This window comes from Oncorhynchus gorbuscha, linkage group LG11 (genome assembly GCF_021184085.1).
Source record: "Oncorhynchus gorbuscha isolate QuinsamMale2020 ecotype Even-year linkage group LG11, OgorEven_v1.0, whole genome shotgun sequence".
Lineage (NCBI taxonomy): Eukaryota > Metazoa > Chordata > Actinopteri > Salmoniformes > Salmonidae > Oncorhynchus > Oncorhynchus gorbuscha.
In genome coordinates, this window is record NC_060183.1 from 64,146,307 (window position 1) to 64,216,662 (window position 70,356).

The 70,356-nt window shown below is 44.8% G+C and overlaps 5 protein-coding genes across 8 annotated transcripts; 3 read left to right on the forward strand and 2 right to left on the reverse strand.

The window, feature by feature from the left end:
• Nucleotides 1–4,546: 4,546 nt before the first annotated feature.
• On the reverse strand, nt 4,547–12,066 carry LOC124049106 (beta-centractin-like). The gene is made up of 11 exons (XM_046370455.1): nt 11,862–12,066; nt 10,303–10,367; nt 10,111–10,186; nt 9,783–9,908; nt 9,412–9,536; nt 9,096–9,312; nt 7,350–7,442; nt 7,046–7,220; nt 6,871–6,932; nt 6,684–6,724; nt 4,547–6,600 (listed from the first exon to the last, which is right to left on the reverse strand). Exons 1-11 carry the CDS (start codon nt 11,907–11,909, stop codon nt 6,498–6,500), a joined length of 1,131 nt encoding a protein of 376 aa, XP_046226411.1. The 5' UTR covers nt 11,910–12,066; the 3' UTR covers nt 4,547–6,497.
• A 399-nt stretch (nt 12,067–12,465) lies between these two features.
• Nucleotides 12,466–16,542, forward strand: LOC124047915 (E3 ubiquitin-protein ligase MARCHF5-like). Its single transcript, XM_046368260.1, has 7 exons — nt 12,466–12,621; nt 13,035–13,121; nt 13,193–13,395; nt 13,553–13,683; nt 13,872–14,046; nt 15,781–15,947; nt 16,039–16,542. Exons 2-7 carry the CDS (start codon nt 13,093–13,095, stop codon nt 16,213–16,215), a joined length of 882 nt encoding a protein of 293 aa, XP_046224216.1. The 5' UTR covers nt 12,466–12,621; nt 13,035–13,092; the 3' UTR covers nt 16,216–16,542.
• Nucleotides 16,543–23,176: 6,634 nt separating this feature from the next.
• LOC124049108 (BTB/POZ domain-containing protein KCTD9-like) lies at nt 23,177–27,268 on the forward strand. 3 transcript variants are annotated; one of them, XM_046370457.1, is made up of 13 exons: nt 23,177–23,628; nt 23,850–23,971; nt 24,065–24,108; nt 24,216–24,333; nt 24,411–24,469; nt 24,652–24,780; nt 24,862–24,929; nt 25,002–25,097; nt 25,211–25,360; nt 25,460–25,565; nt 25,738–25,871; nt 25,914–26,042; nt 26,075–27,268. In XM_046370457.1, exons 1-13 carry the CDS (start codon nt 23,581–23,583, stop codon nt 26,093–26,095), a joined length of 1,224 nt encoding a protein of 407 aa, XP_046226413.1. In that variant the 5' UTR covers nt 23,177–23,580; the 3' UTR covers nt 26,096–27,268. The 3 variants fall into 3 exon arrangements, with proteins under 3 accessions (XP_046226413.1, XP_046226415.1, XP_046226414.1); XM_046370459.1 differs by having other exon boundaries at nt 23,180–23,628; nt 25,977–27,268; XM_046370458.1 differs by having other exon boundaries at nt 23,188–23,628; nt 25,947–27,268.
• Nucleotides 27,269–41,732: 14,464 nt separating this feature from the next.
• On the forward strand, nt 41,733–58,359 carry LOC124049109 (fibroblast growth factor receptor 1-A-like). Of its 2 annotated transcripts, none has more exons than XM_046370460.1 (17): nt 41,733–42,320; nt 47,698–47,927; nt 50,638–50,727; nt 50,873–51,045; nt 53,501–53,624; nt 54,575–54,765; nt 54,868–55,012; nt 55,137–55,327; nt 55,491–55,636; nt 55,805–55,926; nt 56,049–56,159; nt 56,364–56,554; nt 56,731–56,853; nt 57,137–57,207; nt 57,348–57,485; nt 57,592–57,697; nt 57,804–58,359. In XM_046370460.1, exons 2-17 carry the CDS (start codon nt 47,819–47,821, stop codon nt 58,023–58,025), a joined length of 2,253 nt encoding a protein of 750 aa, XP_046226416.1. In that variant the 5' UTR covers nt 41,733–42,320; nt 47,698–47,818; the 3' UTR covers nt 58,026–58,359. The 2 variants fall into 2 exon arrangements, with proteins under 2 accessions (XP_046226416.1, XP_046226417.1); XM_046370461.1 differs by having other exon boundaries at nt 41,739–41,782.
• A 3,374-nt stretch (nt 58,360–61,733) lies between these two features.
• Nucleotides 61,734–65,053, reverse strand: LOC124047916 (stanniocalcin). Its single transcript, XM_046368261.1, has 5 exons — nt 64,217–65,053; nt 63,855–63,997; nt 63,594–63,701; nt 63,204–63,307; nt 61,734–63,042 (listed from the first exon to the last, which is right to left on the reverse strand). The coding sequence occupies exons 1-5, from the start codon at nt 64,332–64,334 to the stop codon at nt 62,745–62,747; spliced, it is 771 nt and encodes a 256-aa protein (XP_046224217.1). The 5' UTR covers nt 64,335–65,053; the 3' UTR covers nt 61,734–62,744.
• Nucleotides 65,054–70,356: the final 5,303 nt, after the last annotated feature.

Sequence of the window (70,356 nt, forward strand, 5' to 3'; positions counted from 1 at the left end):
GCTCTCTCCTCATTTATCTCTTGATAACTCATCCATTATTCATTATTTTATTTTCCTTCCAAAAAAGACAGAAAACATCAGAGATGCGCCAGACTGGTACTTTATTTATACTCTCTATTTATATTCTCTCGCTCCATAAATACCATAGCAACACCATGCGGGAGACACACACCTACACTCTCACTATCATACACACCACAGTTGGCTGGTAGAACCTTAATTGGGGATGATGAGGTCATAATAATGGCTGGAACTAAATTAATGGAATGGTATCAAACACGTGGTTTGATACCATTCCATTAACGCCATACCAGCCATTATTATGACCTCATCATCCTTTCAGCCTCCTGTGATGCACACACATACCCCCCCCCCCCCCCCCCCACCCCCCCCCCCACACACACACACACACAAAACCATGTGCACAAGCAGACACAGGCATGCCCACAAACTCACACACACTGCCAGGTGAAAGTGTATATGACAACCACTAATATCACATCTCTTTTATAACTTTCTCTCTCTGTCTGTGCTCAGTGTGTTGGTGACTGGGGATCTGGGCGGGAGACATTCACACAATGCAACAGCAAAGATAATTGCATAACTGCATAGCACAATGCAGATACATACACACTAACACTCGAACTGACCCTACACTACGGTGTCCCTCGGCTGAGATGTGAATTAATATCTGTCCCTTTGGGATCAATGAGCTGAGAGCAAACATACCATATAGAAGATATGTCTCTCTTCCTCATAGAAGAGTCGAAACAGCCATAGTAAGTGTACAGGTAACTGCCAAAATAATGGAAACACAAGAAATTATGGATACAAAGTATATTGAAAGCAGGTTATTCCACACAGGTGTGGTTCCTGAGTTAATTAAGCAATTAACATCCCATCATGCTTAGGGTCATGTATAAAAATGCTGGGCAGGTCATTATTTTGGCTCCATGGCTATGCCCCCATAGGATGTCAACGGCCCCATCCACAGGGCACGAGAGGTCACTGAATGGTTTGATGAGCATGAAAATGATGTAAACCATATACATTGGCTATCTCAGTCATCAGACCTCAACCCAATTGAACACTTATGGGAGATTCTGGAGCGGCGACTGAGACAGCGTTTTCCATCAACAAAACATCAAATGATGGAATTTCTTGTGGAAGAATGGTGTCGCATTCCTCCACGTTCCATACACTTGTAGAATCTATGACAAGATGCATTGAATCTGTCCTGGATCGTGGTGGCCCAACACCCTGTTGAGATGTTTTATGCTGGTGTTTCCTTTATTTTTCGCAGTTATCTGTAGCTTACTCCTGCTCCTATACTCCTCATGGTTCCTCCTGCTCCTCTGATGGCGCCACAGAGACATCTAGTGGCCAGAGAAGGTTCTTGCATGTCTGTTTAACTCCTCGCCTGTCAGTCATATGGACACCTCCATTCAGACTGATGCTCCATAACTTCCTCTGGTCTCCTGAGATTGAATCATTCAAGACAATAAATTCCCACTGATTCCTTACTAAGTTTTTTTTCTTTGTTGCAATAATAGCCATAATAATAGCCACAATAATAGCCACAATAATAGCCACAATAATAGCCATAATAATAGCCATAATAATAGCCATAATAATAGCCACAATAATAGCCATAATAATAGCCATAATAATAGCCATAATAATAGCCACAATAATAGCCATAATAAAAGCCATAATAATAGCCACAATAATAGCCATAATAATAGCCATAATAATAGTCATAATAATAGCCACAATAATAGCCATAATAATAGCCATAATAATAGCCACAATAATAGCCATAATAAAAGCCATAATAATAGCCATAATAATAGCCATAATAATAGCCATAATAATAGCCATAATAAAAGCCATAATAATAATAATAATAATAGCCATCTCAGGTGGTGGTTGTCATTGGGAGTCTGATTGTTAATGTGGGAGTAAATTCACAATGGATGTGTCATTCAAATCACTCATTATTAAAGGGTTTCTTTGAACTAATAAACTATGCATGACAATGAAAATAAATGAATTACTAATAAATCCTTCACTGTAGAGATACTTATAGTTCAAGTTTCAACATGTAACACTGCTGAAATAGTAAGACGACCACTTTTGATCTCACATTGTGAATGATTGTATTTGTCACATGCACCGAATACAACAGGTGTAGGTAGACCTTACAGTGAAATGCTTACTTGCAGGCGCTTAACCAACAACGCAGTTTTTAGAAAAAGAAGTGTTAAGTAAAAAATAGATGAGTTTAAAATATATATATATATATATATATTTCAAGAGCAGCAGTAAAATAACAGTCGCAAGGCTATATACAGGAGGTACTCTATCCTTTTCCACCATCTCTCTATCCTTCTCCTCCATCTCTCTATCCTTCTCCTCCATCTCTCTATCCTTCTCCATCTCTCTATCCTTCTCCTCCATCTGTCTATCCTTCTCCATCTCTCTATCATTCTCCATCTCTATCCTTCTCCTCCATCTCTCTATCCTTCTCCTCCATCTCTCTATCCTTCTCCTCCATCTCTCTATCCTTCTCCTCCATCTGTCTATCCTTCTCCTCCATCTCTCTATCCTTCTCCATCTCTCTATCCTTCTCCTCCATCTGTCTATCCTTCTCCTCCATCTCTCTATCCTTCTCCACCATCTCTCTATCCTTCTCCACCATCTGTCTATCCTTCTCCTCCATCTCTCTATCCTTCTCCTCCATCTCTCTATCCTTCTCCTCCATCTCTCTATCCTTCTCCTCCATCTGTCTATCCTTCTCCTCCATCTCTCTATCCTTCTCCTCCATCTCTCTATCCTTCTCCATCTCTATCCTTCTCCTCCATCTCTCTATCCTTCTCCTCCATCTCTCTATCCTTCTCCTCCATCTCTCTATCCTTCTCCTCCATCTGTCTATCCTTCTCCTCCATCTCTCTATCCTTCTCCATCTCTCTATCCTTCTCCTCCATCTGTCTATCCTTCTCCTCCATCTCTCTATCCTTCTCCTCCATCTCTCTATCCTTCTCCTCCATCTGTCTATCCTTCTCCTCCATCTCTCTATCCTTCTCCATCTCTCTATCCTTCTCCTCCATCTGTCTATCCTTCTCCTCCATCTCTCTATCCTTCTCCACCATCTCTCTATCCTTCTCCACCATCTGTCTATCCTTCTCCTCCATCTCTCTATCCTTCTCCTCCATCTTTCTATCCTTCTCCACCATCTGTCTATCCTTCTCCTCCATCTCTCTATCCTTCTCCTCCATCTCTCTATCCTTCTCCTCCATCTCTCTATCCTTCTCCACCATCTGTCTATCCTTCTCCTCCATCTCTCTATCCTTCTCCTCCATCTCTCTATCCTTCTCCTCCATCTCTCTATCCTTCTCCTCCATCTGTCTATCCTTCTCCTCCATCTCTCTATCCTTCTCCACCATCTCTCTATCCTTCTCCTCCATCTCTCTATCCTTCTCCTCCATCTCTCTATCCTTCTCCTCCATCTGTCTATCCTTCTCCTCCATCTCTCTATCCTTCTTCACCATCTCTCTATCCTTCTCCTCCATCTCTCTATCCTTCTCCTCCATCTGTCTATCCTTCTCCTCCATCTCTCTATCCTTCTCCTCCATCTCTCTATCCTTCTCCATCTGTCTATCCTTCTCCTCCATCTCTCTATCCTTCTCCTCCATCTCTCTATCCTTCTCCTCCATCTCTCTATCCTTCTCCTCCATCTGTCTATCCTTCTCCTCCATCTCTCTATCCTTCTCCACCATCTCTCTATCCTTCTCCTCCATCTGTCTATCCTTCTCCTCTATCTCTCTATCCTTCTCCTCCATCTGTCTATTCTTCTTCTCCATCTGTCTGCTTAACTCCCTCTCCATCTTAGTCTGTGAGATCATGATGTAACTCAGGCAGGACTATCTTCACCAGGTTTCTCTCTGCTTCAACTCTGGCCTCTCCTTCATAGCTTCCTCTCATCTCCTCAATCTCCTGTCTGTCTCTCCTCCCTCTCCCTCCTCTCATTCTCTCTCTTCGCTCTCAGTCTCTTTAGCTTTCTCTCCATCTCCTCCCTTCTGCCAGATTCTCTCTTCAGCTTCCTCTCCAGTTCTCTTTTGAATGCATGTAGATCTATCCTTGAGCTGTTGTCTATTGATGTTCTGTATTATGTAATGTTTAATGTTTTGTGTGGACCCCAGGAAGAGTAGCTAATGCTTTTGCAACAGCTAATGGGGATCCTAATAAAATACCAAATGTTATTCTCTTCATCCCTCTCTTCGTTCACCTGTCTCTCCAGTTCAGTGGTTCCTTCACTGAGTGTTCTAATATCTACCTCATGCTCCTGGATGTGGTATGACTTTCATTGTAAAGTGTAGTACTTCTGAATGAATGCCTTATAAAGCCTTTAGAAGTTAGTTTAATATGTGACCAAAGTCACCAGTGTAACGGAAGTGGGTCACAATGTATGAAACAATTCATAGCATCCTGTTGGTTATGATTATCATAAAGATGAATTAATTAAAGACCAGACACCTCCAAAAGCTGTCATTAACTTATTTATTATACTGAATTTACAAAATGAAAAGTAAAAGCAACACTTGAATAAACAGTATTGTACATTTATTTTATTTTTTTTGACGTTTTGAAAAGCGGTCCACTGTACACAAGGCTTTTTAAGTATAGAACCTTTTAAAAAACACCCAGAATCTGAAGTGGACTTTCCGGTGCCAGGGCACAGGAGTAAGGCGGACACAGTTTTGGACACAAGCCCTTTACTGCCACTGAGACGTAGGGAAATCAGCTTAGCCATAATAACACCCAGACTTCTAGTTGTACATGAGGGGGGAATAGAGGGTAGAAAACTGATAGCTGATAATAATCCACCATCTTGTGCTTCTACATGCTTATTATGTGAATGGTCCTACTACAGTCTATAGCAACTAAACATTGCTCTCTCTCAATTGTTCTAACCCATACACTTATGGTGTTTTAAAAGAACTTACAGGGAACATTTAACAGCTGATTTACACCATCCTTTAAATGGAGCCAAATATGGAGTCTTTGGAGAGAAATCAAATTACAATGTTTGATCTCTGTGGCCTTTCACCCAATATTCAGCTAGTCCCTGACCCTTGACTAACACTGAGATCAGAGATCACTCCAGGTTGTAGCTGCCCATAACCACAGATCTAGGATCAGATAAGCCTTCATCAATCTGAAGGTTAACCAGAAAGGTGATTATTAAATATGAACCTGTATTGTATCAATGGTTAGTGGAGACTTGGACCTCCTCAGAGATGATCCTGTCCAGGCATACAGCTCTCAGATCAGTCTCTGTGCAGTACAGAACACTAACATGCTTTATGGACAGCACTTTGTCCTGTTTAATCTTTACAAGGCATTCAAGGATCCCATTCAACTGGTCCCAAAGTTTAACTGTCATATCTTAAACGGTCATTTAGAAATAGCAATAGTCATCTAATGGTTATTTAAAGTTGAAATCCCCCCGTTGGATTTGGTACCGAGTGAGGAGGATACATCTCAACCGTCCTTTGTTATCAAACCATTTCCACTAATGTCATTTTCAAACAAAGAGAAAAAACACAGCTAACTGAATGGAGATACTTTACACATCATAAGGAAGGGTTAAACATCGCTGTCGTCTAAACATGTCCATTAGTTGTTGTTGAAGAACACATGTGGGAGGGTTGGTGGAAAGAGCAGTTCTTTGAATGTTTTCCAATTAATTCCTTGAATATTTGATGAGGCAATGTAAAACACAGTGGTATTCTCTACCAGTCTACAGCATGACCTATTCCTATAGCAGACTATCCTAACCCTGACCCTCAACACAATCTAATTCAACAAATGGAAACAAAACAATTTAAGAAAACAATGGTGAATTCAACCGTTGACATTAACATGGTGATTTGTAACTGTGACGACCAAGATATTTTTTTAAGGAACGCAAAACAATTAAATCAAATCTCTTCGGTTTGGAATGGAATTCTTACAGAACCGAAAAACATTCACCTTCTTTGTCATTGGATGATTGCAAGGTATCGTACAGGGCAGGGTAGATAGGAGAGTAATATAAATACTTCAGGGTTGAGTATAGCATTGCCCCTTTAAGAACAGAAAGAACAGTCCACAGTATTGACAAATGCCCACGCAGCCCTGGGTGTGTGAGGAGGGAGGAGGTGAGAGGCCCACAGGCTTGCCTGAAGGGCCACCCTGCTCTCTCCCACATGGCTGGTAACAGAAGGCATGCTGAATTGAGGGAGGGTGTATATGGAAAGTCCCCTTGCCAGAGGATGGGGGAGGCCTTAAGGGGAGGGGCAGACATGGGGCTGTGGGATAGTTCCAGATGTTGGGGCAAATCGGTAATGTGGTGCAACAGAGCAAATACAGGAGCATTGGAGGGTAGTGTCTTGACAGGTTGGGGCAGCACAGGGCAGATAGGTCATGTTGAGGTCAGTTTAAGGGCGGCGGTGTTAGAAGGTCTTCCTGTGGATGGCCCGTGCTCTGTCCTCCTCATACTCCTTCTTGCTGACCCACATCTTCTTAAAGGTGTCCAACGACGCCAGGATGGAGCCACTACGCAGAACACAATAGAGGGAGGTTGAGGGATTAGGGAATAGAGAGATGTGAGAGTGAGTCTGTGTGTGGTGATCTCTTACCCGATCCACGTGGAGTACAGCCTCTCCTGAGGGGCGGAAATCTGGACAGGAAACACAGAGAGACAGAAAGTCAGCAAGGACATGCTAAGGAGACATCCTGCCCACACATGCTAAAAACAGACTCATATAGCAACATGCTGAGCTCTGGCCAAGAAGAGGTGAAAAGTTGGGTCATTAGTTACTATACCTTGATCTTCACGTCTTTGGGAGCGAGCTTCTTCACTTCGCTTAGTAACCTGTCCCCAAAGCCTGCAACAGAAAAGACTGTTAGCTAAGGAGCCTTCAACCACATGAGAAAACACCCACTTTCACAACACACTAGTAGTAGTTGTTGTTGGTCAGTGTGTGTGTGTGTGTGTAACCTTTGAGCAGTGTGGATCCTCCAGACAGTACGATGTTGGAGAAGAGTGTGCGTCGGAGGTCCATGTCAGATTTCTGGATAGCGAAGGCCAGCACCTCGTGGATCCCCTCGCTCTCGTCTCCGATCAAGTCTGGCCTGAACAGCAGCTCTGGGGCGCGGAACCTGGCTGGACCAATCTGGACAGGGGGCAGAGGTCAAAGGTCAGAGTTTGGGTCAACTGAGTGTCGAAGCGATGATGATGTTGATGTTTGTAGTCCCTCAAAATAAAACAAAGGTGTGTGTGTGTGTGTGTGTGATTTACTCACATCCAGCGTGCTACCGTCGGGGAGGGTGTACTGGGCCTTCTCGGTCTCCAGAGTCTCATCCTTCTGGGGGTTCAGGGACAGGTAGCAGGCTCTCTGAGGACAGAAACACACACATTACCAAGACATCCCTATTGACAGTAAGGCTGTCCAATATATTGAATTAATTAGATTAATTTGAATATATATGTTTTTCCACGATATTCCAAATGCCTGTATCGCATTTTGTCTTTATGAGTGTTTATGTCCGCTTGTTCTCGTGTTGTATTTTTGGTCCCGTCTCTTTTGCTCCTTCTGTGCTGTGTGCACCTCCCCATTTACACCAGAGATCTGTATGTAATGATGAGATGCACATCTCACCCCGAACAATGGGAGTCGTTGTCCCAAAGTCGGGAAGGCAGATGACAAACTTAGGTCCAAAATAAGCCCAAAGAAAATAAGCGGTTTCAAATTGTTATTTGAATTTGAGGTCAACAGAATCAGTCATATGGAGACAAACACATTGAGACATTATTTAACTGTAATAAAGGACAAGTTAACCTTTCTGACGATACCGTTTTTATGTCTCAACTCCTCACATTGCGTACAGAGCAGACATTACTAAAACAGGAGTATCAATAAACATTGATTCTGGAAAAAGAAGGCTAAGTTTGTCGTGTCACATACCACCACATACCGCCACACCACATACCACAACATACCACCACATACCACATACCGCCACATACCACATACCGCCACATACCGCCACATACCACCACATACCACCACATACCACATACCACATACCACATACCACATACCACCACATACCACATACCACCACATACCACATACCACCACATACCACCACATACCACCGCATACCACCACATACCACCACATACCACATACCACCACATACCACCACATACCACATACCACATACCGCTCACAGCATTTTAGCCAACGACTTATATGGTCTAGTCTGTGTTTTATAAATGTGCAATAAGAATAAAACACAATTATATATAAGGAATTGTCAACTCGTTGTCATTCTGAGAAATAAGGTAGACCACTTGATTTCAACATGTGAATAAAGTGGACAGACTAGCATGCTGTTCAAAGTGTTGGAGACGGACAGCAGGGTGTGTTTATAACTATTCAACTGTTTTGCCTTGTTAGCTAGCAGATACATCCAAGTTGGCTTAAACTTGAAATATAAAATTAGCTGGCTAATCACTAGCACGTGGGCTGGAGAGATTGTTGATGAGACCTGTGTTAATGTTCTATAGCTTGCCTGCTATAAGAAGTTAGTCATTATTAGTGGATGTGCATGGTTCTGGGTACATTTGCAACAAAAAAGGGCAATTTCATAGACAGACTTGAAAGCTGCTTGGATCAGCGATTATAAAAAAATTAAAAAGCAGGTTGAATTATTTCAATAAAATAATTATTAATGTGTCTTATGGTTGTGGAAGGCTTATATTTATCCTAGGTATAACTTCACAACCCTGAATTCATTAGATTATTGCTGACTGTGTGAAATGCAGTGCATTTGACCTTTAATTGTACAACAATGCTTATTTAGAGAGAACTTTAAAAAAATATATTATAATAGAGATATATATTGTGAATCACCCATAAGTTTGAAAACAAATTGAGATGTGATTTTTAGGCCATATCGCCCAGCCCTAATTGACAGCAATTCCTATTGAACCCTTCATTTTCTTCTAGTTAGGTCACACACACACACTGTCCGTCCCTTACCTCTTTAATGGTGCGGACCACCTCAAACTCTGCGGAGGTATGGAAGTCATAGCCCTCCTTGCGTAGCAGCAGCCGGAGGTAACGGGACACGTCCCTTCCAGCGATGTCCACCCTCATGATGGAGTGGGGAATGGCAAAGCCCTCGTAGATGGGCACCGCATGGGTCACCCCGTCGCCCGCATCCAACACCACACCCGTGGTACGCCCTGTCGCATAGCTGGACCAGAGAAAGGGGCGTGAGTATAACAAACACACAGAAGCGTGCCTGCACACACTAACACACACGGTATGTACACAAACAGTGTAGCGTACTCACAGACTGAGGACTGCCTGCATGGAGATAAAGAGGGCGGGAACGTTGAAGGTCTCAAAGAACACCTCAGCCGCCTTCTCCCTGTTCTTACTGGGGTTCAGAGGGGCTTCAGTCAGCAGGACAGGGTGCTGGAGGGGAAGACAGATCTATCTAGTTAGCATGCGAGCCAGAAGGCTGAAAATCCCTTTCTTAGTCATACTAGCTCCCTTGTCTGTTAAATACTTTTCAAACACTCACAACATCCATAATTTTTATTACAATTCAATGAATCAAGAAGCCTAACATTTACAACAATGGTTGACGGTTCACACATTGAGGAGATTAGAGACAGGAAAAGGGGAGGAGGAGAATAAGGAGATGAGAGGAGACCGCACCTCCTCTGAGAAGGTCTGCAGCTGTTCCTTAGAGTAGACGTACTGCCAGATCCTCTCCATATCGTTCCAGTCCTTCACTATACCATGCTCCATAGGATACCTTACTGACAGCAACCCTCTGTGCTCCTGGGAGGGAGGGATAAGAGAAGGGTTAAAGGCTTGTTGAAACTGGCCCCTTCATAGTGTGTGTGTGTGTGTGTGTGTGTGTGTGTGTGTGTGTGTGTGTGTGTGTGTGTGTGTGTGTGTGTGTGTGTGTGTGTGTGTGTGTGTGTGTGTGTGTGTGTGTGTGTGTGTGTGTGTGTGTGTGTGGCTATGGTATGAAGCCTACCTCTGCTTTGGGTCCAATGAAGAGGTCCCCCTCCAGGGCTCCTGCCATCACGCGCACGTGCTTGGGACGGCCCACACTGGATCACACACAGCAGAACACAACACAGTTAGAAACAACCCCACAGATGTTATCGATCTGAATCACAGCTGTGTCTTATTGATGTAGGATAGGTACAAATAAAGGACGTCTTACTAGTTGGGGAAGCAGTATTTGGGGATCTGGTCTCCAGCAAAGCCAGCTTTGACAACACCTGAACCCTGGGGAGAGACAGATGGAGGTAGAGGGAAGAGTAGGAGAGGTAGGGGAAGATTAGGAGAGATAGGACAGGAGAGAAAGTTATTAATATCAAGCTATGACTACTTAAGTAGTCTGTCCCAACCCACCACAATTAACACTCCTTGTGTGTGTGTGTGTGTGTGTGTGTGTGTGTGTGTGTGTGTGTGTGTGTGTGTGTGTGTGTGTGTGTGTGTGTGTGTGTGTGTGTGTGTGTGTCATAAGACACAGCCTGAAGCAGCGGAAGGCATTATCCCACTCTATCTGAGACATCACACACATTACAGCCCCTATCTTCTGGGTTATGGCAGCATCACTGGGCTTTAACATGCCTAGTGTTTCCTTCCTATAAGGGTTTAAGTAAAACATTAGCCCATGAAAGGCCTCTGGGCTCATTACCGGGCAACAGATGACACAGGTAGTATTATGTTGACAACACAACAATTATCACCTGCAAGGTCCGGTACACTCATTCATGTCCAATTATCTAGCAAATAAGCTCATTTTGGAATTAAGTTTTTTATTTCTAGTGTGGTGCGCATAATCAGTGACAGGTGGCGATAGCTAACGCTGCTAGCTAACTTCTTTCTCGGCCAACGCATTTCGCATAGATGGCTAGCCGTTCGCAAGGTGGGGTTTGTCTCCCGGCGACAATTGTGTATCTAGCCGGTGTTGCAGCTAGTTACCTAACTAGTGCCTGACGTTAACTGTAAATGTATCATATAAATCTAGTTAGATTGTTATTCTTCCAGAACAGAACATATATGATGAGGACGATACAGGCAAACCAGTGTTTGGAAGAAAAATAACAACGTTAGCTGATTCTGCATGCAGCACACACAACAACATACATATTTGACAAAGAGACATTCTACTACACGAGGTGCACGTGGAAAGAGGTAGCTAAGCGCAAGTGGAATATATTTATGATTAATAAGCTTGTAGAATTTATTCAGTAATGTCAGCTATCAAAGCACGGCTAGAACAATAAGAATATATTTCACCGGATGTATAAATGTGAATCATCCGCTTTGCATTTCCACTCACTACCGAATATGGTAGTGAGAAGAAGCCAACATTATGCAAATGTCCTCATAGATGAAACATTTGATCTCAATAGTTTTCTTTTCCCAAAACTAGAATATGTTGTAGAAAAAAAGGTGGCATTTTAGAAGGGGTGCAAAGGCGAATTGAGTTATTGCACACGCGCACTTCAGAATAGGCATTCCCTGACGGTAATATGCAGATGTATGCTAGAACAGGCCGATAGGATCTCGCTCGCTCGTACTCGGCTCTGCCCATCTCTTTCCTTGTTCAGCCCACTATGACCTTGTTTCCATTGGAAACGACAGGCTGTGGCCTATCTTGGTTTAGTTATAAAAATCTTTGATCAAAACCTCCAACACAACACTAGCTAGCTAACCTCCCTGGCTAGTCGTTAGCTAGGCAAGGGTGTGGATGAGTGACATCATACTTACATTATCGATCACAACCGGCTGGTTAGCTATAATGTCATAGGACTCCATGACGAACAAATTGTTGAAGATATGATTCTATTAATCCTTTGATACAATCTTGCCTATTTGATATTATAATCATGTAAATAACGCCCTGTCACTCTGGTCTCAGACCACTGGTCGCTGCTGCTTGCGTTGATCACAACCCAACACAGTAGGTATGCGGTTGTCTCTAGAGTAGACTGACAGTGGCAACAGCCAATGGCAATACTGCCAGCTGGAGCCCACGTGCTCGCTGTCAACGCCAGATTTAGGGTTGTGAGTTTGTGCACTGTTTTTGTCGGCTTGCTTTTCCATCATCATAATCATTATTATCATCATCACCATCTTTATGAATAAATGTACCTTCAGCTAAATAAACTTTCCCCATTTACAAGAAGATGAATAGATGAGCATCAGAGAGGGTGGAAACATAATGTCTATTACATTATTATGTGCATGTTTGAGAAATCATGGGCAATTATTAGTGAACAGAAATTATGTATGTTTTATTTGTCTGTAAATTCCACAACATCCAAAAATGTTCAAGTTTGAGAAAAAACATGTATTTGCCTTTAAGAAAAAGTGTCTGTAACCGGAAGGACTGTTTTGTATTTTTGTCCGTCCGTAGGACAGGCAGTTCGAATATTTTGTATAAATCAAACTCTTTTATTGTCATCCAACCAGTTAAAAAACTGACTGTAAAGCTACTTCGGGATTTTTATAAAGAGGTATTGTCGAGGTAAGAAACCACTGTCATTATTCAACAACGTAAAGTTATGAATTATTCTAATCTATAGTTAGCTAGCTAGGTAGTTACGTACCGGAGGTAGCTAGTAGGGCAACTCTTAACACTTGCCCGTTAGCAAGTATCACAAAGCGATTAAAATTTATGAATGGCAAATTGTATGGACATGTCATTTTCTGATCCAACTAAAACATAGAAAATATGCATCACAGCATTAACTATAGCTAAGATTAGTTTGCAGTGGTCACTGGGGCATTTAATTTAGCCAAGGCCTTTGTCGCCAGTTACAAGTTTGACCGGAAGTGAGTTTGTGAACGTAGAAGAAGCAAGCTATCACAGGCAGTTAGTAAATAAAAGCGGTCTATATTTTAGCCAGATGTAGAGAAAGTGAAATAATGTGTGTGTAGGTCTTGCCTGGCTGGCCCATGGTGAGACGGGGACCTAGAGGAACTGAACAGACACAAGATGGCCTGTGTGGAGGAGCCCCTTGAGAAGTAAGTAGGTGTGTGTGTATGTGTGTGTGTGCGTGCGCGTGCATGCATACGCATTAACCTGTGTCTCCCAGGCACTGCTGGGTGTGTTTTGCGACAGAGAGAGAGGATCGCGTGGCAGAGTGGGTGAGCCCCTGCAGATGTAAGGGCTGTACAAAGTGGATCCACCAGGCCTGTCTGCAGCGTTGGCTCGATGAGAAGCAGAAAGGAAACAGTGGAGGAGCTGTCAGCTGCCCTCAGTGTGGCACAGAGTACCGCATTGTCTTTCCCAAAATGGGTAACTAACACACACACACTGCATCATCTTACCCAAGGTGTAATATAGAACAAACACACTACACACCACAATGAAAGCTCTATTCTGTAGCTTTCATGTCCAGGTGTGTCAGTTAGTTCATGGCTGTCTGTATATGTTTGTCCCCCCCACGCTCCAGGGCCGTTGGTATACTTCCTCCAGCAGATGGACAGTGCTCTGTCACGGGCCAGTCCATTCACTGCTGCCGGTGTGGTTGTGGGGACAGTCTATTGGTCAGCTGTCACCTATGGAGCTGTGACTGTCATGCAGGTACATGCCTCTTGACTTCTGACCACTGAACCTTAACCCTGTCATACCCTTGACCTCTAACCTTTGACCCATAACTAACACTAACTACTCACTAGTTCAGTAACTAGTTCAGTGAATCCATTGCAAACAACAATGCAACTCAAAACACAAGAGTCCCAGTTCACCTCTTTCCCTCCCTCTTTCTCCAGGTGGTGGGCCATAAGAAGGGCTTGGATGTGATGGAGAGAGCAGATCCTCTGTTCCTCCTGATGGGTCTACCTACCATCCCAGTGATGCTTGTCCTGGGCAAGATGATCCGCTGGGAGGACTACATACTGAGGCTGTGGCAGAGACACTCCTCTAAACTACAGCTGCTATTGCCAGGTATACATGCATGCATACATGCATACATACAGTGGGGCAAAAAAGTATGAGAGATGAGAGAGAAAAAATCCAGAAAATCACATTGTAGGATTTTTAATGAATTTATTTGCAAATTATGGTGGAAAATAAGTATAAGTATTTGGTCAATAACAAAAGTTTATCTTAATACTTTGTTATATACCATTTGTTGGCAATGACAGAGGTCAAATGTTTTCTGTAAGTCTTCACAAGGTTTTCACACACGGTTGCTGGTATTTTGGCCCATTCCTCCATGCAGATCTCCTCTAGAGCAGTGATGTTTTGGGGCTATTGCTGGGCAACAGACTTTCAACTCCCTCCAAAGATTTTCTATGGGGTTGAGATCTGGAGATTGGCTAGGCCACTCCAGGACCTTGAAATGCTTCTTACGAAGCCATTCCTTCGTTGCCCGGGCGGTGTGTTTGGGATCATTGTCATGCTGAAAGACCCAGCCACGTTTCATCTTCAATGCCCTTGCTGATGGAAGGAGGCTTTCACTCAAAATCTCATGATTCATGGCCCCATTCTTTCCTTTACACGGATCACTCGTCCTGGTCCCTTTGCAGAAAAATAGCCCCAAAGCATGATGTTTCCACCCCCATGCTTCACAGTAGGTATGGTGTTCTTTGGATGCAACTCAGCAGTCTTTGTCTTCCAAACACGACGAGTTGAGTTTTTACCAAAAAGTTATATTTTGGTTTCATCTGACCATATGACATTCTCCCAATCTTCTTCTGGATCATCCAAATGCTCTCTAGCAAACTTCAGACGGGCCTGGAAATGTACTGGCTTAAGCAGGGGGACACGTCTGGCACTGCAGGATTTGAGTCCCTGGCGGCGTAGTGTGGTACTGATGGTAGGCTTTGTTACTTTGGTCCCAGGTCTCTGCAGGTCATTCACTAGGTCCCCCTCCGTGTGGTTCTGGGATTTTTGCTCACCGTTCTTGTGGTCATTTTGACCCCACGGGGTGATATCTTGCGTGGAGCCCTAGATCTAGGGAGATTATCAGTGGTCTTGTATGTCTTCCATTTGCTAATAATTGCTCCCACAGTTGATTTCTTCAAACCAAGCTGCTTACCTATTGCAGATTCAGTCTTCCCAGCCTGGTGCAGGTCTACAATGTTGTTTCTGGTGTCCTTTGACAGCTCTTTGGTCTTGGCCATAGTGGAGTTTGGAGTGTGACTGTTTGAGGTTGTGGACAGGTGTCTTTTATACTGATAACAAGTTCAAACGGGTGCCATTAATACAGGTAACGAGTGGAGGACCGAGGAGCCTCTTAAAGAAGAAGTTACAGGCCTGTGAGAGCCAGAAATCTTGCTTGTTTGTAGGTGACCAAATACTTATTTTCCACTATTGCTTGCAAATAAATTCATTAAAAATCCTACAATGTGATTTTCTGGATTTTTTTCTTCTCATTTTGTCTGTCATAGTTGAAGTGTACTGAAAATTACAGGCCTCATCTTTTTAAGTGGGAAAACTTGCACAATTGGTGGCTGACTAAATACTTTTTTGCCCCACTGTACGTACGTACGTACGTACGTATGTACATACATACATACAAAAGTGAGAAGACAGGTTGTCTGCCTGGGGTCTGTCTGTCTGAGGTATGGTTAACTCTAGAGGTTTAGTAAACGTTACAGCATATAGTACATTCTGCAAATGAAATGAATTTAACAAAACCATTTTTAACTCTTCCTCTCTTCCCCTCCCTCCCAGGTATAGGTCGTCCATTGCCCCGTGTGCCAGCTGATGGGGGTAATGGAGGGGACCACCTGTCAGTGTCTCGTACTCTGTGTGGAGCTCTCATCTTCCCCTCTGTAGCCAGCCTGGTGGGACGACTGATCTTCGGCAGGGTACCCTCATCTCTGCAACGCACCGTTCTGGTGAGGGGAAAGTGTATTTGTACAGTTTGTCTCAAGGCTGGGGTAGCATTTGTTTTATGTTTGTCTCTCGCTCTCCTTCTCTGTGTTGTAGGGTGGTATAGCATTTGTGGTGATGAAGGGGGTGTTGAAGGTGTATTTCAAACAGCAGCAGTACCTCATTCAGGCCAACCGCCACATCCTCAACTACACCGAGAGAGAGAGGGATGGAGAGACGGAGGGACGGATCGAGGGAGGAGGAGACGACACAGAGGACAGCGGAAATGAGTGAATGCAAGACTCCCCCTCCCCAACCTTAACCCCCGATTGGGAACAGAATCCTCTGTTCCCAATCGCAATGTAGTTTTATTTTACTCAGACAAGGGGTGTGTTTAGGAGGTGCATTACATTTCCAAAAAGATAACTTGTCCAATAGGAATGCAATTGTTAGTTTTTTTTCTCCCATTTGTCTCCTGAATGCAACCCAGGTCTTCTATTTGCATTGTAAGATATCCACCCAACCATGACTGTATGTGTGAGCGTGTGTGTACACTGTAGAGCCCATGCTATTTTATTTGCCTGTATGAATGAATTGGCTAATAAAGTGATTTGATTGTTACGTTCTGCATTCTCTCTGTTTGATGTGATTGATTAGGATCCCCATTAGTCAACTCTTATGGCGACAGCTAATCTTACTGGGGTCCAACATAAAGCAAAAAAGACAGACAAAATACTTTTCAATTTGCATACATTTAAAAACAACATGTAGTGTATGTGTGCCTCTAACAGTTCCACATACATGTCAGTACATACAACAAGGAGATCACATGAGGGAGAGGCGTTGTGCCCTGAGGTGTTGCTTTATTATAATTATTTTTAAACCAGGTTTGCTGTTCACCTGCACTATATAAGATGGAAGGGAGAACTCATGACTGTATAATACTCTACATTTCCTTGAATTTGTTCTGGACCTGTGGCGACTTGTCTAGTGGGGTAAGTGTGTGTGTGTCAGTGCTGTGTGTAAGTTAACTATGAAAACAGTTTCTAATAAAAAACATTTAATAATAAGATAAAACTAGAGCCTGCAGAAATGGCTTTGTGGAGTGTGGTGTCAAAAAAGCAGAACATATGTTTTACGGATAGACCTCTCACCATCTTTACAACCATTGAATCTATATATTCTGACCATGACAGTTCACAATCTTAGTTAACACCAAGTAATTTAGTCTCCTCTACTTGTTCAACAGCAACACCATTCATTACCAGATTAAGGACCCTGGGACTAAACACCACCCACTGCAACTGGATCCTGGACTTCCTGACGGACCACCCCCAGGTCGTAAGGGCAGGTAAGAACACATCTGCCATGCTGATCCTCAACACGGGGGCCCCTCAGGGGTGTGTGCTCAGTCCCCTCCTGTACTCCCTGTTCACTCATGACTGCACGGCCAGCGTACGACTCCAACACCATCATTAATTTTGCCGATGACACAACAGTGGTAGGCCTGATCACCGACAGCCTATAGCGAGGAGGTCAGAGACCTGACCGTGTGGTGCAAAGACAACAACCTCTCCCTCAACGTGATCAAGACAAAGGAGATGATTGTGGACTACAGGAAAAGGAGGACCGAGCACACTCCCATTCTCATCGACTGGACTAGTGGAGCAGGTTGAGAGCTTCAAGTTCCTTGGTGTCCACATCACTAACAAACTAACATGGTCCAAGCACACCAAGACAGTCGTGAAGAGGGGCACGACAAAACCTATTCCCCCTCAGAAGACTGAAAAGATTTGGCATGGGTCCTCAGATCCTCAAAATGTTTTACAGCTGCACCATCAAGAGCATTCTGAAGGGCTGCATCACTGGTATGGCAACTGTTCGGCCTCCGACCACAAGGCACTAGAGAGGGTAGTGCGTACGGCCCAGTACATCATCGGGGCCAAGCTTCCTGCCATCCAGGACCTCTATACCAGGCATTGTCAGAGGAATGGCCCTAAAAAATTGTCAAAGACTCCAGCCACCCTAGACATAGACTGTTCTCTCTGCTACCGCACGGCAAGCGGTACCGGAGCGCCAAGTCTAGGTCAAGAGGCTTCCAAACAGCTTCTACCCCCAAGCCATAAGACTCCTGAACATCTAGTCAAATGGCTACCTAGACTATTTGCATTAAGCCCCCCCCCCCCCCCCTTCTATGCTGCTGCAACTCTCTGTTATTATCTATGCATAGTCACGCTAATAACTCTACCTACTTGCACATTGACTCTGTTCTGGTACCCACTGTGTATAGCCCCGCTATTGTTATTTACTGCTGCCCTTTCATTATTTGTTATTCTTATTTTTTTCATCTTTATTTAACCAGGTAAGCTATTTGAGAACAAGTTCTCATTTACATCTGCGACCTGGCCAAGATAAAGCAAAGCAGTGCGACAGAAACAACAACACAGCGGAGCTGGCCGGGGTTGGGGTTGCCAGGAGGAAAGACTGGCCAGCCGTATAGAAATGCTTGTTGAAATTCTCGATTATCGTGGATTTATCGATGGTGACAGTGTTACCTAGCCTCAGTGCAGTGGGCAGCTGGGAGGAGGTTCACTTATTCTCCATGGACTTTACAGTGTCCCAAAATGTTTTGAAGTTAGAGCTACAGGATGCAAATTTCTGTTTGAAAAAGCTAGCCTTTGTTTTCCTGACTGACTGCGTGTATTGGTTCCAGACTTCCCTGAAAATTTGCATATCACGGGGACTATTCGATGCTAGTGCAGTCTGCCACAGGATGTTTTTGTGCTGATCAAGGGCAGTCAGGTCTGGAGTGAACCAAGGGTTATATGGATTGAGGGCATCTAGCATAGATTGTAGGACTGCCGGGGTGTTAAGCATATCCCAGTTTAGGTCACCTAACAGAACGAACTCTGAAGATAGATGGGGGGCAATCAATTCACATGTGGTGTCCAGGGCACAGCTGGGAGCTGAGGGGGGTCTATAACAGGTGGCGACAGTGAGAGACTTATATTTCTGGAGAGATTAATATTTAAAATTAGATGCTCTAACTGTTTGGGCATAGACCTGGAAAGTATGACAGAACTTTGCAGGCTATCTCTGGAGTAGATTGCAACTCCTCCCCCTTTGTCAGTTTTATCTTGACGGAAAATGTTGTATTTGGGTTTGGAAATCTCAGCATTTTTGGTGGCCTTCCTAAGCCAGGATTCAGACACGGCAAGGACATAACGGTTAGCAGAGTGTGCTAAAGCAGTGAGTAAAACAAACTTAGTGAGAAGGCTTCTGAACAAATGAGAGTGCCTGGGGATAAATGAGAGTGCCTGGGGATACGCAGGGCCTGGGTTAAACTCCACATCACCTGAGGAACAGAGGAGGGGTAGGATGAGGGTACGGCTAAAGGCTATCATAAATGGTCATCTAGTGCATTGGGGACAGAGAATAAAAGGAGCAGATTTCTGGGCGTGGTAGAATAGATTCAGGGCATAATGTACAGACGGGTATGGTGGGGTGCGGGTACAGTGGAGGTAAACCCAGGCACCGAGTGATGATAAGAGAGGTTGCATCTCTGGACAGGCTAGTTATGCTGGGTGAGGTCACCACATGTGTGGGAGGTGGGACAAAGGAGGTATCTGAGGCATGTTGAGTGGGACTAGGAGCTCCGCAGTAAACTAAAACAATGATAACTGTCCTAAACAACAGTGTACAAGGCATATTGACATTTGAGAGAGAGGTAAAGTGAGGCATAAAGCAATCACTGGTGTTGATTGGGAGAGCTAGCTAAGGCAACAACTGGTAAGACAACAACAGCTCTTATCTTACTTTTTTTTTTTTTTTCTTAAAACTGCATTGTTGGCCAAGGACTTGTAGGTAAGCATTTCACTGTACATCTGTTTTATTTGGTGCATGTTACAAATACAATTTGATTTGATTCAGCTGAGTTCTAGAACTTAGGGAATGATTTGTGCCAAATACAGATCTCTTAGTATTAGAGATGTTCACAACCAGTTTATTACTGGCCACCCATTCCAAAACAGATTGCAACTCTTTGTTAAGGGTTTCAGTGACTTCATTAGCTGTGGTTGCTGATGTGAATATAGTTGATCATTATACATGCTTTGTTTAATGCCAGTGGCAGGTCATTGGTGAAAAGAGTAGAGGGCCTAGAGAGTTGCCCTGCAGTGAACCACACTTTACATGTTTGACATTAGAGAAACTTCCATTAAAGAAAACCCTTTAAATTATATTAGATAGATAGCCCTGATTCCACAATATGGTAGAGGTTGAAAAGCCATAACACCTACGTTCACAACAGCAGGTTATGGTCAATAATATCAAAGGCTGCACTGAAATCGAACAGTACAGCTCCCACAATCTTCTTATCAATTTATTTCAACCAATCATCTGTCAAATCAAATCACATTTTATTTTATTTGTCACATACACATGGTTAGCAGATGTTAATGTGAGTGTAGCGAAATGCTTGTGCTTCTAGTTCCGACAATGCAGTGATAACTAACAAGTAATCTAACTAACAATGCCAAAACTACTGTCTTATACACAGTGTAAGGGGATAAAGAATATGTACATAAGGATATATGAATGAGTGATGGTACAGGGCAGCATACAGTAGATGGTATCGAGTACAGTATATACATATGAGATGAGTATGTAAACAAAGTGGCATAGTTAAAGTGGCTAGTGATACATGTATTACATAAGGATGCAGTCGATGATATAGAGTACAGTATATACGTATGCATATGAGATGAATAATGTAGGGTAAGTAACATTATATAAGGTAGCATTGTTTAAAGTGTCTAGTGATATATTTACATCATTTCCCATCAATTCCCATTATTAAAGTGGCTGGAGTTGGGTCAGTGTCAATGACAGTGTGTTGGCAGCAGCCACTCAATGTTAGTGGTGGCTGTTTAACAGTCTGATGGCCTTGAGATAGAAGCTGTTTTTCAGTCTCTCGGTCCCAGCTTTGATGCACCTGTACTGACCTCGCCTTCTGGATGATAGCGGGGTGAACAGGCAGTGGCTCGGGTGGTTGATGTCCTTGATGATCTTTATGGCCTTCCTGTAACATCGGGTGGTGTAGGTGTCCTGGAGGGCAGGTAGTTTGCCCCCGGTGATGTGTTGTGCAGACCTCACTACCCTCTGGAGAGCCTTACGGTTGAGGGCAGAGCAGTTGCCGTACCAGGCGGTGATACAGCCCGCCAGGATGCTCTCGATTGTGCATCTGTAGAAGTTTGTGAGTGCTTTTGGTGACAAGCCAAATTTCTTCAGCCTCCTGAGGTTGAAGAGGCGCTGCTGCGCCTTCTTCACGACGCTGTCAGTGTGAGTGGACCAATTCAGTTTGTCTGTGATGTGTATGCCGAGGAACTTAAAACTTGCTACCCTCTCCACTACTGTTCCATCGATGTGGATAGGGGGGTGTTTCCTCTACTGTTTCCTGAAGTCCACAATCATCTCCTTAGTTTTGTTGACGTTGAGTGTGAGGTTATTTTCCTGACACCACACTCCGAGGGCCCTCACCTCCTCCCTGTAGGCCGTCTCGTCGCTGTTGGTAATCAAGCCTACCACTGTTGTGTTGTCCGCAAACTTGATGATTGAGTTGGAGGCGTGCTTGGCCACGCAGTCGTGGGTGAACAGGGAGTACAGGAGAGGGCTCAGAACGCACCCTTGTGGGGCCCCCGTGTTGAGGATCAGCGGGGAGGAGATGTTGTTGCCTACCCTCACCACCTGGGGGCGGCCCGTCAGGAGGTCCAGTACACAGTTGCACAGGGCGGGGTCGAGACCCAGGGTCTCGAGCTTGATGACGAGCTTGGAGGGTACTATGGTGTTGAATGCCGAGCTGTAGTCGATGAACAGCATTCTCACATAGGTATTCCTCTTGTCCAGGTGGGTTAGGGCAGTGTGGTTGAGATTGCGTCGTCTGTGGACCTTGGGCGGTAAGCAAATTGGAGTGGGTCTAGGGTGTCAGGTAGGGTGGAGGTGATATGGTCCTTGACTAGTCTCTCAAAGCACTTCATGATGACAGAAGTGAGTGCTACGGGGCGATATTCGTTTAGCTCAGTTATCTTAGCTTTCTTGGGAACAGGAACAATGGTGGCCCTCTTGAAGCATGTGGGAACAGCAGACTGGTATAGGGATTGTTTGAATATGTCCGTAAACACACCGGCCAGCTGGTCTGCGCATGCTCTGAGGGCGCGGCTGGGGATGCCGTCTGGGCCTGCAGCCTTGCGAGGGTTAACACGTTTAAATGTCTTACTCACCTCGGCTGCAGTGAAGGAGAGACCGCATGTTTTCGTTGCAGGCCGTGTCAGTGGCACTGTATTGTCCTCAAAGCGGGCAAAAAAGTTATTTAGTCTGCCTGGGAGCAAGACATCCTGGTCTGTGACTGGGCTGGGTTTCTTCTTGTAGTCCGTGATTGACTGTAGACCCTGCCACATGCCTCTTGTGTCTGAGCCGTTGAATTGAGATTCATATGTGTCAGTGCTGTACATGTTGGGTGACAATCTCTATATACCTGCTGAAAGTCGTATTAATTTGTTCACAGAGAAAAATTTGGTAAAACATTTTTTTCCAACAGCTTGCCTAGAGTTGGCAGCAAGCTGATATGGATTAAACATATGACAGATAAGAGTGGCTATAGAGTCAGTTACCATCCTCAGTAGCTTTCCATCTAAGTTGTCAATGCCAGGTTTGTCATTATTGCTCGATAACAATGATTTTTCCGCACAAGTAGACAATGGACCTGATCGGACAGCTCAGAGCCTCTGCTCTTTTCTGTCCATAAGAAACAATTGGATTGGTGGAAGAGGCAGGGCAGGAGCAAGGAAGGAGGGTGTGGTCAGCAAGGCATCCCCCGGGGCTGAATGCCCTAAGGTTTTTATCAGAACGGTTGTAGATTAGTTTTGCCTTTTTGCTTTTCCCGACATGAGTTCGTGGTGTTTTGTTTTAAAAATAGAAGTAGAGAAGAAAAAAGAAAAAATTAGGGATAAAAGAACGTCATTAAAATTATAGCTCACAGTTGTGCATGGGGAGAGGGGTCGGGGTGCTAAGGAGTGCATTCACATATATCTACACATTTTCACATATATCTACACATTTTCATACACATGTTTTTTTTGTAATTTTTGTATTTTTTCTTCCTCTCTTCTAGGTCAGCTTCAGCATTATGGACATGGGTGTATCTGTGGTCCATTTGGCCTGTCCCACGGCTTCCTTCAATGATGGGTTGTGACCCGGCTCTGTTGATGAACTTCTGGCCAATGATTGACTGCCTATTGTTGATTGACGTCAGTCCAGATATGCTGTTAACGTAGTGGTTGCTGATGTATTTTGGTAGTCTGTTAGCCATTTTTGTTGCCAATTCATCTGCTATAGGACAGGAAGCGAGGAAAGGAAGCATTAATTGTTTAGAAAAAATAATTATGACCAATGACATCTCGGTAACTGCATGTGAGTTACCACCTTATTCATCGCCATTGGACAACATTAACTCTTTAATCGTTGATTGGACAACATCGTTGCAACGCTTTTTCAAGCTTTTAATTTTATTGCGGATGTTTTGGTTCCAATCGAAAAAAAATCAGAAACGGGTGTAATTTAGCTAGTTGACTCAAGCCGAGCAGCTAAATAACCAGGAATATCATGAAGAGAGTCACTCTGTTTGTCAACGGAACGTCTTCCAATGGCAAGGTAAGCTAGTTTCCGAGACCCTATCGGATCCCTTTCTATATCAACGGCAGCACAGATAACATCACCGCATAGCTACTGCTGTAGCTAGCTACAAGCTACATCTCATCTGACCACAGTAGGTACGCTAGGTTGCCAGCAGTTTCGTCTTTTGTCAGTGTACATCGCCAGATATATATTGTCGCAGGGTTGTATCTGTGGGCTTCGTGTGTATTTTGCCGCAGGTTGTGGCTCTGTATGGATCGCTGACAGACCTGCTGTCCGTCGCTAGCAGTAAACTGGGAATCCGAGCCTCCAGCGTTTATAACGGGACAGGCGGTCTTATAGACGACATAACGCTTATAAGGTGAGTTCAAAATTGGCGACATAGCCGAACTAATCAGCTAGCTAGGCAGGATAAAGTGCTGTTCACTGCTAACACCGTGTGTGTGTCCTGCAGGGATGATGACGTGCTGTATGTGTCTGAGGGCGATGCCTTTGATGGTAAGTTGACTACAACCTCTCAACAGCTCTATCAGGAGGTACAGTGTGGGATATTCTGTGCTTCTATCTGGATGGGATGTACTTGCTATCTGTATGACTTCCCTCAGATGCGAGTAAGACAAAGTGTGCAGACCCCCAGGATGACCCTGATTGTCCAGACTGGTTCCAAACTCACACTGATTGGCTGATGCTCAACGTTGGGGGTTGCTGCTTCACCACCACACGGTAACCATGACAACCTTGCAGTCTGTCCACTCCATTCTATTGATACACATAACCTGTGTGGTGTGTTTTCTCCTCAGGAGCACTCTGGTCAGTAAAGAACCAGCGAGCATGCTGGCCCACATGTTCCGAGACAAAGGTGATGATGTCACTCCCACAATGCACCACTCACTGCCTGTCTCCTCCACTCAATTTTCATGTCCCGAATTCCGTGTGTGTGTGTGTGTGTGTGTGTGTGTGTGTGTGTGTGTGTGTGTGTGTGTGTGTGTGTGTGTGTGTGTGTGTGTGTGTGTGTGTGTGTGTGTGTGTGTGTGTGTGTAGATGTGTGGGGTAATAAACAGGACTCCCAGGGTGCCTACCTGATAGACAGGAGTCCAGGCTACTTTGAACCAATCCTCAACTACCTGAGACACGGCCAACTCATCATCAATGACGGCATCAACCCACTGGGTATGCCACACACTCACAATGTACACACTGGACTTACACACACACACACTAATAGCTACTTCCTCTCTTTCTCTGTCTCAGGGGTCCTGGAGGAAGCTCGGTTCTTCGGCATTGAGCAGCTGGCTGAGAAACTGGAGAACCTGATCAAGGTGTGTGTGTGAATACCGTAAGTGTGCATGAGGCTTGTCTATCCTAACTACACCATATTTTCTCCTTCCCAGAGTTCCCAGCCTGCTGATGACCACTCCCCTCTAACCAGGAAGGAGTTTGTACGTTTCCTGTTGGCCACACCCACCAAGTCAGAGCTGCGCTGTCAGGTAGCACACACTCACCAAAATGTATCTGTTTTCAGTGGCTATGCTCCATCTTGTCTGACACTGTCCTCTTTGATCTCCCTCTATCTCTCTCTCACACACACACACACACACAGGGTCTGAACTTCAGCGGTGCAGACCTGTCTCGCCTGGATCTGCGCTACATCAACTTTAAGATGGCCAACCTGAGAGCTGCCAACCTCACTCATGCCAACCTCAGTGGTGCCAACCTGGAGCGGGCAGACCTGTCCTCAGCCTGCCTTGACGTGTGTTACTGTGTGTGTGTGTGTGTGTGTGTGTGTTACAGGGAGCTAACCTACAGGGTGTTAAGATGCTGTGTTCTAATGTGTGTGCGTGTGTTACAGGGAGCTAACCTACAGGGTGTTAAGATGCTGTGTTCTAATGCGGAGGGTGCATCTCTGAAAGGCTGTAACTTTGAGGACCCTGCTGGAGTCAAAGCCAACATGGAGGGTAACACGCACATATAAACAAATTTGACTCAACACACAGACACTTGGATTGCAAGGTTCAATACCTTTTCGGTCATACTTTGTATTGATGTGTGTGTGTGTGTGTGTGTGTGTGTGTGTGTGTGTGTGTGTGTGTGTGTGTGTGTGTGTGTGTGTGTGTGTGTGTGTGTTAGGTGCCAACCTAAAGGGGGTGGACATGGAGGGTAGTCAGATGACGGGTATCAACCTGCGAGTTGCCACACTGAAGAACGCCAAGCTGAAAAACTGCAACCTGAGAGGAGCTACACTGGCTGGCACAGACCTGGAGGTAAACACACACACACACACACAAAACACCTCTCAAACATAGCTCCCTCCCTCTCTTTCTCCCCCTCTCTCTCAGAACTGTGACCTGTCTGGATGTGATCTACAGGAAGCTAACCTTCGGGGCTCCAACGTGAAGGGAGCCATCTTTGAAGAGATGCTGACTCCACTGCACATGTCTCAGAGTGTACGATAACCCCACTGCACATGTCTCAGAGTGTACGATAACCCCACTGCACATGTCTCAGAGTGTACGATAACCCCACTGCACATGTCTCAGAGTGTACGATAACCCCACTGCACATGTCTCAGCGAGTGCGATAAACCCACTGCACATGTCTCAGCGCGTGCGGTAACCCCACTGCACATGTCTCAGCGCGTGCGGTAACCCCACTGCACATGTCTCAGCGCGTGCGGTAACCCCACTGCACATGTCTCAGCGCGTGCGATAACCCCACTGCACATGTCTCAGCGCGTGCGATAACCCCACTGCACATGTCTCAGCGCGTGCGATAACCCCACTGCACATGTCTCAGCGCGTGCGATAACCCCACTGCACATGTCTCAGCGCGTGCGATAACCCCACTGCACATGTCTCAGCGCGTGCGATAACCCCACTGCACATGTCTCAGCGCGTGCGATAACCCCACTGCACATGTCTCAGCGCGTGCGATAACCCCACTGCACATGTCTCAGCGCGTGCGATAACCCCACTGCACATGTCTCAGCGCGTGCAGTGGGGTTATCGCACATGTCTCAGCGCGTGCTATTCCTCCACTGAACCCCACACAAACATACACTCCTGGTCCTTAAGTCATTCCTCCCAAGCCCCTGTGTAGCTCACCACTGATTTTCTCTTCTCAGAAGAGACTAGTTGCCCAATACTATAACAACCCTTAGTAGTCACTTAGCTACCTGAGGGCAGTGTTTGTTCCTCTGACATGAGTGAATATGAAATGAGACCCAGGAATGTTTTAGTTCTGGTACACATGTTTTTTTGTATATGGCGTAAAAGGTTCTACATGTTTGTAAAATAATACATGTATTTTGAAGGCCAACTTCCGCAACAACAAACAGTGTGAGGCTAAACTTCTGGCTGTTTTGGTCTCGCAGCTATCACGTTGCAGCAGTGTGAAATGCACCCATGCACATGCGCTTGTCTGCAATATCTGAGGTTCATGGCAAAAGTTATATGGCTGAGTCTCACTTTAATGGGTCCACATGTACATTATCCTACATGGACTATCTTCTCCATGCCAGGGGTTGGATTTCCATCACATGGTGCTACACTTTATCATTGTGAAAAGTTGTTCTATTTTTGTATCACACTATCACTGTATAATTACTGTCTTATGTCTTTTGCAATAAACTTTTAATAAACATGTGCAACTTTTAACTTCCTGACTGATGTCTTGAGATGGTGCTTCAATATATCCACAGAATTGTCATCACGCGTTGTGACATCTATTTTGTGAAGAACACCAGTCCCTCCTGTAGCAAAGCACCCCCACAACATGATGCTGCCACCCCTGTCCTTCACGGTTGGGATGGTGTTCTTCGGCTTGCAAGCATCCACCTTTTTCCTCCAAACATAATGATAGTCATTATGGCCAAACAGTTCTATTTTTGTTTCATCAGACCAGAGGACATTTCTCCAAAAAGTATGATCTTTGTCCTCATGTGCAGTTGCAAACCGTGGTCTGGCTTTTTTATGGCGGTTTTGGAGCACTTCCTTTCAGGTTATGTCGATATAGGACTCCTTTAACTGTGGATACTTTGTACCAGTGTCCTCCAGCATCTTCACAAGGTCCTTTGCTGTTGTTCTGGGATTGATTTGCGCTTTTGGCACGAAATTATGCTCATCTCTAGGAGACAGAACACATCTCCTTCCTGAGTGGTATGACGGCTGCGTGGTCCCATGGTGTTTAACTTGCGTACTATTGTTTGTACAGATGAACGTGGTACCTTCATGCGTTTGGAAATTGCTCCCAAGGATGAACCAGACTTGTGGAGGTCTACAAATTGTCCAAGCTGTTTAAAGGCACAGTCAACTTAGTGTATGTAAACTTCTGACCCACTGAAATTGTGATACAGTTAATTATAAGTGAAATAATCTGTCTGTAAACAATTGTGTGAAAAATTACTTGTGTCATGCACAAAGTAGATGTCCTAACCGACTTGCCAAAACTATAGTTTGTTAACAAGAAATGTGTGGACTGGTTGAAAAACGAGTTTTAATGACCCCAACATAAGTGTATGTAAACTGACTTCAACTGCAGATCCAGTATCCATGCACATTGTAAATATGGTACTGGAATTTTCCCTGTACATATTATGCTTACATACTTTATCATGTTCTACCTTGTTATTTTTAGTATTACATTGTTACTGATTATTGCATTGTTGGGGTTAGAGCTGGTAAGAAAGGCATGTCACTGTGCATTTTACATTAAAACTTGAAAACCACAAGCTTCATCTTACTGTGTTGCTTGCTGTAATTCCTTCTGTATGCAGAAGAGGACAGAATTCTCAGTATCTGTGGCCAGGATTGGTCTCTCTCAAAGCAGATGTCAAGCACCTGACCTTATAGAAAATGCTTACAAGATTCCTTGAGGAATTTTTGCCTTTGTGAGATTTTTCCTGTGGGTTTTCCTTTAGGATTTTTCCTAACTTTTTAGTAAGATATGTGAGGCGGTGTCAGAGGAAGTCCCTAAAAATTGTAAAAGCCCCCAGTCACCCAAGTCATAGAATGTTCTCTCTGATATCGTATGTCAAGCGGCATCAGAGAGCCAAGTCTGGGACCAAAAGGCTCCTGAACAACTTTTACCCCCAAGCCATAAGACTGCTGAACAGTGAATCAAATGGCTAAATTACTATTTGCATTTACCCCCTTTTTATTTGAACTGACTCTCTTGCACCAGCTCACTGGACTCTACCCACACACTCACATATACTACACTGGACTCTACCCACACACTCACATATACTACACTGGACTCTACCCACACACTCACATATACTACACTGGACTCTACCCACACACTCACATATACTACACTGGACTCTACCCACACACTCACATATACTACACTGGACTCTACCCACACACTCACATATACTACACTGGACTCTACCCACACACTCACATATACTACACTGGACTCTACCCACACGCTCACATATACTACACTGGACTCTACCCACACGCTCACATATACTACACTGGACTCTACCCACACGCTCACATATACTACACTGGACTCTACCCACACGCTCACATATACTACACTGGACTCTACCCACACGCTCACATATACTACACTGGACTCTACCCACACGCTCACATATACTACACTGGACTCTACCCACACACTCACATATACTACACTGGACTCTACCCACACACTCACATATACTACACTGGACTCTACCCACACGCTCACATATACTACACTGGACTCTACCCACACACTCACATATACTACACTGGACTCTACCCACACACTCACATATACTACACTGGACTCTACCCACACACTCACATATACTACACTGGACTCTACCCACACACTCACATATACTACACTGGACTCTACCCACACACTCACATATACTACACTGGACTCTACCCACACACTCACATATACTACACTGGACTCTACCCACACACTCACATATACTACACTGGACTCTACCCACACACTCACATATACTACACTGGACTCTACCCACACACTCACATATACTACACTGGACTCTACCCACACACTCACATATACTACACTGGACTCTACCCACACGCTCACATATACTACACTGGACTCTACCCACACGCTCACATATACTACACTGGACTCTACCCACACGCTCACATATACTACACTGGACTCTACCCACACGCTCACATATACTACACTGGACTCTACCCACACGCTCACATATACTACACTGGACTCTACCCACACGCTCACATATACTACACTGGACTCTACCCACACACTCACATATACTACACTGGACTCTACCCACACGCTCACATATACTACACTGGACTCTACCCACACACTCACATATACTACACTGGACTCTACCCACACGCTCACATATACTACACTGGACTCTACCCACACACTCACATATACTACACTGGACTCTACCCACACGCTCACATATACTACACTGGACTCTACCCACACACTCACATATACTACACTGGACTCTACCCACACACTCACATATACTACACTGGACTCTACCCACACACTCACGTATACTACACTGGACTCTACCCGCACACTCACGTATACTACACTGGACTCTACCCGCACACTCACGTATACTACACTGGACTCTACCCGCACACTCACGTATACTACACTGGACTCTACCCGCACACTCACGTATACTACACTGGACTCTACCCGCACACTCACGTATACTACACTGGACTCTACCCGCACACTCACGTATACTACACTGGACTCTACCCGCACACTCACGTATACTACACTGGACTCTACCCGAATACTCACGTATACTACACTGGACTCATTACATTTACATTTACATTTAAGTCATTTAGCAGACGCTCTTATCCAGAGCGACTTACAAATTGGTGCATTCACCCTATGACATCCAGTGGAACAGTCACTTTACAATAGTGCATCTAAAACTTAAGGGGGGGTGAGAGGGATTACTTATCCTATCCTAGGTATTCCTTAAAGAGGTGGGGTTTCAGGTGTCTCCGGAAGGTGGTGATTGACTCCGCTGTCCTGGCGTCGTGAGGGAGTTTGTTCCACCATTGGGGGGCCAGGGCAGCGAACAGTTTTGACTGGGCTGAGCGGGAGCTGTACTTCCTCAGTGGTAGGGAGGTGAGCAGGCCAGAGGTGGATGAACGCAGTGCCCTTATTTGGGTGTAGGGCCTGATCAGAGCCTGGAGGTACTGAGGTGCCGTTCCCCTCACAGCCCCGTAGGCAAGCACCATGGTCTTGTAGCGGATGCGAGCTTCAACTGGAAGCCAGTGGAGAGAACTTGGGAAGGTTGAACACCAGACGGGCTGCGGCGTTCTGGATGAGTTGAAGGGGTTTAATGGCACAGGCAGGGAGCCCAGCCAACAGCGAGTTGCAGTAATCCAGACGGGAGATGACAAGTGCCTGGATTAGGACCTGCGCCGCTTCCTGTGTGAGGCAGGGTCGTACTCTGCGGATGTTGTAGAGCATGAACCTACAGGAACGGGCCACCGCCTTGATGTTGGTTGAGAACGACAGGGTGTTGTCCAGGATCACGCCAAGGTTCTTGGCGCTCTGGGAGGAGGACACAATGGAGTTGTCAACCGTGATGGCGAGATCATGGAACGGGCAGTCCTTCCCCGGGAGGAAGAGCAGCTCCGTCTTGCCGAGGTTCAGCTTGAGGTGGTGATCCGTCATCCACACTGATATGTCTGCCAGACATGCAGAGATGCAGTGGTCCTTCTGTAGCTCAGTTGGTAGAGCATGGCGCTTGTAACGCCAGGGTAGTGGGTTCGATCCCCGGGACCACCCATACGTAGAATGTATGCACACATGACTGTAAGTCGCTTTGGATAAAAGCGTCTGCTAAATGGCATATATTATTATTATTATTATATTATTATATTATTATATTATTATTATTATTATTATATTAGATGCGATTCGCCACCTGGTCATCAGAAGGGGGAAAGGAGAAGATTAATTGTGTGTCGTCTGCATAGCAATGATAAGAGAGACCATGTGAGGTTATGACAGAGCCAAGTGACTTGGTGTATAGCGAGAATAGGAGAGGGCCAAGAACAGAGCCCTGGGGGACACCAGTGGTGAGAGCGCGTGGTGAGGAGACAGATTCTCGCCACGCCACCTGGTAGGAGCGACCTGTCAGGTAGGACGCAATCCAAGCGTGGGCCGCGCCGGAGATGCCCAACTCGGAGAGGGTGGAGAGGAGGATCTGATGGTTCACAGTATCGAAGGCAGCCGATAGATCTAGAAGGATGAGAGCAGAGGAGAGAGAGTTAGCTTTAGCAGTGCGGAGCGCCTCCGTGATACAGAGGAGAGCAGTCTCAGTTGAATGACTAGTCTTGAAACCTGACTGATTTGGATCAAGAAGGTCATTCAGAGAGAGATAGCGGGAGAGCTGGCCAAGGACGGCACGTTCAAGAGTTTTGGAGAGAAAAGAAAGAAGGGATACTGGTCTGTAATTGTTGACATCGGAGGGGTCGAGTGTAGGTTTTTTCAGAAGGGGTGCAACTCTCGCTCTCTTGAAGACGGAAGGGACGTAGCCAGCGGTCAGGGATGAGTTGATGAGCGAGGTGAGGTAAGGGAGAAGGTCTCCGGAAATGGTCTGGAGAAGAGAGGAGGGGATAGGGTCAAGCGGGCAGGTTGTTGGGCGGCCGGCCGTCACAAGACGCGAGATTTCATCTGGAGAGAGAGGGGAGAAAGAGGTCAGAGCACAGGGTAGGGCAGTGTGAGCAGAACCAGCGGTGTCGTTTGACTTAGCAAACGAGGATCGGATGTCGTCGACCTTCTTTTCAAAATGGTTGACGAAGTCATCTGCAGAGAGGGAGGAGGGGGAGGGGGAGGAGGATTCAGGAGGGAGGAGAAGGTGGCAAAGAGCTTCCTAGGGTTAGAGGCAGATGCTTGGAATTTAGCGTGGTAGAAAGTGGCTTTAGCAGCAGAGACAGAGGAGGAAAATGTAGAGAGGAGGGAGTGAAAGGATGCCAGGTCCGCAGGGAGGCGAGTTTTCCTCCATTTCCGCTCGGCTGCCCGGAGCCCTGTTCTGTGAGCTCGCAATGAGTCATCGAGCCACGGAGCGGGAGGTGAGGACCGAGCCGGCCTGGAGGATAGGGGACATAGAGAGTCAAGGGATGCAGAGAGGGAGGAGAGGAGGGTTGAGGAGGCAGAATCAGGAGATAGGTGGGAGAAGGTTTGAGCGGAGGGAAGAGATGATAGGATGGAAGAGGAGAGAGTAGCGGGGGAGAGAGAGCGAAGGTTGGGACGGCGCGATACCATCCGAGTAGGGGCAGTGTGGGAGGTGTTGGATGAGTGCGAGAGGGAAAAGGATACAAGGTAGTGGTTGGAGACTTGGAGGGGAGTTGCAATGAGGTTAGTGGAAGAACAGCATCTAGTAAAGATGAGGTCGAGCGTATTGCCTGCCTTGTGAGTAGGGGGGGAAGGTGAGAGGGTGAGGTCAAAAGAGGAGAGGAGTGGAAAGAAGGAGGCAGAGAGGAATGAGTCAAAGGTAGACGTGGGGAGGTTAAAGTCGCCCAGAACTGTGAGAGGTGAGCCGTCCTCAGGAAAGGAGCTTATCAAGGCATCAAGCTCATTGATGAACTCTCCGAGGGAACCTGGAGGGCGATAAATGATAAGGATGTTAAGCTTGAAAGGGCTAGTAACTGTGACAGCATGGAATTCAAAGGAGGCGATAGACAGATGGGTAAGGGGAGAAAGAGAGAATGACCACTTGGGAGAGATGAGGATCCCGGTGCCACCACCCCGCTGACCAGACGCTCTCGGTGTGTGCGAGAACACGTGGGCGGACGAAGAGAGAGCAGTAGGAGTAGCAGTGTTGTCTGTGGTGATCCATGTTTCCGTCAGTGCCAAGAAGTCGAGGGACTGGAGGGAGGCATAGGCTGAGATGAACTCTGCCTTGTTGACCGCAGATTGGCAGTTCCAGAGGCTACCGGAGACCTGGAACTCCACGTGGGTCGTGCGCGCTGGGACCACCAGAGTAGGGTGGCCGCGGCCACGCGGTGTGGAGCGTTTGTATGGTCTGTGCAGAGAGGAGAGAACAGGGATAAACAGACACATAGTTGACAGGCTACAGAAGAGGCTACGCTAATGCAAAGGAGATTGGAATGACAAGTGGACTACACGTTTCGAATGTTCAGAAAGTTAAGCTACGTAGCAAGAATCTTATTGACTAAAATGATTAAAATGATACAGTACTGCTGAAGTAGGCCAGCTGGCAGTGGGTGCGTTGTTGACACTACACTAATCAAGTCATTCCGTTGAGTGTAATAGTTTCTGCAGTGTTGCTATTCGGGGGCTAGCTGGCTAGCTAGCAGTGTTGTTTACGTTACGTTGCGTTGCGTTAAAAGAACGACAATAGCTGGCTAGCGAACCTAGAAAATCGCTCTAGACTACACAATTATATTTGATACAAAGACGGCTATGTAGCTAGCTATGTAGCTAGCTACGATCAAACAAATCAAACCGTTGTACTGTAATGAAATGAAGTGAAAATGTGATACTACCTGTGAATGCGACCGGGTTGTGAGTCAATTCGGTAGACGTTGGCTAGCTGTTGGCTAGCTGTTGGCTAGCTAGCAGAGTCTCCTACGTTAAGGACGACAAATAGCTGGCTAGCTAACCTCGGTAAATTAAGATAATCACTCTAAGACTACACACTCTAAACCTAAACAACACAATTATCTTGGATACGATGATACGAAGACAGGAAAGACAGCTATGTAGCTAGCTAACACTACACTAATCAATTCGTTCAGTTGAGTGTAATAGTTTCTCCAGTGCAGCTAATCAGTGGACGTTAGCTAGCTGGGTAGTGAAGACTACGTTAGGACGGCGAAATACGATAATTACGCAATTATCTTTGATACAAAGACGGCTATGTAGCTAGCTGAGAAGAAATTGCTAAGATTAGACAAATCAAACCGTTGTGCTATAATGAAATATAATGAAAAAGTTATACTACCCGCGGGAGCGAAGTGCAGATGCGACCACTCGCTCCAACCGGACTCTACCCACACACTCACGTATACTACACTGGACTCTACCCACACACTCACGTATACTACACTGGACTCTACCCACACACTCACGTATACTACACTGGACTCTACCCACACACTCACGTATACTACACTGAACTCTACCCACACACTCACGTATACTACACTGGACTCTACCCACACACTCACGTATACTACACTGGACTCTACCCACACACTCACATATACTACACTGGCACTCCAACACACACTCACACATATATTACACTGGACTCTACCCACACACTCACATATACTATACTGGCACTCCAACACACACACTCACATATACTACACTGGCACTCCAACACACATACTCACATATACTACACTGGCACTCCAACACACATACACACATATACTACACTGGCACTCCAACACACACTCACACATATACTACACTGGCACTCCAACACACACTCACATATACTACACTGGTACTCCAACACACACACTTACATATACTACACTGGCACTCCAACACACACACTCACATATACTACACTGGCACTCCAACACACACACTCACATGTACTACACTGGCACTCCAACACACACACTCACATATACTACACTGGCACTCCAACACACACTCACACATACTACACTGGACTCTACCCACACACTCACATATACTACACTGGCACTCCAACACACATACACACATATACTACACTGGCACTCCAACACACACACTCACATATACTACACTGGCACTCCAACACACTGTTCGCTGCTCTGGCTCCCCAATGGTGGAACAAACTCCCTCACGACGCCAGGACAGCGGAGTCAATCACCACCTTCCGGAGACACCTGAAACCCCACCTCTTTAAGGAATACCTAGGATAGGATAAAGTAATCCTTCTCACCCCCCCCCCTTAAAATATGTAGATGCACTATTGTAAAGTGGCTGTTCCACTGGATGTCATAAGGTGAATGCACCAATTTGTAAGTCGCTCTGGATAAGAGCGTCTGCTAAATGACTTAAATGTAATGTAAAAATGTAATACACACATATACTACACTGGCACTCCAACACACACACTCACATATACTACACTGGCACTCCAACACACATACACACACTACATATGCTCAAACACACAAAACGCACACATGCACATAGACACAGTTTCACACTCTTTCACGTTCTTCACATACGCTGTTGCTACTCTGTTTATTATCTATCCTGATTGTCTAGTCACTTTTACGCGTACCTACATGTACATATTACCTCAACTACTTCATAACCCTGCACATTGACTCGGTACTGGTACTCCTTACACTCTCATTATTTTTATTGTGTAAATATTAGCTTTTTACATTTTTGTACTTTTTAACTATGCATTGTTGGGAAAAGGCTTATAAATAAGCAGTTCATGGTAAAGTCTATTCCTGTTGTATTTGGCGCATGTGGCAAATCCAATTTGATTGATTTGATTTGTTTCTATAGACAAACCACAGAGCTGATTGGATGGATGTGGCTTTCACTAACGACCCGTGATGGATGGGGAAGTGCGTGTGTGTTTCTGTCTGTGTGTGTCGGATTTGTGGGTGGGAGCCCCTGTATGGTGGCATGAGGCTGTGGGGGCGGGACCACAGAGGGGTCCTGTGGCCTGTGGTCAAATCAAAGGGGGCGATGGCACGGATATGCTAATTACTGAACACAAACAAACACATCATAGGTAGAATGGCTGTTCAAGTGCTTTCCTCAGCAAGAACTCTCATTATATAACTCAGCTTCAATTCTTCCTATTTGTATTCTTCCTATCTTTTAGTAGAATTGAAAATGGCATACCAAAACAACTAGCTATTTTTGGAAGGGCAGAGACACAAAGTCTCTATCTCTCTCTCTCTTCCTCTCTCTCTCTCTCTCTCTCTGTAGATCATGAATGTGTGCTGTGAAACTGTTATTTAGGTGAGATTCAAACTGTCCCAAGTCAGTGAACTCCACAATAATAATAGAGTCTTGATACTGGGCTAGATTATGTGTGTAAAATGCATGGTAATGCATTGTATTTACAGTGTATCCTTGAGTGTGGTGGAGAAGCTTTAATTCCGATGGTCCTGCTCTGTGTGTGTGTGTGTGTGTGTGTGTGTGTGTGTGTGTGTGTGTGTGTGTGTGTGTGTGTGTGTGTGTGTGTGTGTGTGTGTGTGTGTGTGTGTGTGTGTGTGTGTGTGTGTGTGTGTGTGTGTGTGTGTGTGTGTGTGTGTGTGTGTGTGTGTGCGTGCATGTATGTGCCCCTTCCCTCCCAACCAAGCAGTACTGAAGGTCAGCGACGGCATTCACAGAGGGATAGCTAGATAACCCCTGGTTGGTGTGTGTGTGTGTGTGTGTGTGTGTGTGTGTGTGTGTGTGTGTGTGTGTGTGTGTGTGTGTGTGTGTGTGTGTGTGTGTGTGTGTGTGTGTGTGTGTGTGTGTGTGTGTGTGAGAGAGAGAGAGAGAGGGTGTGCCTTTTGTGGTGTGGACTGGAATCCTTAGATTTGGGGTTAAAGGGCGGGACACGTTCCATTCCTAAACCCCTCAGGCCTCCTCCCTTCCTTCCTCAATACCTTGTCTGCTTGAACACTCTCCTGCAGCATGAGCTCATGGGAGGAAAACACACACACTTATGGTGCAGGCAGGCAAACATGTGCAAGGTCTTGATTGATCTTTGGAAACAATTTTTTTGTGATTTATTTTATTTCTAAAGCATACTGATTTAACACGTTCAAACAGTATAGATGTAGTCTTGCCTCAGTCCTTCCCTCTGAGAGAGACCACAAGCTCGGGAATGTGGAGTTTACACAGCCAAGCAGTTTTATTTGAAGGACAGAGAATGTCCCTTCAGTCAGGCCAGAACCCACTTCCTGTATAAATACACTCTCCTCTCTGGAAGGTCCTGTGTTTAGTTGAGCTGTGTGCATGTTTTAGTTCATGCTAGCTGTGTATGCTAGTGAGAGTGAAGAAGTGGCGAAGCAGAGAGGCAGGCATGGTCATCATTCATGCTCATCCCTGCCTGGGGAGGGAATCCAGCATAACTGGAGAGATGGTTATATGGACCCAGTCTTTCTCTCCCATCTACACACAGGTGTGATCACATGTTTCTACTGTTTTAACAAGTATTGTTCCAGGATGTTCCTACAGGTTTCCAGAAATTTTGAATAATTTAAATGATGTTTTAGGATGTTATTTTCCTTATATTAGAACTGTGGTTTAACGGGTTTGGTAGTCTCACCCATCCTTCTTCCATTCCATCTCCACTCTCCTCTCTTTGATTCTACCCCTGCTCTTTTCTCTCCATCTTCCTCTCTCTCTCAGCCTCTCTTGGCAGCCATTTTGGTTCCTCATGTCACCCTCTGTGGTCCGACATTGTCTTGGGTAACGCCTTATAAAACAGCTTCATATAAAGCCACATTCAACACACAGACACACACACACTCACACGCTCTACCAAGGTCAGCCTGACCATACAGGGCTGAACCAGAAGACTGAACTCACACACACACAGCTCGGCTGGCCTGGTTAAAGTGTTTAATTAGCAGTAGTGGTCATGACTTGATGTCATCGTATGCTTGTTTGTGCATATGCTTGTGTGAAATATGTGTATGAGGAGTGTGTGTGTGTCTGGGTTACAGTGACAGCTGTGATCAGTGACATGGTAAAGGCTGAGATCACAGAGGCTGAAGTCACGGGTCTCACAGTCTACTGTGGTGTGAGAGGGCTGTTGTGCGCTGACAAGGCTGGTAAAGGTTTGGGGCCGGGGAGAGGCCCGGGCTGAGGCTGGGGAGAGGGCTATGGCTGGGTGATAGGGCTGAGGCTGAGGCTGAGGCTGGGGAGAGGGCTATGGCTGTGTGATAGGGCTGAGGCTGGGGCTGGGGAGAGGGCTATGGCTGGGTGATAGGGCTGAGGCTGGGGCTGGGGAGAGGGCTATGGCTGGGTGATAGGGCTGAGGCTGGGGCTGGGGAGAGGGCTATGGCTGGGTGATAGGCTGAGGCTAGAGCTGGGGAGAGGCCCGGGCTGAGGCTAGGGCTGGGGAGAGGCCCCGGGCTGAGGCTGATGCTGGGGCTGGGGAGGCTGAGTGATGAGGCTGGGGCTGGGGAGAGGGCTATGGCTGAGGCTGATGCTGGGGCTGGGGAGAGGACCTGGGCTGAGGCTGTTTGTGTGGTTTTGGCCTTTAGCTCAGAAGGGATCTGTGTGTTTCTGTATTTAGTTGTCCTCTCTTTTCCCCTGTTCTGTGGCTACAGCGGGTATCCTCTCTAACTGTCTGCTGTGTTCTAAACACACACATATCTTCTTAATTCCTCTCCTGTGTTCAGCTAGACTGGCGTGGACTGAGCCTGCAACAGCTGGTAACATCTGGTGTGCGTGCATGCATTTGTATGTGCATCAGTATGCTTGTGTCTGGGGCAGATCTATGGGCACCTTATAATGATAATAGATGTGTGTTTGGGGCTCTGCAATTCTGAGGCATTCAGAACTGCATTCTCTAGAGGGTAAACACACACAGTGTTAGAGTTTCCTTAAAACGGCAATCAGCTGTTGAAACAATAACAAAGCTTACTCCCACCCCTGTTTCGGTAAAAAGTAAGCACTCTCATAAACAGAGCTGTGGATGCAAGGACTGACCATCAATGATATCAAATAATAATTTTAACCATGTTTTGAGGCTGTATAGCATTTGTTTACATTTACTTTGTTACAAACGTAGTAAAATGAGCTTATATTTTTGTTTCTGATGGGTTACGACAGTTGAGCTAAGAACATGAGGCATTTGAAGTTATATTCTTCAAGAATCAATAGGTACATATCAGTGGATGCTGGTGGTAGGATTTATAGGGGGATGGTCTCATTACAATGAGCCGTTCTTCAATAGCTTCTCCCACCAGCTTCCTCTGGTACATATCATGAGTTAAACGTTTTAAAAGTATGTAGCAACTGCTGATTGCCCCTTTAATGGTGTGTAAAGCTGATTGTCTGGGGCTGGAGACAGGGCTGGCTGGGTCGGAACTAGAAACAATTTGTTGCTTTATTCCATTCTTAAAAATAAACCACTGGTTTAGGACCTTCTGTCCCCCTCCTCTCCTCTCCTCATCTCTCCTCTCCTCTCCTCATCTTCCCTCTCCTCATCTCCCCCCCTCCTCTGCTATACTCGCCAATGTGGCGTCAGCAGCAACCAGCTCCAGATGTGCCACCCCCCCCCCCCCCCCACCACCACACACACACACCCTCTGCACATGTGATGTGGTCTGGACGATATGCTCCCGGCCTACCCTGCCTATCCTCTACCCCGCCCTACACAGAAACGCACACACCCATACGGACACTTGCTTGTGTGCACACAGCCACCAGAGGAGAAGAGAAGCTCTGGGTTTATGACGTGTTTTTATTTTAGAAAAGTCAGTTTAAGACTCCCATATGGCGGACCAGGCCATGTCTGTGTGTGTGTGTGTGTGTGTGTGTTCGTGCGTGCGTGCGTGCGTGTGTGTTTTAATGTCAATATCAAATCATTTCTTGGTAACTGGGATAGTTTTAAATTAAAATGGTGTGTGTGTGTGTGTGTGTTATTGGCAGAGAGGTTTGGAACTCTCTTTCTTATTTTTCTATTAAAGGTGCAATATGCAGAAATCACTTTGCCACTTCCTGGTTGCTAAAAGTCTAATAGTTCGCAGAATTTCAGTTTATGTGTTAAAACTAGCAATGTGTAGTGTAGAGAATCATTGTACTATCTAAACCACTGTGAAATATATTTTCAATAACCAAAAATATTGTATTTTCAGCTGTTTATGCTGGTGTACAAAACTGAAATGAAAAGAAGCCAAAATTAAACTTAAGAATGGGAAGCATAGAAATAGTGCACATAGATCAGATCTACCACTTCTAACACTTGCTTTCTAATGAGAACGACAGATCTATAACTCACATTTCTATATGAATTTGGTTGGGTCGCCCAAAATGTTACATATGGGATCAGAAGGTAATTTACTGCCTGGTGATGTCCCCAGGCAGGCCAAAACTCCCACCAAAACAGTCTGACATTTCTGGCGGTCTTTTCAAATAGCTCTTACACTAAGAGGGCACTATCCTCATTTTCACAGTACTAAATATATTTTTTTTAAACAGAGGCAAATCACGTTTTTGACTGCACTGACTGCACTTGTTGACATTTTTTGTGCCTTATATGAAGCATTTTTATACAGCCCATATTCCTTTTGAGGCTGTAATGCAGCATTTAGCTAACCTGTCGGCAGTGGAGTTTGCACACCATCGAACAGACTGATAGACAGCCAGATATATGAGGTACCCAATAAATAAATGTTATTGGGTTATTTTCCAATTTGGGATCCCTAATGCATGCTGGGAAAGTAGTTGACCGTTGGCCATTATTGACTATACCAGGAAGTACAGCTTGTAACACCATTCCCAGTTCATCCATCACAGCCAATAGCATTACTGCTTCTTATAAAACAGCCATTCCTACTGTAGTCTAGCCAGCCCCCTGTATCCCATGCCAAGGTTTCCTGGACATGCAGACACATTTCACACAGCATCAGTCAATGGACGCAGACAGAACATACAAGTGTTTTTGTGTGTTTCTCTCTCTGCATCACCTTCCTCTGACTTTTAACTGTTTACTCAGACCAGGCCCAGTTACACCACTGCCCAACCAGTTAGCCACACACACACACACACACACACACACACACACACACACACACACACACACACACACACACACACACACACACACACACACACACACACACACACACACACACACACACACAGCAGGGCTCTCCAAGATATGAAAGCCATTTCCCTCTGTCAGAATTTTAGTTAAAAGGGCAGTAGACACAAATGCTGAGTAGCCTAGTATTTGTCTTGCGAGAATGTTGCCAAAACACAAATAAACAGGCTGTCTATTTCCAAAATATGCTGTGTTAAGATCAGTCAAGCCAGTAGCCAACTTTTTTATTTATTTGTGACAGACCTACAAGTCTACAGTGTAGGCTAAATCATTTTGAGTTCCTGCAAGTGAGAGGGAGAGGGGAGTGAGAAGGGGGAGGAAAGGAGGAGGAAAGGAGGAGGTCTCCTTCAGAATCTCTCAACACACGGTGAGAAGTGGTTGGGGGAGGTAAGAGAGCTGGAATTCGCCGCTCGGAAATACATTCAATGACCTAACGTTATAATGTTGCCAGACAATTCGCCTCGCAAATAGATCTATGCGGGTTGCAGTATTCTGCAAATGTTTTTCCCGACAGTTGCAAGACAATACAGAAGATGGTCGGAGTTTCCACATGTTTTCTCCAAGAATAGGAACGTATTGAGTAAAGTCAAATGCCTTGACATTTGCTGTTGTTAGAGACATCTTTACTGAAACCGGTCAAACTTTAGGCTACGTGTGAGGTATTAGTGCTGAACGTGTTTTTATACCTCTTCTCTCGGAAGATAGAGAGAGACCGCTCCATTGCTACTCCGAAATCAATGGCCATTAAGGTTACTCGAAGCTTCACCGCGCCACTGCGTTTGAACTCTGGAAAAACACCGCATTGTTTACGAGAGTTGTTACTTTAAGGTTTAAAAGACATCGATCGAATCGGACATTTAATTACTTTCTTTTAGACGTCTAACCTACCTTCTCGAGGGGAGCTGCACAAGGATCAGAAATTCAGGTGAGACACTACCTTCAATGCAACCAATAGCCTAGATGTCCACACTGTCAAGGATACAATGTTGCAGCTTGCTTTGGCCTACGTGATCCGTAAACATTTGAGAAAACAATTATACTTTTAAATAAAGTAGGTATAGATCGATCTGACCATTCATGATCATATTGGAATTATCCTACATAGGCTATAATAATGTTATGCAATTTAGGGGGCCCTGCCAGTGTTAGTCCTAACAAAGTAAAAAAGAAAATCATCCTGATGTAGATGCCGTCGTAAACTATAACTATTTGTAACCATTTCATAAATTCCAATCTTTATAATGCCTTCTTATGTAGGCTTCATTAATCATGTATAATATATACACAAAGATGACCACATAATTACAAACCACAGTCCAGCTAGGAAGATTTGACCCATGTATCTCTCTGACTGAGGAACACACCGTAAAGCAGTCAGTCGAGTCACATGCCACCGCAATGGGCAGACTGGGCACACCGACCGCCGTGGGTGTACATGTATCAGTTTAATCTGTTTACGGTAAATGAGGCTTGTGCGTGTGACATTCCAACTCTGATGAGATCCGGCTGTTCATTCAGCAGCACGCGCCATATCTGCTGTTCGTTGACTCATCACAGCGCTACTGCCTGACCGGTGAGTCACGCGCAGAACCAACTGTTTATTTTTTTATTTTTACCTTTATTTAACTAGGCAGGTAAGTTATGAACAAAATCATATTTCCAATGAAGGACTAGGAACAGTGGGTCAACTGCCTTGTTCAGGGGCAGAAAGACACAAGACACTTCTTTTACCTTGTCAGCTGGGGATTCGACCTTGCAACCTTTCCGTTACTAGTCCAAAACTAACCACTAGGCTACCGAACTGTCACCTACTCCTTAGTAGAATGGGAATAACAGTAGTACTGTTGCCACATGATCCGTGGGCCATGCATGACATTGAAGTTATTGGGCTGGTTTCCTAGACCGAGATTAAACCTGGTGCTCAACTAAAAAAAAATTTTTACATCCAGATTCTCCTATGTTTTTTTTTTATCTGTCCAGAAATGGCTCATTATGATCAGAATACCATTTTGGATGTTTATGTCAGCACATACACACAATGATGACAATAATGGTGTGGTGTGAGAGTTCAGTTTCAAGTGTATTTGTGTAATGAATACATTGGAAATCTAAATCTTACTCGCCAGGGTAACAGTGAGAGAGAGATACTGAATGTGAGTGTGAGAACTGACTCACTCTGCCATTTGGGAATGGAGAGAATGTGTGATGGCTGCTAATCTGTATCAGATACCACATTATGGGAGGAGAAACAGATGAGTAGAGAGAGATAATAGAACCGATAGAGACTGAGAGAGTGATAAAGAGATGAGTGGGGAGGTGTATGGTAAGGCACTGAGCTGTTATCCAGGCCTATAGAAGACTCAAGGGTCACTGACCAGGAGTGTGAGTGAGTTAGGAGGATTAAAGTCCTACAGCAGACCTGTGTGCTTTCTGTTCTACTCTCCACCTGTCCTCTGTCTCCAGACATTCAGCCTCTGTAAGTAACAGTACGACAGCTGGGTTGTATAGGTGCACAATCAATGTCTTCATGGATGCTTCATGGTAGCATATCTCAGCCATGGTTCCCCTTGACACACAGGTACACAGGTATTATTATTATTATTATAGGTACACACCATGAGCTGTTTTCCAGTTTCCAGGAAAATGGTGTGTTACTATGACAGCGTTACTATGACGGGTGGACCAGGCCAGGGCTGAGGCAGAATGTGGTGTGTAGGTAAAGGCTTTTGGAATGGAATACCCGGAGAGGTCACATCTGCCAGAAAGAGAGGAAGGGGGAATTAAAAATATAATTTTAGAAGAACTAGAAGTTGTTTGACTGAAGGGATTAAAGGGGAGATAATTTTAGGCGAACTAGAAGTTGTCTGATTGAAAGGATTAGATGGAGGGGGGGGATCTTTAAAGAACTAGAAGTTGTCTGACTGAAGGGATTAGATGGAGGGGGGGGTATCTTTAAAGAACTAGAAGTTGTCTGACTGAAGGGATTAGATGGAGGGGGGGTATCTTTAAAGAACTAGAAGTTGTCTGACTGAAGGGATTAGATGGAGGGGGGGTAATCTTAAAAGAACTAGAAGTTGTCTGACTGAAGGGATTAGATGGAGGGGGGTAATCTTAAAAGAACTAGAAGTTGTCTGATTGAAGGGATTAGATGGAGGGGGGGGGGTAATCTTAAAAGAACTAGAAGTTGTCTGATTGAAGGGATTAGATGGAGGGGGGGTAATCTTAAAAGAACTAGAAGTTGTCTGATTGAAGGGATTAGATGGAGGGGGGGGTAATCTTAAAAGAACTAGAAGTTGTCTGACTGAAGGGATTAGATGGAGGGGGGGGGGGGTAATCTTAAAAGAACTAGAAGTTGTCTGATTGAAGGGATTAGATGGAGGGGGGGGTAATCTTAAAAGAACTAGAAGTTGTCTGATTGAAGGGATTAGATGGAGGGGGGTAATCTTAAAAGAACTAGAAGTTGTCTGATTGAAGGGATTAGATGGAGTGGGGGGGTAATCTTAAAAGAACTAGAAGTTGTCTGATTGAAGGGATTAGATGGAGGGGGGTAATCTTAAAAGAACTAGAAGTTGTCTGATTGAAGGGATTAGATGGAGGGGGGGGTAATCTTAAAAGAACTAGAAGTTGTCTGATTGAAGGGATTAGATGGAGGGGGGGGGATCTTTAAAGAACTAGATGTTGTCTGACTGAAGGGATTAGATGGAGGGGGGTAATCTTAAAAGAACTAGAAGTTGTCTGACTGAAGGGATTAGATGGAGGGGGGGGGGTAATCTTAAAAGAACTAGAAGTTGTTTGACTGAAGGGATTAGATGGGGGGTAATCTTAAAAGAACTAGAAGTTGTCTGATTGAAGGGTTTGGAGGGGGGATAATCTTAGAAGAACTAGAAATTGCTGATTGAAGGGATTAGGGGGGGGGGTAATTTTAAGAGAACTAGAAGTTGTCTGACTGAAGGGATTAGAGGGGGGGTGTATGGGGAGGAAGGCATGGGAGAAAGATGGAGTAGGGAGATGTTTCTGGTATGTTGAAGCCCTCTCCTCAATAGAGAGCTGGTGTGATGCTCTATTCTTGGCCTAGCGACTATATGCCACCCTCTGTGTGTGTGTGTGTGTGTGTGTGTGTGTGTGTGTGTGTGTGTAGTTACCATCAGTTTTTTATCATATCAACCTCCCTGAGTCATTCTAAGCTATACACAGAACCAGCAAGCTGACCCGGTGGCTTCTAGTTTAAACCAACAGCATCTGCAGAATAACAGCTCAGAAAACAACTAGCACTGGACTTGAAGCTATTTTGGAAGGTTTTACTTGCAATGATCATCATTTGTAGGGGTTTTCTACCCTGCTCTGGTTCAAAGCAACTCTTTGTATAAGACCGTCTGTTAAATTGCTGAAATGGATGTCAAAGTTACTGTTATCTGCTGTTTCCTCTCTCTGAAGTTCCTTTTAGAAGTTAAAGAAGCCACACAGCAAGGCTAGGGTCGGGAGAAAGTGGTCTTATTTCTGTTCTAATTGTGTCTGGTGACTATGTGGTGATTTTTTTTTGGGGGGGGGGGGTAGAGCTGGAGCAAAAGCCTACATACGCTGTCTCTCTCTTACTCTCCCTCATTCTCTCTCTCACCTACAGTATGTAATAAGAAGACTGTCTGCCTAGCTGTTTCTGTGCTGGGCTCTGCTGTCAGCCAGCCAGCAGTACAATGGAGACTCTCCACCATAAAACTCATAAATCTGCAAACAATCTCATCAATTTAAGAGACTCTTTACGTTAGTGTGAGGTTGAGTTACAGGCGGTGTCAACGAGGGTAAATTCTCTGTGTGTGGTGTAAATCAAGGGCATTAATGACATCTTCATAAACCTGCCACTCTACTCTTTACTGTTACATATCTCCCACTCTGGGTCATCACCCTGACACGCACAACCACACGCACACTGGCTGCCAGTTCTGAAGGACAGAGAAACCCTCAGTAATGCCCACACCATGCCTAGCTGCCAGCTACAGTAGTGTCCAAGTTTCAGTAATGTTAATGTACCGTCAAGCTGTTCAACATGTTTCTGACTCTACAACAGTATATAATGAGAAGGGAGATTATGTATTATAGAATATGTTTACAGCTCTCCTGGGTGTTAGTCTCTCTACGTCAGTGTTTGTTTGTGGTCTGAAGCAATCTCATAACACCTAAACACCAGATCCATCTTCTCAATGAGACTTTAACACTGTGGCACTGGCAGGCGGACTGGGGGGCATATGGTGTTTGGGCTGGGGGTGCGGGTTAAGGTGTCCTCAATCTCCGCATGCTTCCCATCAAATAGTTTGAGCATATATTAATCATGACGTTCTTGTTCGTTTTGTTATTCGGGTAAGGTTTTTGTGGCTGATCTTGTACACAAACATTTTTCTCGAGAAAAGCCGAAGTCGGTGGCCGAAGTCTACGCCCCTTTGTCGGTGATTGGTTAACAGTAGGGATTCTTCAATCAAGTGTTTGTCATTCAACCAGAGATTAATAATTTTCATGCTAATTTTTTCATTGAGAAATACTTCTAAATGAATGACAGAATTCTTGAGTTACCTTTGATGAAGTATGATTATTTTGAGGAAGTGTATACTGGCTACGGCATCTCAAGATGGACAAACAGTACTATTGCTGCTTAATGACTTTTAAGGGAGTATGCGAGCACACTCATTCAGCACTCGGCTAGGCGCCAGCCAAACCGAAGCATGCTGATGCCTTTAGGGGGAGGCATAACAAAACTGTGATAAAACACAGCTTTGTTTTGGAACGTTTGATGGGCATTAATATGTGACAGGTGAGCTTATTGGACAAGCGTCGAAAGATGTTGTAGTGTGAGGAGTGTTGGAAGCGGAGTTCTCATCTGAGATCTGTGAAATGAGACACCAGAGCATGTGTCACAGTCTCTACCAATGTCCTCCTGCGAGCATGGGCTGACCCGTTAGAGCCTGACCCATATGTTTTTTGGATCCGATTCCGATTTTGGGGGGGACAAACTTACCGATACTGATATACATTTTCCACACTAAGTTCTCATAAATTGCCATCCAAAAGAGCAATTGTCCAATAATGACAATGTGACAATAATGACAAGTGTTCATATAAGCATGAGATTCCCTTTTTTCATCCTATTTATTAAATATTGGTTATCGGCTGATAGTATTGGTGACCTGATATATCGGACGGGCTCTAGACAGGGTAGCAGTGTCACATCCTTTTCTTGCCAATTATTTTCATAAAATGCCTTGTCTTGTCTTTAACATGTTCATTGAATGTCCCTCTCTTTTTTCGTCTTACAGTTCCCCACCTGAAGAGTTGATGGTTGTAGGCTGATACATTTAAGCGCCCTCTTCAGCCTGCCCTGTACCAGTAGCCCCTACCATTCCAGTACTGCACCAGTTAACCTATACCAGTGCCAGTATGTTGTTGTCCCGCTCATCTCTGTTGCTCCTTTGGTCACTGCTGGTTCTACTGATTTACTCTCCCCTGACCCAGTCCAGACCAGCTGCTGCCCACGTCAGCGACACAGGTAAGAGACATGGGCCACATAAAGATCTTAAATTCTCTTTCTTTCTTGCTTGTGCTCTCTCGGTTGTAGTTGACAGGCAGGGCTACGTCTCATTAGCTGTGTGTGTGTGTGTGTGTGTGTGTGTGTGTGTGTGTGTGTGTGTGTGTGTGTGTGTGTGTGTGTGTGTATATACTCGCTTGTGAGCCTTCTTTTCCTCTTTGTTATTTAATCTCTTTTAATTCCCTCAGGCTGAGGTTTCTAGGTTCAGGCTGAGCGTTATGGGTTCTGGGTTCAGGCTGAGGGTTCTGGGTTCATGCTGAGGGTTCTGGGTTCAGGCTGAGGGGTCTGGGTTCAGGCTGAGGGTTCTGGTTTCAGGCTAGGGGTTCTAGGTTCAGGCTGAGGGTTCTGAGTTCAGGCTAGGGGTTCTAGGTTCAGGCTGAATGTTCTGGGTTCAGGCTAGGGGTTCTAGGTTCAGGCTGAATGTTCTGGGTTCAGGCTGAGGGTTCAGGCTGAGGGTTCTGGGTTCAGGCTGAGGGTTCTGGGTTCAGGCTGAGGGTTCTGGGTTCAGGCTGAGGGTTCTGGGTTCAGGTTAGGGGTTCTGGGTTCAGGCTGAGGGTTCTGGGTTCAGGCTGAGGGTTCTGGGTTCAGGCTGAGGGATCTGGGTTCAGGCTGAGGGTTCTGGGGTCTGGGATCAGGCTGAGGGTTCTGGGTTCAGGCTGAGGGTTCTGGGTTCAGGCTGAGGGTTCTGGGTTCAGGCTGAGGGTCCTGGCTGAGGGTTCTGGGTTCAGTCTGAGGGTTCTGGGTTCAGGCTAGGGGTTCTAGGTTCAGGCTGAGGGTTCTAGGTTCAGGCTGAGGGTTCTGGGTTCAGGCTGGGGGTTCTGGGCTCAGGCTAGGGGTTCTGGTTCAGGCTGAGTGTTCTGGGTTCAGGCTGAGGGTTCTGGGTTCAGGCTGAGGGTTCTGTTTTCAGGCTAGGGGTTCTGGGTTCAGGCTGAGGGTTCTAGGGTTCAGGCTGAGGGTTCTGGGTTCAGGCTGCTACCATGGTGGTTCAATCGCACTGACTCTGTTCTGCTATCTGGAACTGTTCCGTTAGTTGTGGGTCTCTATTCTGAGCTCGAGAAAACAGAACATACACTTACATTTATGGATGTGTGTATGGGGTGGGGAGATTCTATACTGAGCTAGAAAGAAGCTCTTCAAGGTTTGTCCATTTAGTTTAAAGCTGAGGATGTTTACAGTGATTTTTCATGGTGCAATGGTTACATATCCTGTCCACACACGCACGCATACATACATGAGCACACACACACAGCTGGTTGGAGGTGGAACAGAAATGCTGTTTTTGGTAGGAAAGGATGAATGCCGTCTGAAATGAGATGGTTTTATTTGTATTGGCGAGTACTGTAATCACAACCATCCTGACCAACCCTAACACCCTGTGTTGTGTGCGTGTGTTTGTACGCGCATGCGTGTCTATGTGTGTGTTTCGCTTCCAGCCATCTGGTATCCAGCTGAGAGTGTGTGTGTGTGTGTGTGTAATACTGCTGTTTTGTAACCCATAAATTCTTGTTTTTCTCTCTTAGTCAAAAACACCTAAATGTAACTTTTGTGCCGCAAACTCTTTTTCCATAAACAAAGTCTGCTCCCAATTTCCCATATCCTTCTCTCCTTCTCGTTGCTTCATTCAAATAAAGGTTTATGTTTTTGGACTTCAACCAACTCCCCCTGCTTTTCTCTCTTTTAGCGGATTCCTTTCTTTTTTTGGTCATTTTTTTATCTTTTTGTCTTTATCCCCTTTCTCTGTCGCTCTCTCGCTTCCCCGCTCTCTCTTTCTCTTTCACGCTCTCTCTGTCTATTTTTGACAACCTCTCACTGAGAATGTTCCCCCTGCTATGAGCAGGCAGTATTCAAGACCTCCCATAATGCAGTCTCTGTAGACCTCTCCCTGTAGATTACATACATAATGTAGTGAGGTTGGGAGCTTGAATTCAGGGATGGTCTGTGTCAGTCTGTGGTGATGCTGATTATGGACCTAATATCTGTAGATTAGAGGATAAATCTGCTTTTCTGGTCAGGTCCTGCTGAGAGGTTGGGAGGTATTGAATCTGTGGCAGAACATGTCCTGAGTTACCAATATATTGTATAGTAATCAGTAATCCTGATGAGAGGTGAAAAGGGATGTGTGGCAGTAAATATCCCTGCTTATAGTAATCACTGATCTGATGTGGCCGGATCTGTGAATGCTGTGGAATGGAACCTGAGCCGACTGTGTCTAATGGTAGAAGGAAGTAGGCTTTTTCTCATTCAACGTATTCAAACAGGACCCATTAAAGATCTGAAACCTGCTGCTTTTCCCTCCTCTCTCCCAACTCACCCTCACATCCCTCCTCACCCTTTGTTCACAATCATTTGTCAGGATGAAGGTGGTGATTATTAGTGTGTTTGTTTATCTCTGAGCTGGGGGTTAGGGAGCAACAGGGGAAGTGTGTGTGTGTGTGTGTGTGTGTGTGTGTGTGTGTGTGTGTGTGTGTGTGTGTGTGTGTGTGTGTGTGTGTGTGTGTGTGTGGCAGCTTAAAGGGGTAAAAATGTGAAAGGTTAATCTTTAAGCCGTTTCCCTTTTCACTCAGCAGGAGCATCCCAGACCCCCACAGAGTAACCCTGCCTCAGCTCTTCCTGTTTAAACACACACACACTGGTTTCTATTTTTGGTTTAAGTTTTCTTCTCTCTCCATAGCTGACATGCTGGCATCTTCTGAGGATGAAGATGATGATGATGAGTCTTCTTCAGAGGAAAATAAACTATCCAACAATCAAAAGCTCCAATGTAAGCTCCTTCTTCTGACCTCTTTCCCCTGCCACTTTCCTTTCTCTCCCCTTTTATTGGTCTGAAAAAGTAGTTACTAGCCAAACCAACTGAAGAAAGATTGATATTGAATCAAAAATGTGAAATATAAATACCCTCTCTCTAGTGATGGCTCCTCAGTGGGCGACTCCAGACAAGATGGAGAAGAGGCTCCATGCCGTTCCTGCCAGTAAGACTGTTAAATTTCGTTGCCAGGCGACTGGTAATCCCACACCAACTTTGCGGTGGTACAGGAATGGGAAAGAGTTCAGGAAAGACCAGCGCATTGGAGGCTTCAAGGTATGTGTTTTTATACAGCTCTCTGCTTCATACTGGGTTGTCTGAGTTGTGTATCATCTGTCAAAGCCCCCATACAGCCAGAAACGCGGTTGTCCTGTGTTTTATACACGGAGTGTACAAAACATTACGGACACCTCTTTCCATGACAAAGACTGACCAAGTGATTCCAGGTGAAAGCTATGATTGCTTATTGATGTCACTTGTTAAATCCACTTCAATCAATATAGATGAGACAACAATTGCAACCCAATATTAGGAAGGTGTTCTTAATGTGTTATACACTCAGTGTATATACAGTTGAAGTCAGAAGTTTACAGACACCTTAGCCAAATACATTTAAACTCAGTTTTTCACAATTCCTGACATTTAATCCCAGTAGAAAATTCCCTGTCTTAGGTCAGTTAGGATCACCACTTTATTTTAATAATGTGAAAAGTCAGAATAATAGTTGAGATAATTAATTATTTCAGCTTTTATTTCTTTCTTCAGAAGTTTACATACACTCAATTAGTTTTAGGTAGCATTGCTTTTAAATGGTTTAATTTGGGTAAAACGTTTCGGGTAGCCTTCCACAAGCTTCCGACCATAATTTGAGTGAATTTTGGCCCATTCCTCCTGACAGAGCTGGTGTAACTGAGTCAGGTTTGTAGGCCTCCTTGCTACGCTTTTTCAGTTCTGCCCACAAATTTTCTATGGGATTGAGGTCGGGGCTTTGCGATGGCCACTCCAATACCTTGACTTTGTTGTCCTTAAGCCATTTTGCCACAACTTTGGAAGTATGCTTGGGGTCAGTGTCCATTTGGAAGACCCATTTGCGACCAAGCTTTAACTTGTTTTTCTTACTGATGTCTTGAGATGTTGCTTCAATACAGCCACATAATTTTCCATCCTCAGGATGCCATCTATTTTGTGAAGTGCACCAGTCCTTCCTGCAGCAAAGCACCCCCACGACATGATGCTGCCACCCCCGTGCTTCATGGTTGGGATGGTGTTCTTCAGCTTGCAAACCTCCCCCTTTTTCCTCCTAACATAACGATGGTCATTATGGCCAAACAGTTCTATTTTTGTTTCATCAGACCAGAGGACATTTCTCCAAAAAGTACGATCTTTGTCCCCATGTGCAGTTGCAAACCATAGTTTGGCTTTTTTATGGCAGTTTTGGAGCAGTGACTTCTTCCTTGCTGAGCAGCCTTTCACGTTATGTTGATATAGGACTCATTTTACTGTGGATGTAGATACTTTTGTACCGGTTTCCTCCAGCATCTTTACAAGGTTCTTTATTGTTGTTATGGGATTGATTTGCAGATTTCGTACTGAAGTACAATTGCGTGATCCCATGGTGTTTATACTTGCATACTATTGTTTGTACAGATGAACGTGGTACCTTCAGGTGTTTGGAAATTGCTCCCAAGGATGAACCAGACTTGTGGAGGTCTACAATTTTTTTTCTGAGGTCTTGGCTGATTTCTTTTGATTTTCCCATGATGTCAAGCAAAGAGGCACTGAGTTTGAAGGTAGGCCTTGAAATACATCCCCAGGTACACCTCCAATTGACTCAAATGATGTCAATTAGCCTATCAGAAGCCTCTAAAGCCATGACATAATTTTCTGGAATTTCTCAACCTGTTTAAATGTACAGTGAACTTAGTGTATGTAAACTTCTGACCCACGGGAAATGTGATACAGTGAAATAATCTGTCTGTGAACAATTGTTGGAAAAATTACTTGTGTCATGCACAAAGTAATGTCCTAACCGACTTGCCAAAACTATAGTTTGTTAACACGAAATTTGTGGACTGGTTGAAAAACTAGTTTTAATGATGCCATCCTAAGTGTATGTAAACTTCTGACCTCAACTGTATTTCCACACTATGAGGTTGGAATAATATTGTGAAAATTATATGAATGCCCTTTTAGTGTAAGAACTTTGTGAAAAGACTGCCTGAAATTTCAGCCTGTTTTGGTGGGATGGAGTTTTGTCCTGCCTGGTGACATCACCAGGTGATAAAGTAGTTTGTTCCAAACCTCTCTGCCAATAACAGCTAGTTTTCAGTGTTCCCCTCCCCACTCAAACCAATCCTAGACAGTCTTAGCAAAATTCTTGCTTCAGAAATGGCTCTTGCTATAAAAAAACTTTAAAAACAATCACAGTAAGGTGCGTTACACAATATTTCTTTATTTGATATTGAAATAAAAATGGATGCATTGAGCCTGTAAGTCAGAGAGTAAATAGCATACCTTAAAAACTAATATTACAGTACCAAGGGATACCGTGTAAAAAGACAACAGCAGGGGTCCAAGCACTGAACCTTGGAGAACACATGTTATTTCTACTTTGCCAAAATTAAATTACGAACACAACACAAAATGTGTATTTTTCATGGCTCTTCTCACGTTTTCACTCCTTTGCCTCTTTCTCTCACGCTCTTCCTCTCTCGCTGTCTCCCTCTTTCAGCTCCGGGACCACATGTGGACAATAATAATGGAGTCAGTGGTTCCGTCTGATAAAGGCAACTACACCTGTCTGGTGGAGAACAAGCACGGCAGCCTCACACACACCTACCAGCTGGACGTAGTGGGTCAGTGTGTGCATATAAATACAGTACCAGTCAAAAGTTTGGACACACCTAGTCATTCCAGGGTTTTTCTTTATTTTTACTATTTTCTACATTGTAGAATAATAGTTAAGACATCAAAACTATGAAATAGCACACATGGAATCCTGTAGTAACCATAAGTGTTAAACCTATCAAAATATATTTGTGTTTCTTCAAAGTAGCCACCCCTTGCCTTGATTTGCACACTCTTTGCATTCTCTCAACCAGCTTCATGAAGTAGTCACCTGGAATGCATTTCAATTAACAGGTGTGCCTTTTTAAAAGGTAATTTGTGAAATGTCTTTCCTTCTTAATGCGTTTGAGACAATCAGTTGTGTTGTGACAAGGTAGGGTTGGTATACAGAAGATAGCCCTGTTTGGTAAAGACCAAGTCCGTATTATAGAGTTCAAGTAACAGACACATCTCAACATCAACTGTTCAGAGGAGACTGCATGAGTCAGGCCATGGTCAAATTGCTGCAAAGAACCACTGCTAAAGGACACCAATAATAAGAAGAGACTTGCTTGGGCCAAGAAACACGAGCAATGGACGTTAGACCGGTGGAAATCTATCTTTTGGTTTGATGAGTCCAAATGAGAGATTTTTGGTTCCAACCTCCATGTCTTTGTGAGACGCAGAGTTGGTGATCTCCGCATGTGTAGTTCCCACCGTGAAGCATGGAGTAGGAGGTGTGATGGTGTAGGTGGTGCTTTGCTGGTTAAACTGTCTGTGATTTCTTTGGAATTCAAGGCACACTTAACCAGCATGGCTACCACAGCATTCTGCAGTGGTGGTGTGTCCAAAATTTTGACTGGTACTGTATATATATTGTGTGTGTTTACTTTTGTTATGTGTGCCTTGAGTGGTGGGAGTGTGTATGTTAGTGTTTTTGTATCACTCACATTGCATTGATGTTTACTGTGTATTCTAGAACGTTCCCCTCACAGGCCCATCCTCCAGGCAGGCCTGCCAGCTAATCGTACGGCCATGGTTGGTAGCGACGTGGAGTTTGTTTGTCGAGTGTTCAGCGACCCTCAGCCCCACATCCAGTGGCTCAAACGCATCACCATTAATGGCAGCAGAGTGGGACCAGATGGACTGCCTTACGTACGCGTACTGAAGGTACACACACACACACACACATATATATATGTACACATTCTGAAGGTTAACGCACACTGTATTGACGAGGGTTATGTCACAAAAGCTCTCTTTCTCTCTCAGACTGCAGGGTTTAACACCACAGACAGGGAGATGGAGGTGTTTACTCTGAGGAACGTGTCTGTGGAGGATGAAGGAGAGTACACCTGTCTGGCAGGAAACTCTATAGGACTCTCTCACCACTCTGCCTGGCTCAGTGTGATCAAAGGTACACTTGTGTACAAACCTTTGCAGCCCAATGTGCTTTGTATATTTGCACTTAAAATGGAAGAAGAATAAAAACAATGTAAAAAATGTTATGAATTTATCCCACTTCACTCCCTCTCCTCCAGATCTGCCCCCCTCCCCTGTACCATCTCAGGCCTACCTGGAGATCTTCATCTACTGCGTCGGTTTCTTCATCATCATGTTCATGGTCGCCGTAGTGACCGCCTGCCGACTACGCTGCTCCCCGAAGAAGAGCGACTTCAGCAGCCAGCTGGCCGTTCACAAACTGGCCAAGAGCATTCCCCTACACAGACAGGTAACACACACACACACACTAGTGCCCTATGATCGTGTGATGGGTAACCTTTGCCTGAGATGTGAATACTTTTTTTCCTGAGCTAATCCATAGACTTTAGTTCAGCGGGATAACTCTTATTACAGTATATCCTCTCTCACTACCTCCCCTTCTCTTTCTCAAGGTGTCAGTAGACTCCTCCTCCTCTCTACAGTCGGCGGTGTGTCTGGTCAGGCCGTACCGCCTTTCCAGTGGAGCCACGCCCACCCTGGTTGGCGTGTCAGTGTATGAGCTGCCCGCAGACCCACTCTGGGAGCTGTCACGAGACAGGTACTAGAGGGCTTATATCCCTGCACAGAGAATACCCAATCTATAATATCAGCATACATAACCCTACATATTGCTTACATCATCTGCACACGGTACTCATAACGTAACCAAGGAGATTCATAACCTCCATGCACAGGACATTCATAGCCTTGCATGTCTGTGTTCTAGGCTGTCTCTGGGGAAGCCACTGGGTGAAGGTTGTTTTGGTCAGGTTGTGCTAGCAGAGGCTGCAGGTCTGGACAGAGAGAACCCCTCTCGTCTCACCAAGGTTGCCGTCAAGATGCTCAAAGGTACATAAAACTACTTCCTGAAATATATTCCCAATATTTAAGGAGATAATTTAAAATAAACTGAAAAACAGTGTTTGTATTGGTTGATATTGATCTGATGTCACATCCTGTTTCCTGTGTAGCGGACGCCACAGAGAAGGACCTGAGTGATCTGATCGCTGAAATGGAGATGATGAAGATGATCGGGAAACACAAAAACATAATCAACCTGCTGGGAGCCTGCACACAGGATGGTAATACTGGTGCTGTGTGTGTTTGTGTGCTTGTGTATGTGTGCTTGTGTGTGTATGTGTGTGCGCATGAGTGAAATAGCATTTTATTTGCACAGATGAGTACAATGGCCACAGTACCAAGGGGTGAAAATAGCAGCAGGGGTCCAAGCTCTGAACCTTGGGGAACACCACATTGTTTATTATAACCCTTCCCTCTCTCTCCAGGCCCTCTCTACGTGGTGGTAGAGTATGCATCTCAGGGCAACCTGAGGGAGTACCTGCGTTGTCGGAGGCCTGTGGATCTGGAGTACTGGTCTGGGCCAACCCAAGCCCCCCTGGACAGCGTAGAGGTCAGGGAGCTGGTGTCTGCTGCCTACCAGGTGGCCAGGGGCATGGCATACCTCGCCTTACAGAAGGTCAGAGAAGAGACCAGTGTTATTGTCTGTCTGTCTGTCTGTCTCTCTCTCTGTCTTCTTTTAATCTTTTGGTGTTTCATCTGAATCTATTATTTTATCTTACTCTACCTCTCCTTTACTGGACATTAGTGCAAATCAGTCAACCAATAAATTAATCAATCACATTTTTTCTGTAGTGTATCCACAGAGACCTAGCAGCCAGGAACGTGTTGGTGACAGAGGACAATGTGATGAAGATAGCAGACTTTGGTTTGGCCAGAGACATCCACCACATAGACTACTACAAGAAGACCACCAATGTAAGTAACATGATCACAGTGGAGCGAGTAGACGACTGAAATTCAGACACAGACGGACATATAGATGTTTTAACCCAGGGGTGGCAAACTCATTCCACGGAGGGAATGAGTTTTTCAATTAAAACCTAGACAAAAGCATTAGACAACCAGGTGAGGGGAGTTTCTTACTAATTAGTCAGCTTAATTAATCAATCAAGTACAAGGGTGGAGCGAAAACCTGCAGACATTTAGCCCTCTGTGGAATGAGTTTAACACGTGGTTTAACCCCTTGTTTTCCTCCCAGGGACGTCTGCCAGTGAAGTGGATGGCTCCAGAGGCTCTGTTCGACCGCATCTACACACACCAGAGTGACGTGTAAGTCACACTCCTAACTCCTAATATACATTCTGTGGTGTTGTGCTATCCATTCTGTTATGTGCCTGTAGGTTTACTTTCAAGCCCAGCAATAACTGTCCCTGAGAAAGTGATGTTGATTGTATTGAATTCTGTTGTAGGTGGTCGTTTGGGGTGTTGCTGTGGGAGATCTTTACTCTAGGAGGATCTCCCTACCCAGGGGTCCCTGTAGAGGAGCTGTTCAAACTGCTGAAGGAGGGACATCGTATGGACAGGCCAGCCGCCTGCACAGAGGAGCTGTGAGTACACACACACACAAAAAAACAAGTATACTGTAAGAATGTCCTCGCAAGTAGAGTAATACAAACACACGCTCTGTTGTAACACTGTGGTGTGTGCTCTCAGGTATATCATTATGAGAGACTGCTGGCACGCTGTTCCATCTCGCAGACCAACTTTCCAACAGCTGGTAGAGGATCTGGACCGCACACTCTCACTCATGACCAACCAGGTAAACAAACACATTCACGTGCGCACACACACAAACAGTGTCATTTTCGTATCATTTGAATTATTCCCCTGAATGTGTCCTCCCTCCCTCCCTCAACTCTCTCTAGGAGTATTTGAATCTGTCCATCCCTGTGGTCCAGTATTCTCCATTGAGTCCAGACACCAGAAGCTCCTCTGACTCTGTCTTCTCCAGGGAGACGACTCACGGAGCAGAGTACTCTCCCCTGAGCCCATCCTGGACCTCCACCCAGCACACCCCCTCTAGGACCCCCTCTCATACCTCCACCCTGGCCTACGCACACCACAAACCTTCCAGAACCCCGTCTTGAACCTCCATCCTAGCCTACGATCACCACAGCATCTACCCTGACGTACACCCGCGGACACAGCCTACGCTGATCTAAAAACACTGCCCCGCCTGTACACCTTAACCTATCCACTTCCCTCTTTAGCCACAGATAAAGACAATGGAAAAGACAGACACATGGAGGGTTATAACAGAGTCATAAGACATGAAATAGAGTTTGCACAAATATGGACTCTTCTCTCTTCCTCCCCAGGACTATACTGAACTACTAAAGGGATAGTTCACCCAAATGACACATTGGGAAAGGGGGATACCTAGGCAGTTGTCCAACTGCATGCCTTCAACTGAAATGTGTCTTCCGCATTTAACCCAACCCCTCTGAATCAGAGAGGTGCGGGGGATGACTTAATCGACATCCACGGCAGCCAGGGAACAGGAACCAACTGCCTTGCTCAGGGGCAGAACGACAGATTTGTACCTTGTCAGCTCGGGGATTCAATCTAGCAACCTTCTGGTTACTGGCCCAACGCTCTAACCACTAGGCTACCTGGAGGTTTTCTTAAACTGTAAGCAAGGTATGAGACAATGTATGAGAGCAATCCATGCTTTGGTTTATTTTCCGTGGCACTATTTTCACATGCTAACATTTTAGTATTTGTGACACATATCCCATTCAAGTCATGGGACTGATATTAGCATTTGTCACCCATGGACAAAACATCTAAGTGACTGTTGAGCTTCACAATCAATTTAAAATACTTTTGGATAATTTGGACATAATGTGCAAAAAAGTATAATATCGGTTCCATGACTTGAATATGTGCCACAAATGCTAAAACAGTGCAAGGGAACCTAAACCAATGCATGGATTGCTGTCAAACATTGTCCATAGACTGCTTACAGGGTCATAGACTGCTTACAGGATCATAGACTGCTTACAGGGTCATAGACTGCTTACAGGGTCATAGACTGCTTACAGGGTCATAGACTGCTTACAGGGTCATAGACTGCTTACAGGGCAAGGAAACCAATATGTATTTTTTTATTTGGGTGAACTATCCCTTTAATGTAGGGAGACTCTCCCAGGAGCTAGAGGAGGAGGAAGATGAGAGGGCTGCTACACATTATTGATCTTCATCGCCATATTATGAAACAAGCTGCTGCTTTGCTGAGCAAACCATACAGGATATATAAAGGCAATTGATACCAAGGAAAAATGTTGTTCTTTTGTAAATACAGTATATTACGAATTGTTAATATGAATACATATTTCCAGTATTTTTATTTTGTACATGGTAGCTTGTTTTTATCCTTGTCATTGAAATGACATCTAAGAGAGGTGTGGATATGATGCAATGTGTTAGCATCATAGCCACTTCTTTCCTCTGATTCTATGTGTTTTAATAAGCTAATATAGCAGCAGTGTTAGTCAGTCAGGGCTTGCCTTCAGTATCACTCTCTTGTCTGGACTCTATGGACACTACAGTGTTATGTTGAGGTTAATGATAATGTAAATGATAATGCCATGGTTTTAAAACCGTGGCAAATTCACTTATCTCCAATGGAAGTCTACCTGCCTTTACAGAGAATGCCTTTATTAAAGGTATTATAATAAAGAAAATGGCATTACAAAACTTCAATGGTGTGTTTTTGAATGAGAAAGAAAAGAGGGAGAGAGAAGAGAGCACATGCTGAACTGATCAGCCAGGACTTCAGGGCTGAATGAAGGAGAGGTGAAAGACTGTGTGATGGGAGAGAAACAGAGCGAGGATAGGTTCAGCTGTTGACTGCAGAGGAAGCATTCACTCCACCAGATGTGTATGTGTGTCTGTATGATTAATGGTGGGAAGAGAGGATTGGTCAGTACGGTCGCTCTATCAATCACAGCAGCAGAGAGCAGCTTCCTCCCTGGCACAGACACCCACATACACATGGCTTAGGTCCAGAGTCTAGAGAGCATGTCTGTCCCTTGGAGAGGAAACATGTTACACTTCTGGCTGCATTCTCTCCAGTGAGATTTTAGATGGTTCTGTGTCCTGTATTCTATTCCACAGCTCATGACTATGTGTTATAACAAAACCACTTCATACAGATCTTGTCCTTATTATAGTTTCAGATCATAGAAATTCTCCGGATCCCTCCAATTCTCTGTCTTGATTTGTTGATATACCTGCTTTCCCTGAAAGGGTTAAGCTTCCATGAACTCTACCTGAGTGACTGTGTAAATCTAGGCTTGTGTAAACGTGTTTTCTCAAGGCTCCTCGTATTGCCCAGCTGATGACCACTGTAACACACACTGAAAAGGCAATAAATACACACACACACGTGCGTGTGTGAGAGAGACAGACACAGAACAAAATAGTTACAGTTGTACTCAGGTCAGCAGCATGTAGCCTACCTCATACCAGTGCTTCCTAGACTGTTTTACACTGTGACCCATCTAAAGCCTTCCAGAATTCCCTGCTGCGACCACAATAACAATCCAGAAGGAATGGATCTGCTGTGATCCAAACCACCATTTTAGAAACAACTTTTTACTACAGCCATTTGTTTCTGAGGCAGTTGAGAGAGGTATGTTTTACCACATGTATTCCTGACATGTTGAAAGGAGAGAATTGTATTTAACTAGGCAAGTCGGTTAAGAACAAATTCTTATTTACAATGACGGCCTACACCAACAAACCCAGATGACACTGGGCCAATTGTGCACCACCCTATGGGACTCCCAATCACAGCCGGATGTGATTCAGCATGGATTTGAACCAGAGACTGCAGTGACACCTCTTGCACTAAGATGCAGTGCCATAGAACGCTGCACCACTTGGGAGTAAGAGATAAAGAATAAAGAGAGGTAGAAGAGAGAGAGAAAAATCATGTTTTCTATGTCATTACTGAACACTTAGGGACTCATCCCCCCCCCCATCATAACTGATCAGACTGATTGATAAAGGACCCATTATCATTAGTTATATTGTCAGTGGTATTATCTCAACACTTGATCACAATAAACAGGACATTTTGAACCACTGCTGTACACTGGTTTCCTGGACACAGATTTGTTTGGAAAACTGGCCCTAAGTACTTGAACAGATGAGTATGTGAAAGCATAGAAACTGACTGAGAAAGTGGTGAGAAGACAGGTTTTACAGGCCTGTAATTTAGACTGCTGGCTATATGTACAGAAGTCTGGTAAAGACATAGGCCTGGGGAGTTTGGCTGGGACTGGAGAGACATACCACAACTAGTCTTGCTGTACCAACGACTGGGCTGTACCAAGGTAGCACTGCCCCTAACCAGGGATCAGCCAACGTAGTGATGCCCCTGACCAGGGATCAGCCAACGTAGCAACGCCCCTGACCAAAGATCAGCCAACGTAGCGATGCCCCTGACCAGCAATCAGTCAACGTAGCACTGCCCCTGACCAGGGATCAGCCAACGTAGTGATGCCCCTGACCAGGGATCAGCCAACGTAGCGATGCCCCTGACCAGCAATCAGTCAACGTAGCACTGCCCCTGACCAGGGATCAGCCAATGTAGCGATGCCCCTGACCAGGAATCAGCCAACGAAGCGATGCCCCTGACCAGGGATCAGCTAACGTAGCATTGCCCCTGACCAGGCATCAACCACAGGACTATATTGCCACCCATTGGATTGAAATGGGAATGACAGCAAAATTAGAAAATACCTTAACCTCACACCACCAATGCAAATGATTAAAGATCACCAATGTTTGAAACTGTGATCGTTTAATCACCAGTGAGTCTCGACACAAATCACCTCAGACAAAATGATGAAGATCACAGCATTTATTCATAGCAGAGAGAATGACCCCAAGCCCCACGGTGTATAGTACCAGACTAGCACACATTCTCACACAGGATCTCAAAACATACACCACATAACCACATCTGAGGAACACAGCATAGGATCACTCTATAATGTCTTTACACACTACAGGATCTTACATTAACACAGATGAAGACAGAGGGACGTGGTGAGTCCCACGACCAGCATGGTGACATCACACTGTCCCTCTGAGGTGGTGACATCCTCATAGAGCAACACATCAGCCAGTGACGTCATATCAGGATGTCAAACCCCACTCACCGGGGGAAACAAACCGAGTTACAACACAACATCATTAATAAACATTCTGTAAGAAAATAAATATCAATAATATTATTATACCCATCGGTCTTTAATAACTGGTCAAAACGAGGATGTTATGGCCACGTTGAAATCCAATGGAACTACAGTGATGGTTCGTTTTCTTAGGTGGCATTTGAAATGTTTTAATATTAACACTTGTTAATATTAAATGTTCAGACTTTTCAACAGCTCTCATGTTTAGTCGAGTCTATTCTGAGCAGATATAATCCTCCACATTCAAGCTCTAGGTAACAGGTTTCATCTCCCCTTCATCAAGTATCAACCCCCACAGAAATACCTTCAACAGCATTTACCGAGATGCTTCCCCAAATCAAATACTACATTACAACAGCCCCAAACGTCCATGAATAATTTAGCCTTAATCATTTGAGGGTAAAGCTATGTGTGTGTGTGCATTGTGTGAAAATGTGTGTGTGTCAGTGTGCATGTGAGTCAGTGTGTGTGTGAGCAAAGCTATCATGAGTGTGTTTTGTGTTTAAGGTAGCTGTGGTGTGTGTGTGTGTGTATGTGTACACGTGAATGTATGCTTAAGGTATAAGTGGTGTGTATGTCTGCCTCCTCTTCTCCAATCTACTCCATCTCTCTCTCCAATGCCTCCACAGAGCGTTTCCTAGCGAATAGGTGGGTGGGGTCTCTTCCTCTCATGCTGGGCTGGATCTTGAAGGAAGGAGGCGACCCCATTGGCCAGCGCCAGCCAGCGGGGGCTGAGTTAGGACCCTGGTTAGAACCCTGGGGGCAGTGTTTGTTCTGCAGCAGCTGGAAGAGAGTTTCCATGTCTGGCCCCAACCTAGCAACAAGCCCTGTCCTGACCACAGCCACTGTCTCCTCATCACAGGCTAGCAGGGACTGGAGCAGAGTGCTGTAGTACCTGGAACACACACACACCGTGTTATGACATACACACAGTGCGAACAAATATACAAATGTATGCACTCACTACTTTTAAGTTACTCTGGATAAGAGCATCTGCTAAATGACTCAAAATGTAAAAGGTTAGACACACATACACCGCGACACACACACACTCACCTGTTGGGGAAGTGTGCAGGGACCTGCACCACCTCTCCAATGGCCTCAGGGTTAGAGCGAGCCACACCACAGATGTCCAGTCTACTGTAACACTCCTCCTGGACCTAAACACACACACACACACACAATAGGTTAAACTCAGAAACTAGCACTTCATGTTGACACACAGTAAAGGACGACAAGTGGCCAAGTGGTGAAGAGTGTTGGGCCAATAACTGAAAGGTTGCTGGGTTGAATCCCAGAGCCAACTAAGTGAAATCTCTGTCAATGTGCAAGGAACTTAACTCTAATTGCTCTGGATATGACAAAAATGTAGAGATCATTTCGGCACAGATAGGATGATATGAAGGCTGACATGGTGTGTATCTCTAATAAAGCAGAGGGACTGACCTCAGAAATCATTCTCTGGAAGACGCCACAGCGCCTGATGGTCTGAAAGACTTTAGACGTGACGCCGTTGGCAATACATCTCAGACTCTCCTTTACAAATGTCTTACCCTGCACACACACACACACACAGGGTTAGAGACACTGAAGTGGGTCGTCAAAAAGTGTGTGTGTGTGTGTGTGTGTGTGTGTGTGTGTGTGTGTGTGTGTGTGTGTGTGTGTGTGTGTGTGTGTGTGTGTGTGTGTGTGTGTGTGTAGACTTACCTGTGTGTTAAAGGTAGCTGCGGTGTGAAAGAACAGTTGACAGATATCGTGCATGCCATCAGTGTCACAGGTAGAATTCTCCAGGCAGGCAAACGTCCCACATCCCACGGCTAGAGCGCCATTCAAACACCTAGCCACATCCGCTAGAGAGAGAGAGATAAAACTTTAGCAATGGTCCAGTCCTCTTGACAGAGGCTGTAATGGAATTAACTAACATACATTAAGGAATTTGCCTATATCTCCAGCCATGGCAGTGTACATATTTTTAGAAGAAAGGCAACTTTCATAACCAACTCTTGTTCGAATAAGAACTGCCGTTTGGATATTTTTCACAGTTGGCTAACCAGATGTAGGCTACTCACAGGGGCTGTTGGATGAGAAGCGTGCACGGCGAGGAGAAGCTTCCTCCGGGTCGGTGTCGAAGGTGGCGGCAGTTCCCAGGACGAGGAAGACCGCGCACAGGCCGAATTTTGCGAGCATCTTGTCAGATGGTGATGTTCGTCGATGGGATAGGTTGGGCAGGTCGGCTTGAATTGTCGGTGGAGAACAGTTGGGCTGTTGATATCTTGTTCGTTCACTGACCGGTGTTAGTTACGGGCTGTTTTTATAGCGGTTTTTACATACATCACTAGATAATCCACGGGTTTGTCCAATCAGCGCCCGGCATCTCCAGTGGGGGTCAGCGGCGCGCGCCATAGAATGTTTCCACTGAGCTTGCGCTTTGGAACTTTTAAACTTTCCGTGCGTGGGCTTATATTTATTCATGATAGAACTTTCATTGTGAACACTGAAACTCTTGTGATGATTTTATTCCCAAGTGCACTGTGTTGTGAATTACTTAAGTAAAATACTGTATTGAAACAGGCAGGGAGGGAGCAGGCCTCGAATCCTAGCCCGAAGTCCAACGCGCTATCGACCGTGCCCCAAAAGCATGCTCAAGCAGCAGAGTCGTTATCCGCGTTTACAAACCCAGGGTCGTTATAATACTTTAAAAGTACTACTTCATTATTTATTTATTTATTTTTTTTTTTTGGGGGGGGTATCTGTACTTGACTTTACTGTTTATATTTTGGACACTTTTACTTTTACTTCACTACATTCCTAAAGAATGTACTCCATACATATTCCCTGACACCCAGAAGTGCAAGCTAGATTTTGAATGCTTAGCAGGACAGGAAATTGATCCAATCCACACACAAGAGAACATCCTTGGTCATCTTCTGCCTCTGATCTGGCGGACTCACTAAACACAAATGCTTCGCTTGTAAATTACAGTTGAAGTCAGAAGTTTACACACACCTTAGCCAAATACATTTAAACTCAGTTTTTCACAATTCCTGACATTTAATCCCAAAATTCCCTGTTTTAGGTCAGTTAGGATCACCACTTCTTTTTAAGAATGTGAAATGTCAGAATAATAGTTGAGAGAATGAATTATTTCAGCTTTTATTTATTTCATCACATTCCCAGTGGGTCAGAAGTGTACATACACTCAAATTAGTATTTGATAGCATTGCCTTTACATTCTTTAACTTGGGTCAAACATTTCAGGTAGCCTTCCACAAGCTTCCCACAATAAATTGTGTGAATTTTGGCCCATTCCTCCTGACAGAGTTGATGTAACTGAGTCAGGACTTTTAGGCCTCCTTGCTTGCACACGCTTTTTTAGTTCTGCCCACAAATTTTCTGTAGGATTGAGGTCAGGGCTTTGTGATGGCCACTCCAATACCTTGACTTTGTTGTCCTTAAGCCATTTTGCCACAACTTTGGAAGTATGCTTGGGGTCATTGTCCATTTGGAAGATCCATTTGCGACCAAGCTTTAACTTCCTGACTGATGTCTTGAGATGTTGCTTCAATATATCCACATACTTTTCCATCCTTCTGATGCCATCTATTTTGTGAAGTGCACCAGTCCCTCCTGCAGGAAAGCACCCCTACAACATGATGCTGGAACCCCCTGTGCTTCGTGGTTGGGATGGTGTTCTTTGGCTTGCAAGCCTTCCCGTTTTTCCTCCAAACATAATGATGGTCATTATGGACAAACAGTTATATTTTTGTTTCATCAGGCCAGAGGACATTTCTCCAAAAAGTACGATCTTTGTCCCCATGTGCAGTTGCAAACCGTAGTCTGGCTTTTTTATGGTGGTTTTGGAGTAGTGGCTTCTTCCTTGTTGAGCAGTCTTTCAGGTTATGTCGATATAGGACTCCTTTAACTGTGGATACTTTTGTACCTGGTTCCTCCAGCATCTTCACAAGGTCATTTGCTGTTCTTCTGGGATTGACTTGCACTTTTCGCACCAAAGCACATTCATTTCTAGGAAGACAGAAAGCGTCTCCTTCCTGAGTGGTAATGATGGTTGTGTGGTCCCATGGTGTTTATACTTGCGTACTATTGTTTGTACAGATGAACGTGCTACCTTCAGCCGTTTGGAAATTGATCCCAAGGATGAACCAGACTTGTGGAGGTCTAACATGGAGGTCCTGTGGAGTGTGCCCCTGGCTAACTGTAAATACAAAACAAACAAAAACATTTTTTTTTGCAAATACATTTACTTTTCATACTTAAGTATATGTAAAACCCAATAATTTGAGACTTTTACTCAAGTTAACTGGGTGACTTTCACTTTTAGTTGAGTCATTTTCTATTAAGGTATCTTTACTTTTAATCAAGTATGACAATTGGGTACTTTTTCCACCACTGCAAGTGCATAGGGCGATGTTACACGAGTCTGCTGTGGTGAGAGAGACAAATGTTCAGGTGAGTTCGGGGGGGAAACAATATTTGTCTACAAAACAAGGAACATTTCAGTATTGTGAAAAGACTAGCCTACAATTAGCTCAAGATTAATTTAGAATGCTTCAGCTTTTTTAGCTTTATTTTTTAAGCATTAGAACCCCATATCCTGGTTAAATTAGACCTAGGAAATAAAAATGTGTTGCTTTTAACAATTTCAGTCACGTTTCATTTGAAAGGTTCAATCGTGTAGGCTTCGTCAGCATACACATCACAGACAAACTGAAATGGTCCACCCACATAGACAGTGGGGCGGCTGGTTAGAGCTTTGGACTAGTAACTCAAGTCCTTTTGTTTACCTGACCTAGAATTCCTTACAATCAAATGCCGACCGCATTATCTACCAAGATAATTCTCTTCGATCATAATCACAGTCGTGTATATCAAGCCCCAAACAGACACATTTACGGCCCTGAATGAACTTAATTTGACTCTATGTAAACTGGAAACCACATATCCTGAGGCTGCATTAATAGTAGCTGGGGATTTTTTAATGTGGCTAATCTGAAAACAAGGCTCCCTAAATTTGATCAGCATATTAAATGCGCGACCCGGCCTGGCAAAACCCTAGATCACTGTTACTCTAATTTCCGTGACTCATATAAATCCCTCCCCCGCCCTCCTTTCGGAAAATCTGACCATGACTCTATTTTGTTGCTCCCAGCCTATAGACAGAAACTAAAACAGGAAGCGCCCGTTCTCAGGTCTGTTCAATGCTAGTTTGACCAATCGGATTCCACGCTTCAAGATTGCTTCGATCACGTGGACTGGGATATGTTCCGCATACCGTCGAACAATAACATTGATTAATACGCTGATTCGGTGAGCGAGTTTATTAGCAAGTGCATCGGTGATGTTGTACCCACAGCGTCTATTAAAACAATCCCCAACCAGAAACCGTGGATTGATGGCAGCATTCGGGCAAAACTGAAAGCGCGAACCACTGCTTTTAATCAAGGCAAGGTGACCGGAAACATGACCGAATACAAACAGTGTAGCTATTCCCTCCGCAAGGCAATCAAACAAGCTATAAGCGTCACCACCGGGACCACCCATACGTAGAATGTATGCACACATGACTGTAAGTCGCTTTGGATAAAAGCGTCTGCTAAATGGCATATATTATTATATTATTATTATTATATATTAGTATAGAGACAAAGTAGAGTCGCAAGTCAATAGCTCAGGTATGTGGCAGGGTCTACAGTCTACAGTCAATCACAGACTACAAAAGGAAAACCTGCCCCGTCGCGGACCACAATGTCTTGCTCTCAGACAAACTAAACAACTTCTTTGCTCGCTTTGAGGAGAACACAGTGCCACTGACACGGCCCGCTACCAAAACCTGCGGACTCTCCTTCAGTGCAGCCAATGCGAGGAAAACATTTAAATGAGTTAACCCTCGCAAGGCTGCCGGCCCAGACGACATCCCCAGCTGTGTCCTCAGAGCATTTCGCAGACCAGCTGGCTGGTGTGTTTACAGACATATTCAATCAATCCTTATCTCAGTCTGCTGTACCCACATGCTTCAAGAGGGCCACCATTGTTCCTGTTCCCAAGAAAGTGAAGGTAACTGAGCTAAATGACTGTCGCACCGTAGCACTCACTTCCGTCATCATGAAGTGCTACAAGAGGAATACCTATGTAAGAATGCTTTTCATCGACTACAGCTCAGCATTTAACACCATAGTACCCTCAAAACTCGTCAATAAGCTCGAGACCCTGGGTCTCGACCCCGCCCTGTGCAACTGGGTCCTGGACCTCCTGACGGGCAGCCCTCAGGTGGTGAGGGTAGGTAACAACATCTCCACCTCGCTGATCCTCAACACTGGGGCCCCACAAGGGTGTGTTCTCAGCCCTCTCCTGTACTCCCTGTTCATCCATGACTGCGTGGCCATGGTCGTGGAGTGGAGAAGGTGGAAAGGCGGAAAGTTTTAAGTTCCTTGGCGTACACATCACGGACAAACTGAAATGGTTCACCCACATAGACAGTGGGGTGAAAGAGGCACAACAGCGCCTCTTCAACCTCAGGAGGCTGAAGAATTTCAGCTTGTCACCAAAAACACTCACAAACTTTTACAGATGAACAATCGAGAGCATCCTGTCGGGCTGTATCACCGCCTCGTGCGGCAACTGCTCTGCCCACAACCGTAAGGCTCTCCAGAGGGTAGTGAGGTCTGCACAGGACACCTGCCCTCCAGGACACCTACACCACCCGATGTCACAGGAAGACCAAAAAGATCAAGGACAACAACCAGAAGGCGAGGTCAGTACAGGGACCGAGAGATTGAAAAACAGCTTCTATCTCAATGCCATCAGACTGTTAAACAGCAATCAGTAACATTTAGTGGCTGCTGCCAACATACTGACTCATCTCTAGCCACTTTAATATTGAAAAAATTGAAGTAATAAATGTATCTCTAGCCACTTTAAACAATGCCACTTTTAATAATGTTTACATACCCTACATTACTCATCTCATATGTATATACTGTACTTTATACCATCTACTGCAACTTGCCTATACCATTCGGCCATCGCTCATTTATATATTGTTATGTACATATAGTTTTTCATTCCTTTACACTTGTGTGTATAATGTAGTTGTTGTGAAATTGTTACATTAGATTACTTGTTAGACATTACTGCATGGTCGGAACTAGTAGCACAAGCATTTCGCTACACTCGCATTAACATCTGCTAACAATGTTTATATGTGACAAATAACATTTGATTTGATTTGATCACCGGGGGCAAACTATCTACCCTCCAGGACACCTACAGCAGCCGATGTCCCAGGAAGGCCAAAAAGTGAATGAAGGACAACAGCCACCCGAGCCCCTGCCTGTTCACCCCTCTTACCACCCAGAAGGCGAGGTCAGTACAGGTGCATCAAAGCTGGGGCCGATTTTTGAATGACTACTTCATCTCTGTACCCCACACATACAATTATCAGTTAAGTAATTAATTTCAAACACAAATTCAACCACAAAGACCAGGGAGGTTTTCCAATGCCTCGTAAAGAAGGTCACCTATTGGTAGATGAGTAAAAAAAAGCAGACATTGAATAACCCTTTCAGCATGGTGTACTTATTAGTTACACTTTGGATTGTGTAGCAATTACAACCAGTCACGGAAAAGATACATGCTTCCTTCCTAACTCAGTTGCCGGAGAGGAAGGAAACCACTCAGGTATTTCACCATGAGGCCAATGGTGACTTTAAAACAGTTAGTTTAAACTGTAACTGTGATAGGAGAAAACTGAGGCTGGATCAACAACATTGTAGTTACTCAACAATACTAACCTAATTGACAGAGTGAAAGCAAGGAAGCCTGTACAGAATACAAATATTCCAAAACATGCATCCTTTTTTCAAAAAGGCACTAAAGTAATACTGCAAGAAATGTGGCAAAGAAATTCACTTTTTGACCTGAATACAAAGTGTTATGTTTAGGGTAAATCCAATACAACACATTACTGAGTACCATATTTTCAAGCATAGTGGTGGCTGCATCATGTTATGGGTATGCTTGTAATTGTTAAGGACTGGGGAGTTTTTCAGGATAAAACATATATGGAATGGAGCTACTGTAAGCACATCTACACTTGAGTACTTACGAAGGAGACAGTAAATGTTCCTGAGAGGCCGAGTTACAGTTTAGTCTAAAATTTACTTGAAACTCTATGGCAAGACCTGAAATGGTT

What these genes read in the sequence shown, in the direction of transcription:
- LOC124049106 (XM_046370455.1), bottom strand. Translation starts at nt 11,909, where the DNA reads ATGGAGTCCTATGACATTATAGCTAACCAGCCGGTTGTGATCGATAAT. An exon ending in TGGTCCGCACCATTAAAGAG is followed by an intron (nt 7,443 to 9,095) that starts GTAAGGGACGGA and finishes TTCTGTCCTCAG; the next exon opens with AGAGCCTGCTACCTGTCCCT. An exon ending in CTGTACTCCACGTGGATCGG is followed by an intron (nt 6,601 to 6,683) that starts GTAAGAGATCAC and finishes TGTTCTGCGTAG; the next exon opens with TGGCTCCATCCTGGCGTCGT.
- LOC124047915 (XM_046368260.1), top strand. Translation starts at nt 13,093, where the DNA reads ATGGCCTGTGTGGAGGAGCCCCTTGAGAA. An exon ending in GTGGAGGAGCCCCTTGAGAA is followed by an intron (nt 13,122 to 13,192) that starts GTAAGTAGGTGT and finishes TGTGTCTCCCAG; the next exon opens with GCACTGCTGGGTGTGTTTTG. An exon ending in CTCTGCAACGCACCGTTCTG is followed by an intron (nt 15,948 to 16,038) that starts GTGAGGGGAAAG and finishes TCTGTGTTGTAG; the next exon opens with GGTGGTATAGCATTTGTGGT.
- LOC124049108 (XM_046370457.1), top strand. Translation starts at nt 23,581, where the DNA reads ATGAAGAGAGTCACTCTGTTTGTCAACGGAACGTCTTCCAATGGCAAG. An exon ending in GAACGTCTTCCAATGGCAAG is followed by an intron (nt 23,629 to 23,849) that starts GTAAGCTAGTTT and finishes ATTTTGCCGCAG; the next exon opens with GTTGTGGCTCTGTATGGATC. An exon ending in TGTCCTCAGCCTGCCTTGAC is followed by an intron (nt 25,361 to 25,459) that starts GTGTGTTACTGT and finishes CGTGTGTTACAG; the next exon opens with GGAGCTAACCTACAGGGTGT.
- LOC124049109 (XM_046370460.1), top strand. Translation starts at nt 47,819, where the DNA reads ATGTTGTTGTCCCGCTCATCTCTGTTGCTCCTTTGGTCACTGCTGGTT. An exon ending in CTGGCTCAGTGTGATCAAAG is followed by an intron (nt 55,013 to 55,136) that starts GTACACTTGTGT and finishes CCTCTCCTCCAG; the next exon opens with ATCTGCCCCCCTCCCCTGTA. An exon ending in TGCCGTCAAGATGCTCAAAG is followed by an intron (nt 55,927 to 56,048) that starts GTACATAAAACT and finishes TTTCCTGTGTAG; the next exon opens with CGGACGCCACAGAGAAGGAC.
- LOC124047916 (XM_046368261.1), bottom strand. Translation starts at nt 64,334, where the DNA reads ATGCTCGCAAAATTCGGCCTGTGCGCGGTCTTCCTCGTCCTGGGAACT. An exon ending in TCCAGAGAATGATTTCTGAG is followed by an intron (nt 63,308 to 63,593) that starts GTCAGTCCCTCT and finishes GTGTGTGTTTAG; the next exon opens with GTCCAGGAGGAGTGTTACAG. An exon ending in CCTGCACACTTCCCCAACAG is followed by an intron (nt 63,043 to 63,203) that starts GTGAGTGTGTGT and finishes TGTGTGTTCCAG; the next exon opens with GTACTACAGCACTCTGCTCC.